This window comes from Magnolia sinica, chromosome 2, assembly GCF_029962835.1.
Source record: "Magnolia sinica isolate HGM2019 chromosome 2, MsV1, whole genome shotgun sequence".
Taxonomy (NCBI): domain Eukaryota; kingdom Viridiplantae; phylum Streptophyta; class Magnoliopsida; order Magnoliales; family Magnoliaceae; genus Magnolia; species Magnolia sinica.
Genome location: NC_080574.1, coordinates 120519997 through 120586379, shown reverse-complemented (window position 1 = coordinate 120586379; position 66383 = coordinate 120519997). Strand labels below are relative to the sequence as shown.

Here is a 66383-nt window from a genome sequence, read left to right as displayed (position 1 = left end):
GACCGTGAATTAACACGGAATTGTTTGGAATGACCGTGAAATGCATGAAAATGACCGTGAATCAACACGGAATTGTTTAGAATGACCGTGAAATGCGTGGAAATGACCGTGAATCAACACGGAATCACCGGGAATGACCGTGCAATGCATGGAAATGATCGTGAAGTGAAGCGAATTGACCGTGAAATGCGTGGAAATGACCGTGAATCAACACAGAATTGTCGGGAATAGCCGTGAAATGCATGGAAATGACCGTGAAGTGAAGGGAATTGACCGTGAAGTGAAGGGAAATGACCGTGAATCAATATGGAATCACCGATAATGACCGTGAAATGCATGGAAATGACCGTGAAGTGAAGCGAATTGATCGTGAAATGCATGGAAATGATCATGAAGTGAAGGGAATTGACCGTGAAATGCGTGGAAATGACCGTGAATCAACACGGAATTGATGGGAATGACCGTGAAATGCATGAAATGACCGTGAAGTGAAGCGAATTGATCGTGAAATGCGTGGAAATGATCATGAAGTGAAGGGAATTGACCATGAAATGCGTGGAAATGATCGTGAATCAACACAGAATTGACGGGAATGAACGTGAAATGCATGAAATGACCGTGAAGTGAAGTGAATTGACCATGAAATGCGTGGAAATGACCATGAAATGCATGGAAATGATCGTGAATCAACACGGAATCGATGGGAATGACCGTGAAATGCATGGAAATGACCGTGAAGTGAAGTGAATTGACTGTGAAGTGAAGGGAATTGACCGTGAAATGCATGAAATTGATCGTAAAATGAAGTGATTGACCATGAAATGAATGGAATTGATTGTGAAGTGAAGCGAATTAACCGTGAAAGTGAAGGGAGTTGACCGTGAAATGCATGGAATTGAATGTGAAATGAAATGAATGAAATTGAACACGAACTGATTGAAATTGGCCACGAAGTGAATGAAATAAATTTTCAACCATTGACCCGATGGAATCTTGGAAAATAAGTAGGTTAGTTAGCTAAAGTAACGTCTCCTACCCCCAAATCCTATATGGTGCGTCAAGTAACTCAATTTGGTTTAAGAGATATGTTTATTAAATGAATAAAGAAGGAAATGAATAGAAAGAGAGAATTTTTTTTCTATATGCTTATATATACATATTTATATAAATATGCATTAGAAAAAAATGTAGGAGAGAAAAAGTTCACCTTTTAAAAAATAAAAAAATAAAAAAATAAAAAAATACAAAGGTGAAACAGTGAGTTGGGGTCGATCGGGTCAGTGGGACAGCGACTCGGGGTAGACCGGGTTGGCTGTTTTTTTTTTTTTTTTTTTCCCTGTTTCAATCCTATCATTGTTTATGGGTCTCATTATGATGTATGTGTTATATCCAAACCGTCCATCTATTTGGCGAACTCGTATTAAGGCTGGAGACAAAAAATAAGTCAGATGTAGCTATCAAGTGGACCACACTGTAAAAGGCAGTGGAGGATTGAACGTCTACCATTGAAAACCTTTCATGGGTCACAGAAGTTTTGGATCATTATAAAATTTGTTTTTCCTCTTCATCCAGGTCTTTGTGACCTTATGAATAGATTGGATGGAGAATATATCTTATGGTGGGCCCGACAAAAGTTTTAACGGTGAAAATCAATTTTTCCGCTGTTCGTTGTGGTGTGGTCCAGTTGATCTTTGCGTATGTTCTTTTTTTTTTTTTTTTTTTTGATAATGCTCCGAAATGATTTTGAAATATGGATGAACGTTGTGGGTATAATAAATACATAACTGTAGGGCCCATGTAACTTTGATATCTTTTGAACCGTTCGTACAACTCGAGTTCGAGGAGCGTAAGTACTCGTCTTCGAGTACCAGGCGATCCGCCACAGGAAGGAAAGGAGGGGCATTTTCGACCTGAGAAATAGGGCCGTACAGCTGGGGATTATTCTTGGAAGGTAAAAAGCAGGTGGGCTTGAAAAGGTTGTGGGCCATATACTGGTAGTACAGTTGTAAATTTCTCCTCCCGCGTCCGGTCAAGTCCTAGTGCCCCGCGAGGCATGGAAGATACCGTGCCTCCACGTTATTTATGTCCATCTGGAAAATTTGGAATAAATCCAAACCGTTCATTCGTTAGATTATATAGTTTTAAGAAATATTCTAAAATATATAAATGTTGGAATGATTATTTTGCTTTTAGTGAGTGGCTATAAATGGACACTAAATTCAACAGTCAGCCGTGGCACACGTACAAACAGTCCAATCAAAGTGAATGTTTAACGTTATCCAATTAATAGTGAATTACGAAGGATGAACGGTTCAGATCATAATAAAATGTGCCACGTGTATGGGACAGGCCTGCAGGCATGAAAATGGCCTTGTGGAAGAAGTACCAAAAGTCAGAAGCTTCCACCTCTTTCCAGCGAGTTTCGATTGAAGAGGCGGTTCGCCGCACTTGGACATACGTGTGAAATCTCCGAGCCGTTCCCATGGGTGCACGTGATGAATGGCTCTAAACTCACGTGATAAATGGGTGCACGTGATGAATGGCTCTAAACTCACACGCTTGATATATTTTCTCCTGTCCGTGGATGAGGACAGGGTATGGAGTGTAGACTGCTGGGAGTTCACGTGACATGCATGGGAGGCAATCAGGACGGTCCGAATCGTGGGCCTCACTGAAGATGGAGCAAATCCTGAAAGTCACACGGGTTGGACGGTCTCACCGATCTTATTCGGCCTTTTCAACCATCCATTTGCAGCTAACAGATGAATGGTCAGGATCTTGTACCGGCTGTTTTTTGATCCATCCACTATGGAAGCAGATTGGGTGCTGTGGCCAACGCTGTGGGCCCATGATGTATGATTTTTTAGAAATTGAAACGCTCTCATCGTACTGAGTAACTCAGTTGGGCCCACTCTGGATTTATGTGGTCTATCCATGCCGTCCAACCACTTTTCCATCTAATTTAATAAGTTGAACCCAAAATTAAAGCACAACCAAAGATTAAGCGGATCATGCTACTGGAAAAAATGGGGATAATGATTTCCACTGTTGAAACCTTTCTAGGCCCCCACATTGATGTTTATTAGTCATCCAACCGGTTCATAAGATCATACAGACGTGGATGAAGGGAAAAGCCAAATATAAGCTTGATCTAAAACTTCCATGGCCTTAAATAATTTTTTAACTATAAATGTAAACTTTTTCTTATAGTGTGGTTCATTTGAACTGTATATATGCCTCGTTTTTTTATTTCAAGCTCTAAAATCATCTGGTAAAATGAATGCATATATTGCATAAATTACATAAATTATATTGTACCTCATGGAGTTTACTTAGTACACTTACTAAATTATTCATCGTGTAGTCCACCTTCAATTTTTTATATCTACACTGTCCATCCCTTTTCCCCCTCATTGTAGGGCATGAGCTTAAAAATAAAGCAAATCCAAAGCTTAAGGAGGCGTTTGGCGCATGATATTAGATGGGATTAGGTGGGATGGAATTGCATTTAGTCTGTACCATTTCCACTCAGTGTCTAGGAAGAATAGAAAAGATTATAATTCCACTCAATGTTTTGGAAGAATAGAAAAACTTTAAGGTCTGTTTGGATTCATGTATTGCATTGTCCCGTACTGTATTCGCGTACTATTAATGTATACAATGAACGGTTTTCAGAATACGTATAAATCATTCAGATAAAAATCAATGTTTGGATTGGAGATATTATAGAGAATAGTATACAATATTTTATACAGATTAACGTTTGGATAGGAGGTGTTATGTCTACGTACTATACAAGCGTACGGATTGGCTACACCCCCTGACACTGGCTAATGGCTGGTGGTCGTTGCTATGTGAGCCCCACCATGATGTATGTATTTCATCCATGCCAGCCATATGTTTTTACACATCATTTTACCGTCTGAATCCAAAAATGAGATATATCCAAATCTCAAGTGGACCGCATTACAGGAAACAGTGTTGAATGAGTGTCGACCATTAAAAACATTTTGGGGGCCATTATGTTTTAGATCAAGCTCATATTTGTTTTTTCTCTTCATCTGGGTTTGTATGACCTAATCAACAGATTGGATGTCAAATAAATAGTATAGTGGGCCATAGGAGGATTTTAATGGTTAATATCCAATCACTGTTATTTTCATGTGGTGTGATCCACCTGATATTTATGTCCCTCTCATTTTTGGGATCAAGCAATAAAATGATATGTAAACATGGATGAATGGAATGGATGAAACACATACGTCATGCTGGGGCCCTAACTCTGACAGTCATCAGTCGCGAATTCTCGAGAATGAGAATACAATGCAGTGTAGTCATTTGGTTGTAACGACGGTATGCCTGAACTCTGACAAAACAATACTGCGTTTTCGAATTTTTAGAAACGGATTGAAATCGTGCGCATGGGATACCGTTTGTTATACACTCCAATCCAAACACTGTTTAATTGGAATATTCGGAAATATTTACTTATAATATGATACACCGCCGTCTTATACACGAATCCAAACAGGCCCTTAGATAAGATGGAATTGCGCTCGGTCTCATGCCAATTTAATTCAATGTTAGCTAGTTGTGTAGGTCCCACCATGATGTGTGTGCTATATCCACAATATCCACTCATTTTTCGAGATCATTTTAGAGCATGAACTAAAAAATCAGGTAGATCTAAAGCTCAAGTGGACCCCACTATAGAAAGTAGTGGAGATTAAATACCTACCATTGAAAACTTCTATAGGGCCACATAAGTTTTGGATTTGCCCTCATGCCATAAAATGAGGTTACAAAACAGATGAATAATTTAAACATGGCACGTGTTATTTTCAATAGTTGCAAATGATGGTGAGTATATCCATTCAATGTACTACAGTGTTATAAACATAACATGGAATTAAGCTAATCCCGTGGTAATAGGAGGCAATTTCTGCCACATGAAATAATTAGGTTTTTTTTTTTTTAATCCCATCCCCCGAGCAAATCACATTGTAAGAAACACCGAGGACAGTGACACCCACAGTTGAAACCTTCCCGTAGCCAATTGTAATATTTATTTGCCATATGTTATATTGATTAGGTCATGTAGGCTTTGATAGTAAGGAGAAGAGAAAATGCAAGTATCAGCTTCATCAAAACTTTTGTGGCACCTGAGAAGTTATTAATTATGAATGTTTAATAATCATTGCCTCCTATATCATTGTCCACGTGAAATTTTGATATTGTTTTCAGTATCATGGCTTAAAATATCTGTTAAAGCAGATGGACGGAGTAGACATAAAATACATGCACCAAGGTAGGCCCTCTTTGCTCAATACCACATACCTGGGTGGTGTTAGCGTCACCACCTAATACGCTTCAATTTTATACGCGGTTGGTCCACCTCAGGCAGGCACCTCTTTTTATTTTTATTTTTAAAATTTTATTTCACTTGTGGTCCACCTAACGATCAACGGCTTGGATCTTTTAAACGTGTGCAAGGTTACTGCGCACGAGGACGAGTGATAAAAAAGGCCCACATAATCGAGTTATAAGGCCCGGATCCGCAACTAAGACATGGTTTCCCAACAAGCAGAGTTCTGTACACGTGAGAACGCATGGATCAATACCAACCACTGATCACGTGGTCCCTTCTCGTGAATGAAATCTTCGACATGCTGACCAGAGATAGGCGGTTAACCTAAAAAATACAACAACCGTACATGCCACAAAACAAATGACCATATTTAACGGTCATGATCTTATAATCTGAAATTTTCATATTATTTTGATGGGTCTATCATCTGGACGGATCGGATCACTGATCGTGGGTCGACACGTGTGGGAATCTTTTGCACGATCAAACCATACACTTTATGGTACGTGCGGGCCGCGGCGCCCGCATTTCCGTCCCTCCCCTCTTATAAGCGGAAAGAGAAAAACTTTGATACTCTGGAGAGTGCTACTGATGATGCGCAGTCCCTTAGAAATTACTTAAAAATTGCATACTTGTCATACAACTAAGTAAAATTAAACCGTTAATATTATGTTTCCCAGTTTGTATGTGTCATGAACAAAAAATATTTGCTTGTTCCGTTGTATGACTGTCAGATTACTGACATTTATTGGACGGTTAAAATGGAAAATATCAACGTACCTATTTCAACGAACAAGTGTCCACCAAAAGTAGTTTACGATAGTTCAAACAATCTGGTTTTGGGAGTGTGTCTTAAATCACACAATTTAGTCAGTTTATTTTGAGTTAATCCACGCCACGTTTACAGTTTCTGAAAGCTTGCGTATCAAGCATCATACGCTGTCGGAGTATCAAATACCTCCTCATTGGGAAACGCTAGTTCAATCGCTCGTATGTACTTTGTAATTAGACACGCATTCTAACTGGAAACGAATAACACATCTGCGATATGTAAACCGTTCATCAGGATAATATCACTATTCACATAGGATACATGAAATTTTCGCGTGATCTGATTATCTAGTGGGACACGCATGTACATATAATCAGAACCGTTAATAAATTGATCTTAATGTTTCATTCAATCTCTACTGGTATCCATCTGATGAACGTATGGCCCAATAATCATCACAACTACACAGTCTTGATTGCCGGATGAGTAGCTCTAGTTTTACACACGTGTGTCCCATAGTCACGTGCGAGGCGAGTGCACTTGAATAATTCTTCCACATCGATATTAGGTATCGAAAAGGGCGAGTCCCAGCGCTCCTTCTCCCACTGTCCTCTCTCTCTCTCTCTCTCTCTGCGAAAACCAGAAAAAAGAGGTAAAAACAAAAGAAAACGCTTTCATTTCTCTGCTTCTAGCGATGGAATCCGCCATGGAATCTCAGGCTGCGCCACCACCTGAATCGGAAGACCCTCAGAACGCTGAGACAGAGGACGATGTCTTGTTGTCCAAGGCCCAAAAGCTGATGGCCAAGATCACCTCTTCTCCCGCAAACCCTAACCCTAACGTCCTACACTCTCTCGCTTCCATGCTTGAGACCCAAGAATCCAGGTCCTTTCCGCCCTCTTCTCTTCTTACTGTTTACATATCTGTTCCTCTCGCCCTTCGATTTCTAGTATCTGTTTTGTGGGATTCGAGTTGGGATTTTAGGGTTTTTTCTCTTCTTCTGTCTGGGAAACGGTTAAGATCGGGGACAGGAGGAATTGTATGTACTCGGGCGGTGCATTTGCACTTTATATACATGGGCTCTGAGACTGTAGATGTGGGGGCCATGGATTGGTAATCTAGACTGTTGATCAGGTGTGACCCAGTGTGGGTAGACCGTGCCCTGTAAACATCGATGATTGGATGGTTCTATCTGGCCAACATCCGGCCTCTTTTTTAAATTTTTTGTGTTGGACGTGGGCAATCGGTTATCGCTGTATTCCGTTTTTTTTTTTTTTTTTTAATTTTCTCCTTAAAAGGCTATTTGCAGGGTATTGATAGAAGGTTAGGCTTGTCTCATGGCAAACTCCAATGTGAATGGGACCTGGCCCAAGTATCAAATCGGTCAGGTGATCCGAACAGTCTGATCAATGGATAGTTGCTTGTTGAATTCGGAGCATTGATGACTGTTCCTTTTAACCGTTGATTTTATGGCCACTAGATGGTTAGGATTGTCTGATCAATGTGATATTTGGGTTTATGCCCCCATCCAGTGGGACCCATAGTTCGGGTTGGGTTATATATATCCAACATACGTATATATTAGGCGGGTTGATGAACATTATCAGCCATACTCTGCAAAATGTCATAAGCTCCATCACCCCACAACACACATACACCCACCCCCCAATAAATGTGGTGCAAATATTGGTCCCAAATAGTGGGTCCCTCCCACCACAAACAACAAAAAAACAGCTGATGTCATGTCTGTGGGACCCACTGCATTGTACTAACCTATGTGTTTTTTTTTTCCGGTGAGACGGGTCTCATGTTTAGTTGTAAAATGATCAAACAGTTTTGGGCGTGGGAGTGCTTGTGCAAGAATAAAACATGCCATTTTTTCTTACCAAAGAAGATAGAAAACTACCCAATCTTAGCTGGTGGGGCTGTGTTAATTATCATTTAATTGTTGTCATACTTTTCTGGTTTTTATCCAAAACTTAATTTTATTAAAAAAGCAAAACATGCATCTTAATTTATAATTGTTTATGATGTATGGAGCAGTGTTCTTGGTTCCCTTAGATAACATGTAATGTAGGGCATTTTCACACTGGGCTTGGGTGGGCTAGCCCGTGGGATGTAGGGGCACACTCAGGGTGGGTAGCCCGTGTGAGGCAGTACTCATGTGATGTGGGGCCCACGAGCGGGGTTCGGCCGAGGTCCTAACTCATGGGATGTGGGGCTTGGACTATGAGATAAATGGATTGATTGGCCATGTTCTACCAGTTTGAGCTTTTAGAGCAAGTGGTTAATTGTCCTGCATCAAAGTGGTATCAGAGAGGGAAGTCTCGTGTTCAACTCCTCACTGGGGGTGATTAATGCATAAGCATTTTCACACCGGGCTCGAGTGGGGTGGCCTATGGGATACAAGGGCATACTCGGTGTAGGCGGCTCGTGTAAGGTGGGGCCCACTCGTGTGAGGTGGTACCCATGTAATGTGGGGTCCACGAGCGGGGTTCGGCTGAGGTCCTAACCCATGAGATGTGAGGCCTGGGCTATGAGATAAAGGGATTGATTCACCATGCTCTATCAATTTGAGCTTTTAGAGCAAGTGGTTGATTGTCCTGCATCAACATGTCTGCTAAGGAGTTCGCTTCCCTCAATAGTTGTCGAAATTTTCACTGGTTTTGCAAGCTCTAAGGGGTCGTTTGGATGCTTGTAAATGGTTTAAGTTGTAAATGATTTCCTGTAAATCATTTAGATTTACAGCTTGTCCTGTTTGGCTTTAAGCCGTAAATTATTTACAGGTAAATGATTGTCTGTGTTTGGATAGGTTGGAAATTGTTTATATCGTGTGATTGGGTATTCATAAGGGGATAGAAGCTGTAAATGAAATCCTAGTTTTTTGCTGAGAAATCAAAAGGGGGTAAAACCTGTAAATCATTTACAACCTGTAAATTACAGGCATAAATCAGCATCCAAACATAGTCTGTAAATGATTTCCCTCTATATCATTTACAACTATCCCCATTTACAGGCATCCAAACGATCCCCAAGGACTTGGTGTTGTTAAGCAAAGAGAGATGTCTCTGTGGAACCACGCCTTTTCTGTTCACCCACATGATACCATTCTTTTAATCCCCTTCCAGTGTTATCTGGTTCTGAGAAGACTAGAACCAAAATAACCCTCATTCACATCCCTGATGGATCTGCATAATTTGTGTGGCTGTACAGATCGTGCCCTTATTGTTCCTCACCACAAAACAATACTGCTGATCCCTGTGTTTCCCATTGCACTTCGGTCAATGTTCAAATCCCATCTCCCAGGAGGCAATTTCTAAGTGTCATTTCTTTTCTTAGGCATGTTCATATGCCAAATGACCAGTTGCCTTTTATCAAACTATGACATTATCACTCTTCAAATGCCTACCCAATGAGCCCCCAGCTCATTGGAAGGAATTTAATCCTCTCTTTCACCCTACGCAAGGGTGATGTGATATTGTCAAACATTATTCTTTTTCCTTTTCTTTTCCGTATGCACCACATAATGGTGTGCGAGAGAATGTTCGACAACATTTTATTTGTCTGCTTAACGGTACTTTCATGCATCCTTTTATGAGATCTATAAACGAGTTAGGATTTTGATGTAGGACTATTAACCACTTGCTCTAAAAGCTCGAACTGATAGAGCATGAAGAATTAAGCCTTTTATCTCATAGCCCAAGCCCCAAATCCATGGGTTAAGTCCTCGGCTGAACCCTCCTTGTGGGCCCCAGATCCATGGGTTCCGCCTTACATGAGCTACCTACCTCATACGGCCCCTAAATTTATGGGTTATGCGGGCCACCCACCTTGAGTGTGCCCCTGCATCCCATGGGCCACCCCACATGAGCCTGGTGTGAAAATGCCGCCGCATTAGATTTCCTAATTGATCTCAAACAACTGGAGGAAGACAAAGCCCATTAATTCAAAATGCCTCACAATGCATGAAAATATGATCCACTGTTTCTGGATATTTCCAAGACGTGTGCATGTTGCGACAAGCGATATTTCTTCTTTGCAAATGGTCCAACCTCAGTATCTTATTTGCTATAGCCTTCCAATAAAAAAGCTTCTATTTGAGATGAGCCAAGGCACTCCAATAATTTTTTGGCTGCCTTTCCAAAAGAAAAAGAGGGTTCTCTAGTCCTGTTGTCAGGAGGGATGACCACATCCCATCCAACACCTTGAGCAGGTTTTCCAATATTTCCACTTCATAATCCTAAAGATTTAATGATAAAAGAAATCCAAAGATATTTATTGATAAAAAAGAAATACTAAAAGATTTTTGTCTAAATTCTAGGCTTCACACCAAAAGAAATCCCAAAAGATTTTGCCTCTGGTTATGTATATGTTTTTCCTCACGTGCCTTTGCTCGTTTTGATCTCCAGTTCATGTATTGAGTTTTGGCTAAGTATTGCCAATGCAAAATGCCAATACAACTCTAATTTAAGTGGCATATATTCTATGATCAACATCAGATCTGTTTAATTGTATGAACTTGCAAACCAATTCCTAGAGTAATGGGTTTCCTTATAAGGCAAATGTTTGCTAAAAAGAGCCCATTTGGTTATTGGAGTAATGTGCATATCATGATATCTTGGAGTTGGCGTTTCATTCACAAGATTTAGCTGACTTACACAGTTGTTTCATCGATGAAACGTAGCATGAAGTTGCAGAATGTTAATGTGTTAATGGTAAAAGAAAAAAGCTGTAGAATGAGCTGGTTGCCTCTTTCAGTTAATGTTATTTTTATATAATGAGGAAATGAGTGGTACATGTGTTTATAGACTTGATATACCTTTGTGAGACCTTGAGGGTACTGGCTGGAAATTAATTCAACTAATATTTCTCAAACTTTTGATACTGTTACTTCACAGGAAGCAATTTACCGGTTAAAAATGGTTACGATACTACCAACACATACAGATGCATCGTAACTTTATCACCCCCCCAATATGTGATACTTCCGACCCTTAAAAACGTGGGATACTCCTCTCCACCCATTTCTCATTTTTCCCACTTGTTTCTTCATTTTAGTCCTTGACGAAGTTAGAAACTCATTTTACATTACATCTAGGCCTGTTTTTGGAGATCATGTGAGATTTGCTGAATCATGGGGGAATGTACCATTTCGGGGAAAGTGGGTAAACCTTCCTCCATCTTTTCTTCTTTTTGTTGCACCTCAGTTCATGGCCCATAATCCACCAAATCATTCTCTTTTCGTGTCCAGCTAGGGCCTATTTGGTTGACTTTCAACAGGTCAGAATGTGAAACAACATTCTTATCTAAGAATAGTATGAAACCGTTGAAAAAATGTTAAAAAACACAAACAAGATGTTTTGGCCTTTTACATATTTTCCTTTTTTTTTTTTTTTTCCCTTTTTTTCTGAGACATACATTTTCTCCCTATTTTCTTGATAAATTTACAAAAGTTTGGGTTAAAGAAAAAAATATCTGCTGATACGGGCCAATGGCATTCGATGACTCCAGCATATGTCTGATACAACCATACGGTATGGTTTTGGGGTCCAGCAGGTACACACCCTTGATTCCAATATTTAAAACCTCGTTATATATAAATACGTCTTTAATCTTTATGGAGCCATCTTCCATTTCTATTGCTAGGGTGGGAAGAATGTCCGGCGTCAAGGTTTTGTTAACTTTCATACTTAGTATTTTTTTCTTTTGGAAAGGTGAAATTATATTAACAAAGAAAAAGAAAGACAACAGAACCAAAAAGCAGAACAAAAGAAAAGACAAAGTAAACAACGAGTTCCCTGAACTCAGAATCCCCACCCAAGGCTCAAGGAGCCCATTCCTTTATACAATTCAAAACTATACATTGAAGCCCACCTATGGAAAAGGACTTGTCCTCAAAGCATCGCCTATTCATCTCGACTCTCGAGCCAGAGGGACCAACGCCCGGCAAGGAAGGCAAGCTTCCATCTCTTCTTACCTAACTTTCCCCCTCCTCCAACTTCCCAAGATCGGAGATGATTGTGAATGCGATATGGAACCACCCAAGCTATGTCTGCCTGTCGGAGAATGCCATTCCAGATAGCCATGGCAAATGGACAGTGAATAAGAATATGATCAACAGACTCAGCATCAGCCATGCACAGCAAGCAGGCATTTGGAAGGCAAAGGCGACATTTTTTTGTCTTGAGTAAGATGAATCATCATTATCACCATAACCTTGTCCTAGCTATTTGGCTTGGGCTTTATGAATCCTGTTTTGCGAATTGAGATATGAAACATGCATTTTCAAATCCGATGGAGCTATAACATGAAGAAATTATTTAATAACCTTAAAGAAATGAAAATTCTAAAATAGGAACTCTAAAATAAACAATCCTTTTTGCATCTGTCTTGGTTTTGTTAGAATTTGGCTGATTGTGTTATCTTATTCTTTCTTAAAATTCTCTCTTCTGCAAAAAACTATCAAGATCACTAATGTGCATATGGAGGCCTCATTATTAGGTGATCTATTGGTCGATGATGATTTATTTATAGCAAAAGTTGCTATTTTTGTCCATTTCCTGTGAATCCTTGTGATGCAGATCCAAGGATGGACTGCAAAACCATATGATTGAGGAACATGTCTCGTCATTTGTCCATTCAATAGATTGAGTCATTCCATAATCTGTCCATATAATGTGGGTACTCATTGATAAGATTGTTTGTGGGCTCACAATCTGACTGATCATTTATTGTTCCATATGGACGAGACTTTTTTGGGATATTCTAATTTTGTAGCAGTTTGTTAGAACCTAGTAGTCTTAATTAGCAAGTTACTGTACTAGTTCTACTGAATTTAGTTATTTGGAACTTAGTTTTTTTTTTTTCTGTAGCTTAATCTATCAGCCACTTTTGGGTACCAAAGGATGTCTGGATGGCATTAAACCAGTCCAGTTATTAGTTGGATACTCATTCTAACTAGGTGCTGCTCCCGCTTTGAATCACATTTCTTACATGCTATACCCGCTCCTACTTCCTAGCTGTTTAAGCTTGCTAACATTTTGAAAGAGGTGCTTCCCTGCTCGCACACTCAAATTCGTTGCCTCGTTGCTTCATGCTACTATAGTTCAGTTTCAATGTTTATTGATTTAGCTTCATGCAATTTTGACATGGATTACAGAATATCTGTATGGTCATGATGGAATTTAAGGGTATTATAGTAAGTTTTTTTTTTTTTAAAAACATTTTATTAAAATAGTTGGGTAGGATTAGAATTAGTGAATGGCCAATGTTATACTAGCAATTCTTTTCCGTTGGAGTACACACACACACACATGCATGCATGTCAAGGACTAATTAAATAGTTGAATGAAAAATTGATTTTTTCATGCATAGCGAGAGATTGGAAGGATAGAATTAGAAATGAATGCATTCAAGAGAGTTTAGGTGTAGTGCCAACAGGTAACAAACAAGATGAGGGAAAGTAGACCTAGATGGTTTGGTCATGTGCAATGGAGACTAAGAACTGTGCCTGTTGGAACTTTGGAGTGAGTTGGTACAAGTTGAGGGCTCTAAAATGGCAAGGGAAGGCCCAAAAGGATGTGGGTGGAGGTAGTAAGAAAAAACTTGATGACCTATGGTGTAATTGAAGTTATGACCTTGATAGAGCGGAATGGTGGAAAAGGATTCTTGTTGGTGATGATGCATAGCGAGAGATTCTCATGCTTCAGGGACTGATTCCTCAAAACCTGTTGGATTTGGTGATCAATACAAGCAGTGTGATGGTTGTGTCTGGTTGTGTTGTGCTTTGTGTCTAGCTGTACGTTTAATTGTATTATTTTTCTTTGTTGCAGTTCATTGTCCTGCATCTCTTCATATGTCTGTAGATTAAACGGTATGAAATACATGGTGCCCAAAACATAACAATTTTTTTTTTAAAGTCTAAAACAAGGCATTTCAACTGCAGCAATTCTTTTGGCCAGTGTTCAGTGATTCATTTTAATGTTGGAATGTATTGCATTGCCTTTCCATCATCCACTAATGCATGTTTGTCTACTCATACAGTAGGCAGCATTCATTTTTTTTGTTTGCTGCCAATTGCTTTATTTACTAATAAATTACCTGACAATGGTTTCTGAGGCACCTGCATATTATTTAACGCATGGCGTTGAATTCCTGCAAATTTAATAAACTTCCTAGGTTTATGGAATGATTTTTTTTTTTTCTCCATCCTAGAAATGAACTTTTGTGCAACGTGCTTCAGTTTTTCCAATTGGCCATTATCAAGCTTGGTGGTGCAAGAATTGAGTTTTTGTTTGATGCATTTCAACTTCTAAGTGTGTGATTAACTTTCTGCTTTTCCTTTGCTCATTCCTCTGTACGATCTGAACTTGTTGACACTTGGCCTGCTCTTGCTTCAGATACGTGCAGGATTTGGGTCAGTCCTCTTTCAATAATGGTCGTGCTTCTCATAATATCGGAAAGCTGGGGAGCGCAGTCAGGGTAACCACTTCTAGCTGTAATTACTGGCATGACTTTTGGGCTTATATTACTGAATTGTAGCATAACTTCTAGGAACTGCTTCTTTGATAATTTGAATTGGAAAATGATATTGAATGGGTTGGGTGCCATTTTAACAACCTCTTCTTCTTATTTTCCCTCTCCTTTGTTTTCCCCCTCAAGAGTTCCTCTTTTTTGCTCTCAGGAAAATGATGAGTTCTTTGAGTTGATATCATCTAAATTTTTATCAGAAAGTAGATACTCTGTTAGTGTCCGTTCAGCTGCTGCGAGGGTGCTTCTCAGCTGTTCTACAACCTGGATGGTATGCTTAGTATTTTTGTTTGATTTGCTCAATCTATTCTACATAATTTTCATCGAAAACATTTTTCTGAGTATTTAAACTTATGATTTTAGTGGATAATTTGCAAATGAAATCCATGCAGTATCCACATGTTTTTGAAGATGCGGTGCTGGAGAATATCAAACAATGGGTGATGGATGATGCGGCAAGAGTTTCTGGTGATGAATGCAATGGAAAGCTCAAGTTGAGGAGAAATAAGTCCTTCGATTCTGACATGTTTAGGACCTATGCTACTGGACTTCTTGCTTTAGCCTTGGATGGGTATGCAGCTTAACTGGGTATTTGTCTTTTCGTAAAGAGGTTGTATACCGTGTTCAGGCGAAAGTTTGTGCAAAACTTTTTCAGTATGCAGCCCATGGCTCGGTGATCCAATCCATTGATCCCACCGTGCGCACGCACACCCACCCACCCACCCCTTCAAATAGCTGGTGAAAAAAAAAGTAGGTTAAGCAAGGAATGCAACAAACTTTCAACCAAAAAAAAAAGCCTAATATTGTACAAGCATGGGCCAACCTCTGCAGGACTTATCATAATCTATCATTCAGCCATTTGGATCACCGAATCATTAGCCCCCACTTGTACAAGCTGAAAACCTGGATGTATCATGCAAACTTGTGGCTTGATACCTCTTTCTTAAATGCTGTTGCTATGGTCAGTACTATGCTTACAATTTTTTATGATGATTTCAGAGGTGGTCAAGTGGTGGAAGATGTGTTGACATCAGGTCTATCAGCCAAGCTTATGCGTTATCTTCGCACGCGGGTCCTTGGGGAGACGAATACGAGTCAAAAAGATATTAGCTATCTATCGGAGTCTAAGCATGCTTCTGGTCCTACGTGTGTAAGGAGTCGAGAAGAAAGTAGAAGCAGGTTCCGGCAGGTTCTGGATGCAACCCACGTGGACGGTCCAAGGACTGGAGATGATGGGGTTTTAGACGATCATAATGCCGAAAGAGATCATGATAGAAGTATTAGTATCAGGCAGGTGCGTGGAGAAGAGTGCTGGGTAGATGGTGAAGAGTCATTAAAATCTCGAGAATTTGCTGATGGTTCAACAGAAGTGGTTGGTATGTATGAGGTTGATGGGGAGGATGTTGACTTGATTGGTGAGGACAGAGGGGTTGGTGATTTGCGTGATGGAAAGGCAAAAGTTGGTGACAGGTTTGGGATGAACAGGCCCATGAGAGATGAAGATGCTGATGAAAATGTAAGAGACGAGTCTACAAGGCGCAGGGCAATCCGAGGATGGGCAAGGATGAGAGGGAAGGGAAGGATTCATGAAGGCGTAGCAGAAAATGAAAGGACTCTTGCCTCTCCGGGAACTGGGCTACGTTCAGGAGGACAGGGACGGAGCATCCGGGACAGAAACCTATCGAAAAATGCAGACATAAAAAGATTACCGGATGCAAAGAAGTACCCAAGTGGGACTGCTGATGATGTTTCTGCCATAGAAAGAGAGGACAACGATGACCGCTTCATAGAATGTAAAGTTGGAACAAAGGACATCTCAGACCTGGTAAAGAAAGCAACAAGAGCTGCTGAAGCCGAAGCTAGAGCAGCCAATGCACCTGCTGAGGCAATCAAAGCAGCTGGCGATGCTGCTGCTGAACTTGTTAAGACTGCTGCTTTAGAGGTAAGTATTGGATTTTCATATATTCCACATTTTACAAGTGTATTTCAATTCTAACTTGGTTTTATGTGAATTTAGGCGTTGAAAAATACAAATGATGAAGAAGCTGCTGTTTTGGCTGCTTCTGAAGCTGCTTCTACTGTTGTCGATGCTGCTATGGCTATTGAGGTCTCAAGGTGTGTGGACACTGTCTTTCACATGTTTTGTGTTTATAGTGTGCATCTCATGATTATTAATTTTTGACAGCAGGAGCTCCAAAGATGTCAATGCGGATTCGTCAAGTTCGAAGGCCTTCGAACCCGAAGTAGATGAGGAGTTGGAAGAATTTTTTGTATTAGATGATGAATCTCTTGCACAGCTGAGAGAGAAATACTGCATCCAGTGCCTTGTAATTCTAGGGGAATATGTTGAAGTTCTAGGTCCTGTTCTGCATGAAAAAGGCGTGGATGTCTGTCTCGCTTTACTGCAGCGAAGTTCTAAGCAGAAAGAGTCATCAGAAACCTTTATACTTCTGCCTGATGTGCTGAAACTAATTTGTGCTTTAGCTGCTCACCGGAAATTTGCTGCGTTATTTGTGGACCGGGGTGGCATGCAAAAATTTCTTGCTGTTCAAAGAGACTCTCAGACCTTCTTTGGTCTTTCTTCATGCTTACTTACCATTGGTTCTCTTCAGGTAAAAATGCATACACCAACAGTTTTTTAAGGTGACTGTGTCCATGTATACCAATAGTTTTTTAAGGTGAGTCTGTCCACAACTTCTCTGTTGGACTTCTTCACCTCCAACAGTAGCTTTTGTTCTACTGTGGTGACTGGGTTGGGCTGGCGTTGCCACACCAGGGCGATGTTTGGGCAGAGATTCAAGGCCCTGTTGGTTGGAGAATGCATCTGCCCAGAGGCCTGACAAGTGGGCCTGGTCCTGTCCAAATTATGTAACATGGATGGGCTGAGTGTTTGGCTACCCTGCCCTGCCCTGGCCCAAGGTCAATTCCCTAGTTGAAAGTTCAGGCTGGACCTGGGTTCAGGTCCTTAGATTGACGCGATAGATGGACAGACCTTGGCCTGGCCAGCCTGGTTGGTCCAGTTGCAAACTTATTTCTTACATTTCCCACTGATTGTGTTACATTTTTCACCAATTTCTCAGTTCTGTTCTTGATTTCCATTAAACATGCACGCAGGGGATCATGGAACGTGTATGTGCTCTTCCTTCAGATGTTGTCCACCAGGTTGTTGAGTTGGCTCTTCAACTCCTGGAGTGCCCCCAAGATCCAGCCAGAAAAAATGCAGCCATATTTTTTGCATCTGCATTTGTCTTCAGAGCAGTCCTGGACTCTTTTGATGCACAGGATGGTTTACAGAAAATGCTGAACCTTTTACATGGTGCAGCTTCTGTCAGATCAGGCAGTAATTCTGGAACATTGGGCCCATCTAACCTGGGATCACTTCGAAATGATCGATCGCCTGCGGAAGTGCTGACAGCATCAGAGAAGCAGATAGCTTACCATACCTGTGTTGCACTACGCCAATATTTCAGAGCCCATCTTCTCTTGCTTGTTGATTCTCTTCGTCCTAACAAAAGCAATCGAAGCGGAGCCCGTAATGTCTCTAGCGCAAGGGCTGCCTATAAGCCACTCGACATCAGCAATGAGGCTATGGAAGCTGTATTTGTTCAGATACAGCGAGACAGAAAGCTTGGACCTTTATTTGTGAGAGCTCGTTGGCCTGCAGTCGACAAGTTCTTAGCCTCCAATGGACATATCATTATGTTGGAGTTGTGTCAAGTAAGATATCCGTAGTGCTTCTTCTCTATTGCTTTAATTTCTGCATGTGCAAGCTTAACCTGTTCTGTTGTGTGTTACATAGGCCCCACCCGATGAGCGTTACTTGCATGACTTGGCCCAATATGCATTGGGTGTCCTGCATATAGTTACATTGTTTCCTTCCAGCCGCAAGCTAATTGTGAATGCCACGTTGAGCAACGAACGTGTGGGGATGGCAGTTATTTTGGATGCAGCCAATGGTGCTGGCTATGTGGATCCTGAGGTAAGAACTTGAGCCATCTTATGTGAAACTTTAATCTTGCTATGTAAAATCCAATCTTATATTTGCAGCATGTGTTCATATTTGGCAGGTGATTCATCCTGCACTGAATGTTTTAGCTAATCTTGTTTGCCCTCCTCCTTCGATCAGTAACAAACCTCCTGTGCTTGCACAAGGTCAGCAATCTGTATCAGTTCAGACCTTAAATGGTCATGCTACAGATAACAGAGAAAGGAATGCTGACAGAAATATTTCAGATCGAAATGCTTCCTTGCCCACTCAGAATGAGTCAAGGGAGCGAAATGGGGAACCTAGTGGAGTGGAACGGGGCAGTTCAGTGGTGCCTGCTGTAGGCAATAGTTCACAGACTGCTGTGCCTACTATTGCTCCTGCAGTAGTTGGAGATCGGAGGATATCTTTAGGTCCTGGAGCAGGTTGTGCCGGCCTTGCTGCACAGCTAGAACAAGGATATCGCCAAGCAAGGGATGCTGTGCGTGCCAACAATGGTATAAAGGTTCTTTTGCATCTTCTCCATCCTAGGATATTTACACCTCCAGCTTCTCTCGACTGCCTACGCGCTCTAGCATGCCGAGTCCTGCTTGGTTTAGCCAGAGACAATACAATTGCACACATATTAACAAAGCTTCAGGTGAGCGAGCATTGCATCTTTTGATGATCTTAGTTAATGCAGCTTACTCAGTCACGAATTAAAGTTCTTGTGTATAGTTTTTCTAACAGTATGTTGTAGGATGATGATCACAACAGTGATGGTCTACAGTTTGCAATAAGAGTTCAAGAACTTTTGTTATAGAAACTGTTATTTATACTGTTGTTGTTATTATTATTATGTATTGATGGGAAATTTTCATTCCTGACAATCTATCTTACATGGCTGGTAGTATGGGTCTTGGGTGCACGTATGTACTGTAGTCCTACTTGTGTGTAAGGTTTTATTTTTATTTTAAATATAAAATATTTGAAACATATTTACTATTTAAAAAAATTATTTGAAACATATTTCTTAGAATGCATTTTTTTTTTTTTTGAAAATTTTAATTAGTTTTCTAAATGTGTCTATATATAAACCATACATACGAACATTGGAGGAAGGAATGAACGGAAAAGTCTTTTATTTGTATGTATCTTAATCTTTTTTCTTTCTTTGATTTCCTACATTTTTACTGGGAAACTTCTGAAGGGGTGTTGATGACAACTAACCACTTGCTCTAAAAGCTTGAATTGATAGAGCGTGGCGAATCAATCCCTTTATCTCATAGCCCATGTCCCACATCCTATGGGTTAGGTCCTCGGCCGAACCCCCCAGACCCCTCATCCCATGGGTAAATGCCCTTGCATTAATCACTTCAGGTGAGGAGTCTTGAACACGAAACCTCCCGCTTTGAGACCACTTTAATGCATGACAACTAACCACTTGCTCTAAAAAGATTGAATTGATAAAGCGTTACGAATCAATCCCTTTATCTCATAGTCCAAGCTCCACATCCCATGGGTTAGGTCCTCGGCTGAACCCCCTCGTGGGCCTCACATCACATGGGTTTCGCCTCACACAAGCCACCCGCCTCACACGAGTTGCCTACCCCAAGTATGTCCCTGCATCCCACAGGCCACCCCACTCGAGCCCGGTGTGAAAATGCCCTGGCATTAGGTTCACTCCACTGCTACTAGTGCTATCGGGCATATGTAGGGCTGTGTGAACGCAATCCAACCCGTCCATTAGATGCATGACATGCGTCACTTAAAAAAACCCTTAGGGCCTAAAGGTTTGCTTGATCCAAAACTTAGGTGGGCCACAAAATAGGGAACAAGTTGAGATGGGATGCCCACTGTTGATTTTTGTGGCGTCCCACCATTTTGTTCATATGGAATCTAGGTGTTCAGACCTGTCATTGTGTCGGGATGACAAAAATCAGGAGTTTCACATCTGAGTTGAACCACTGTTAGAATCAAGGGTGGGCATATTGTCTCAATGTGTTCCTTATGTTATGGCCCACCTGAGTTTTTGATCCAGCTGCTTTCTGGGTCCTTGGGGTTTTCTGAGGTGGTGTGTTTGATGGACTGGGTGGACGTTACATGCATATTATGTGGGACCCACTTTTGCTTGGTACCACCATAAGCTTATAGCGGTACTGGTACCACTGGAGTCCACCTCGTTACTTAATCATAGGGGTAAGGGTCATCTAGGTTCTTCTTTTCTGTGGTGACACTATCCTTTTTGTTTCTATTCCTTTTCTTCTTGTCTCTTTTCTATTCCATGCTTTTCTATACTCTATGTTTAAATACTGAAGGCTAAATTGAACTTTTGGGTATCTTAAAGTGTTGACATTGAAAGTATGCAGCATGTGTCAAGAGCTTCAACATGTTGATATAGGTAGATGTCTCCTAAGGCCGAGACAAATCTAGACTGCAATTTCTGATTTTTTATTTTTTTCCCGGTCAATTTTGGTGTCAGAGTAAGTTCTTGGAAACATACTTTTTTTTCTTTCTCCAAATTTGCCTAGCCTTGTGTTATTGTTGTGCCCTGAAAAATCAATGGTTTGTATGGGTTAAAGAGAGATTCCTCTAGTTATCCTTGGGAACTTGAGACTGAACATATTGGCTATGTGACGAGGAAGAGTTGTGAGCCATAGATCTCAGTACCCTGTTTGACCATGACCACCTAGCAGGTTGTTGGACGAACCAGTGGTTATTTATTCTTGATGCTGTCATCTGTGTGAGGGGCCCAATAACAAATAAGGATAGAAGGTCTCCAACATTGGTGGCCAATATGTGGGTGGTACATGCATCAGGGTTTAGTTGAGGCTCACATAATTCAACATGGGATCCACTTGTTTGCTCGGTACATTTTTATGGACTGATCTTGCAGTTTGGACCGTCCATCAAATGTTTTCTCAGCTGGCCAGCGCATCTGATGTTTTTGAATGATTAACTGAGGTTTTTCAATCGTTAAAATTCAGTTTTAACCATTGATTTGTTTTAAATCAATCTTGATGGACATTCAATGGTTAAGATATGTTGATCCATCCCTTAGACTTGCATGGTATATTGGATTAGGGATTGTGGTCATGAGAGTGGGGGGATTAGGTGAAAATATGGCTGTACACGGATAGGCAGGATCACAGCTTTAGATGAGTCATAATTTTTGTCAATAAAGTTATCCTGATCTTTCAGAAAAACTGCTGTCCATTGACTTCATTAACTGTAAATTGAGATCTTTAAAATCAATAATCATAAGTTGAATGGACTTTGATCTGGATTATCTCTCTGTGTGGTCCGGTACTTAGGTGGGAAAGAAGCTATCGGAACTTATTCGAGATTCAGGCTCCCAGGTGTCAGGAACTGAGCAGGGAAGATGGCAAGCTGAGCTGGCCCAAGTGGCTATCGAGCTAATTGCGGTAAGCATTGCGAGGTGTCATGACATGCCTGCACACAAAATGCACACATGAAATGCATTTACTGAGAAACAATTGAAGCGGACACAAATCCTCGCAATCACATGCATTGAAACATGCATACACCCCAAGTGTGCATCCATTCACATGTTTGTTCATGTAAATTCCTGTCTTTGACGGGGTTAGAATTTCCAAATGTAGAAGAGCGATGTTAATGTTCTTTTTATTATTTGTAGATCGTAACCAATTCAGGGCGTGCAAGTACATTAGCAGCCACTGATGCTGCTGCTCCTACATTAAGGCGCATAGAAAGAGCTGCAATAGCTGCAGCCACTCCTATATCTTATCACTCCAGGTATTTGCCACTTGCCTTTTCCTCCACAGTTTCCTTTCAATACTATTCCCCCTCCCCTTTATTGATTTTTACACTGTTCTATATATTTTAGGGAGCTGTTACTCCTTATACATGAACATCTCCAGGCTTCCGGCTTGACCACCACTGCTACTTCACTACTAAAGGAGGCTCAGCTGACACCTTTGCCATCCTTAGCTTCACCGCACCCTCTCCCCTACCAAGCTTCTGTCCAAGAAACATCGTCACTACAAATCCAGTGGCCATCAGGCCGTGCTCCCTGTGAGTTTCTTTCTGATGCATCAAAGATAACACCACGGGATGAGAACACCAATGTGAGGAATGATTTAACTGTTTCTTGTTCAAAGAAGAAGCCATTGGTGTTCTCGTCTAGTGTCAGCTCTCAGGGAAAAAGCCAGCTATCATCTCAGCCATCATCAGTTGTCAAGCTCTCCAGTGCTTCAAAAAATCCATCTGCAGCTGTGGGGACATCAGAAAATCCAGCATCGTCTGTTTTCAGACCTAATTCAGATACCGATCTCCCATTTAAGACTCCCATAGTGTTGCCCCTGAAAAGGAAGCTAATGGATAGGGACAATGGGTGTGCATCACCAGTTTCCATGAAGCGACTAGCCACAGCTGATGTTGGATTTCAGTCACCTGTCTGCCAGACACCCAATACTGCCCGTAAAAGCAGTCAACCAATGGATGGTGTTGGAATTTCTGTGACTCCAAGTTCAAATTTACGGGATCCATTTGGGAGGTCAACTCCGTGTTGCATTCTTGTAGATAACTTGGATGATGTGCAATACAATAGCACTCCTGGGGGTCAAATGACTCCCTCTGCCTTCCAACTTGGTCTTGTAGCTGATCCACAAGCTGGAAACATAGAGCGAGTAACACTTGATTCATTAGTGGTGCAGTATTTGAAGCACCAGCATCGCCAGTGCCCAGCTCCTATAACCACTCTGCCGCCGCTCTCCCTTTTGCATCCACATGTCTGCCCAGAACCAAGCCGGAACTTCGATGCACCTACAAATGTAACTTCTCGGCTGAGCATGCGGGAGTTCAGGAACCTGTATGGTGGGATCCGTGGCCACCGCAAGGATCGTCAGTTTGTCTACAGCAGATTCAGGCCATGGCGTACTTGCCGTGATGATGTTGCGCCCTTGTCGTGCATTACTTTTCTTGGAGACTTCACCCGGATTGCGACGGGGAGCCATTCTGGAGAACTTAAGATATTCGATTCAAACAGCGGGAATGTGCTGGAGAACCATTCATGCTGCCAGTCGCCGATTACACTTCTTCAGTCAGCCCTGTCTGGTGACACACAGCTGTTGCTCTCTTCAGGTGCCCATGATGTGCGGCTGTGGGATGCATATTCTGTCTCAGGTGGGCCCATGCATTCATTCGAACGGTGCAAGTCTGCACGATTCAGCCACTCAGGGGCCATGTTTGCAGCCCTGTCAGCGGAGGCTGAACCATCTCGCCGTGAAGTCCTACTGTATGATATCCAGACCTGCAATCTGGAACTGAAACTCTCGGATACCTCCACTACACCAGCAGGGACGGTTCGTGGGCATGCACAATCACTTATACATTTTAGTCCTTCAGACACAATGCTTCTCTGGAATGGTGTCTTATGGGATCGAAGGGTTTCTCGTTCTGTCCACCGTTTTGACCAGTTCACAGACTATGGGGGTGGTGGCTTTCATCCTGCTGGGAATGAGGTATGTGTAACTTCAATCACTCATGATAGCATTTCTTTGTTCTATGCACTGCCTGGGTATTGCTCATGCATCATCTCTGTCTTAGCCCTCCCTGCTGCAGTTTGGGGGTTGCTTTGAAATTGTAGAATGGCTGAGCTTTAGAATTGGATGCTGACTGGACGTTGGCCCTCTTTTAACCAGGCTCTGGAACCAGCCATTGCAGAGGTTCACATCAGTGTTGCATAATGTATGTCTGCGAAAGTAGGACATACTATATTTAGCTTACTGGAGCAGCATATTATCTTAGTGAAAGGAATTACAAGGCCCTCTGACACATCACTCACACGCATGCACACACACACACACACAAAACCTGAAAGGTCCTGCTTCATCAGAATGTAATAGTGTCCTGATGTGCTATTTTGTACATTTAGGGCCAATGGTTCGGGCATCCTGACTGTTGACCCGAAGGAAACTTCAGTTGATGGGTGATGCCCAAATATTACCTGATTAGATGATCTTCCCTGGTGGACCAGTGGCCTAAAAATAAAGGTTTAGGGAGAAAACATAGCAATGGTCTAAACTAACTGTCATTGGTACTGGATAGATAGAATCATCCAAGCTGGAGCATTTTTGAGACGTCCTCATCAACGGTTGGGCGATTCATATAAACAGTCTGAATCACCAAAATATGGACCCTGCTTATGCAAAATGGAAGCATGAGGAGATTCAAGACCCTATCCATGCTCACATGCATGGGGTCCTTGAGGGAATGTGTGGATACACGGAATCCAAGGCAAAAAAAGAGAGGAAAAAATAATTAATGCAGTGATTTCTTTGAGAACGATTGAAAAATGGATTCCCAATTTGAGTTCTTGCTCGGATGGCAAGTGGAAATCTAATATTCCTCTCACAAAACTCACCCAGTTCCTTGTGCCAAGAATCCAAATTATGGAAAAGTGTAATAATTGCTTGGTAGAATCCTTTTTCTTTGTTATCCAAACAACACAAATTGCCACATCAAAGGAAAAACTCTTTTCCTTTTCCATAGTTTGGCATGGAATCCATAATTTCCAAACACGGCCTAAAATTCCTCTTCTATTGAGAGTCAACAGCTTCAAAGAAATTTATTTTAGTATTTTCTAAAGGGGCTAAACTGGTATTTTTCACTCTCACTTAACAGCGACTTGCACATGAAAATTTGTGATCTGAAGTGATCAGTTTGGCTGATCCTTATATGGACCTTACCAAAAATTTCACACTCATTTGACCATACTAATTCTTTTGGAGGACTTCTACGGAAGGAAAGTAGATGGTCATAAAAAGTCAACCAAGGACCTTGATATTCCACTTCTTTCCTAATGACCCCTCCTACCCTAGGGATAGGATTTTCCAACTGGGACATTCCCATCCAAGGTAGGTGCCTTCATGACGATCCATTTGTTCGATCTGGTACACTTTCTCCACGCGTTCAAAAAACTGAATCCCTCATTAGCTGATCACCAAGAAAGTCTCCAACATTCTAGGGTTTTCCCCCAAAGGTGAGTACTGAATCTGCAAGTGAATATTCCTTCTACTATGAAATCTGGATTGTGGAGTATTTTTTTTTAATTATTGGTAGATTGCAGGATCTTCTTTATGGAAATCTAATGAAATAGGTGATAATTTTTAGTAAGTGATCTCGACTGTATTGGCTGACCCCAATTAGTTGGATAAGACTTAGATGATGATGATGATTATGATCATGAATGCATTGCACCATTTTTCTTCCAAGTTCTGATGAACAAAAGAAAGGACTAAAGCTACTGAAGTGGACATGATGGTAGACACACACATGATTTGTGCTTGAGGTGTCATGTGTGTATGACATCTAGCCAGCAGAAATCCGGGCCCAACCTAGGTGACTTCCATATTAAGTGGGCTTCTACCATGATTCAGTGTCCCAATTTTCTCTTGTTGTTTGACGGCATGGCTCTGAGTCCTTGGAAATTAAAATTTCACATTCCAGGAATTGGAGATCTGTCTTCCAAGAGGAGAGTTGTATTTTCTAATTTTTTGAGGGATGTGAAGCGTCAACAAAGCCGATTTTCTTACAAACGAGGGAGGGGTGCAATTCTGGATTTGGTTCCTTGGTTCTTTTCCCTTTGTTGTGGCTTTGTTTTCCTTCTATTGATAAAATTTCGGTTATCGTTAGCCAAAAAAAAAAAAGAGTGCTGGTCCACACCAGAAGATCACCTGGCACAAAATAAGCTCATCCATTCATCATGTGGGCTGCCCCACAAGAAAACAATACGGCTCTGCCTGGAAGTACACGTGTGGCTGCCTGATGAATGGATCAACCTGATTTATGCATGGGGATCCTCTTGGACATGTTGGATGTTGTTGATGCGACGTTTTGACATTAACACACACATCTCACACTGTTTAGTTTGTAAATGCATATAGAAAAATGTATTACATCTGAACTATATAAATAGCATATAAATGCCTATTAAAAGCAGTAGAAATACGAAATGTAGCTATATAACATTCAATTGTTAAACACAAGTTATAGTTTATTTGACATTTGGGGTTTTATTAATCACTATTTCAAACAAGTGAAAATATCTTATTAGAGGGAAGATGAGCGTTGTTCCTCATTTGGTATGTCCACTAGATTTTGAAATGATAATCATGTTTCTGTAACTGACCTTTGTTGGTTCTTGGTCTGGTCTAAGGGCCTGTTTGGATGTAACCCAAAAAAGGGACGGCAACACTTACTACATCCTTCCATGTTAACAACTGGTGGTGGTTATCATCATATTTCTCATTTGGGGAAAAGGACTGTCACACCCACATTTTTGGGACGTTCCACACAGGTCCTAAATATCAACGAATACAAGTATTTCATTCATGCAATTTTCTGCCTGGAAGTGAGATGCCAGCAGGACCCAAGCCCCAAAAAGTAAGGTTGATATCAGGTGGCCTGTTGGTCCAACACTTTGCCCCAGCAATATGAGAAATCCTGTTCCTCTCTTCTTCCAAGATAGGACATCCCTGGAAGCAGGCCTGGACCTCGGATGGGAAGGAGTGATTGGTAGAGTTTGATTGTCAAGCCATTCCCCAATAGCTGGGACAGATGAGGATGATGTAGAAGAGGCTGTTCAAAATGTGCACCGAGAGTTGTTGTCCACAGTATCGACTGGCATTGTGGGTGACAATGTTAACCAAACTGTGCGAAAATTCACATAATGAATTGCTTGCAGAACTGAATAATGCTGGGCGGGAATCTTAAAACATTTTGAAATTGCCATTTGAAAATTTGCATTTTGAAATGCTGCATAGTGTGCACCGAGAGTTGCTGCACACATATCTCTAGGCATAGAATAATCAATAGTGGTGGGCAGGAACCCAACGGTTTCCACTTTTGAGAACTGCTTGGGAAATGCCTCTTAACTGTGTTTTAAGTACGAGAGATCATACACACTGACGTCATACTCTTGATAATATTATCACATTTTCTGGAGAACAGTCATGTGTTGCTTAAGTGGAGCATATACCCTGAACATTCTTTGCAACCTATGTGCTCTTTTAATATGGGCCCAACTAATATTAACATTTGACTCTTGCATCCCCCACAACATTGAAAAAAAAGAAACACAGACAGACAGACAGACACCATGTTCATACAATTGAGTTTGTATTCCCAACAGTAATGGGACAAATGCAGGATATTTTCACAATGGTTAGAAAATAGGTCATGCAAGGAAAAAAAGGGTCATGTTAGAAAGAATGTATACATATCTGTCAGATTGCAGGAACTGGTTTGTATCATGCTTCTGGGTTTATAGCAGTATCATCTTTTCAGCTTTATTTGATTAATCTTGATTTTCCAACAGGTGATCATAAACTCTGAAGTATGGGATCTGCGGAAGTTCAAGCTCCTCCGCAGTGTGCCTTCCTTGGACCAGACGGTGATAACATTTAATGGGGCTGGAGATGTAATTTATGCGATCCTCAGAAGGAACCTTGAGGACATAGCCTCTGCAGTCCATACCCGCCGTGTCAGGCACCCTCTCTTTGCTGCATTCCGCACTGTGGATGCTGTCACCTACACTGACATTGCAACAATCCCTGTTGACCGCTGCGTCCTTGACTTCGCAGTGGAGCCCACTGACTCCTTTGTCGGGCTGGTTTCCATGGACGATCATGACGATTTGTTCTCCTCTGCCAGACTGTATGAGATAGGTCGGAGGCGCCCCACCAATGACGACTCCGACCCCGATGACGGGGTTGATACGGACGATGAGGACGACGAGGACGACGACTCGGAGGCAGATGAGGACCCCACGTTGGGGCTTGACCTGGACAGCAACATTGACAGTGATGCCGAGGATCTGAGCAATGATGACGATGACGATAGCGCAGATGAGCTTGACGATGATGATGGGGACTTCAACATTGATGATGTGGGGTTCGAGGGCGGGCCAGGGATATTGGAGATCATGACAGAGGGGGACGATGACGATGATAGTCAGGTGGTTGACTCTTTCAGCAGTGAGGATGAGGGAGATTATTCAGGCCATGGTTTTGGCTTTTAATGTTATGCTATTTTTTTTTTTTTTCCTTTCTTTCTTGGAAATGACAATGGCAAGTTCTTGTTTCAACTGTAATTATTTCTTCTGGGCTCTTCTTCATGAAGCATTATGGGCCTTTCCCCCCATGAGAGAATTATAAAAAAAGGATGACATGAGAGAGGTGGTTAGAAATATGGCAGCCATGGGATGTAAGTAAAGAGGGGGTTCTCTTTGTAGAGATAGAGAGGAGGGAGCCTTTCTGCCTGTGGTAGAAAATAATAAGTCCACTTATGCAATTTTGTGTACTTATTTTTTGGAATGTATCTTCATCTTTTTTTTTTTTTTGTTTTTTTTTTTTTTTCAGTATTTTTCTCCCATTTGCGTGAAAGTTGAGAATTCGAACTATTTAGTTGGGGGAGAAGCTTGTAATCCTTCTCTCATAGTGCTTGAACGATTAGTTGAGATGGGATAGTTATACACTGAAAGATGGTGTATAGTCGAGTCCATTTCATATCTTTGTTATTTTGATTACTGTTAAACAAAAGGGGGGCTTATGTTAATTACTATGCTTCATCTGGCGGGCCTCATCATGGATGTGACGTCGTCCAGAAGTTGGGTCAATTGGACAATCCTAATCACTGAGTTTTATAATACTATGCTTCATGTGGTGGGGCCCACCCCATCATGGATGTTACGTGGTCTAGAAGTTGGGTCAGTTGGACAATCTTAATCACCTAGGTCGAAGAATTGATCTCTCTCTCTCTCACTCTCTCTCTTCTCGACTATCATTTTCATCAAATTGAATTTTGGGATTGATCCGTCCGCCTGTTTTATGTACCAGGTCAGATTGATTGTAGGGCCTGTCCGATGGGATAATGGGATCTTGCACACCTGCATCCTCATCACATTTGCACCTTGTATTTCAAAGGGTGACAGTTTTGGTATCAAAAGCACATATTCCAGGGCCTAATACGTTTCTTTCATTTTTTGAAATTTGGCCTTTTTAGATCTGAACCAACAATTTTATTTATAACTGTCGATTTGATCTGTTAAGTACGTCTTCTTTTACTAATTTCAGCTCCATGGCTAATGTTGCACGAACCATTCACTGCATTTTAGTGTATAAAACCAACTCATTCCAATCAGTTGTCCTTGACCGTTCATATTGATGGGTCGTATGTACTGCGATAGGGGCCCAATAACTCCATCCTAACTTCTGAGTTGATGGCTCCTTTGTGGGTTGTGTACGACTAGTGCAACTTTCGGCTTACTCAAACAAGAGGTAGCCCACCAAATTGCTGGTGCCACGCTTTTTATGTTGTTTGTTGAGCCCGTGGTAGTGGTGGTTTACATTCTCGACTCTCTCGATCACTCGTATGGGTGAGATACACATCATGGGACCGACAATGGAGTGGAACTATCCTGACCTGCAAATGCAGCAATGCTCTGTATTAAAAATGAAACAAGACCCAAGGTTGCTGGCTAGTATCTTCCATACTTAAAAATCCTAGTGGAAAAATCATTTGGATGCTTGTGATTCCTAAATGAGGGGACATTCCAAAAGCAAAGAAACATTATAAAAACTTACATCAATGGCTTAGAATGTGCCATGGTACACTTGACCAAAGGCAAAAATAACATTATAAAAACTTACCATACAACTAACTCGACAACTTTTTCCAAATATCTCTACAATTCTCTACTCTTCTTTCTCGCCTGTACTCTATAGCCTATTCTAGAAATTTATAAGAGCCACATAAGGTAAGCGGATGGAACTTTCATTACATCCATGTCATTTATCAGCTACGCTACCTCCTTTTAATCATTGAATCTAAAAATCATAAAGGTCAAGCCACATTAAACACTTTGGATAGAATACCCACCCATTAGTTTTGGCTGTTTTAGTACACCTTGGTGTTTTATATGCCATCTAATCCATTCATCTTACATGCCTCATCATGATCAAAACATTATCTAGAATTTACAGTATTCTAAAACTCAGGTATTTATAGGTTTTAGGTATAAATCGCGGTGGCCAACCTGAGTGTTGAATCATCCAGATTTTTGGAATCAGGGCCTGAAACAGGGTGGAGTACATTATGGACGGCTTGCTTTCATACAAGTTACTTTGGAGAATCAAATATCGTTGGCTGTTGAGATAATCATAATCTTTCGAAACCAAATTATATTGAGATTTGGCAATTGGACTGTTTGGTCCCCCAGAACAAAATTGAATTTTTTTTTTCTATCATGATTCCTTTAGATTAAGGTCCGACTAGGATTGGAAACATTTTGCAATTTGAGAATCTGAACGCGCCTCTCATACTTCCATGGGGCCCATTAAATGAGCCAAGAGAGCCACTTTATTTTACCATTTTAACATTTTCAATCCGATCCAAGAAATTTCAAATAGTGAAAACAGCCTCACAACTACAAAACAACTAAGAAAAACAGCTATCGTGGGTGTAAATATCAGTTCCCAATTTACAGATATCAACAACTACCTTTATCAAAACACATCAATTAAAAAAAAAACGCACCATAATTGCATGAATTCACCACTACAAATACCATACATAGCACCAAATGCATCACCTGTATCATACATGTTTTATGAGGTTGGCTGTTTTTTAAACAAGTTCATAGGGCCACATGATGGGTGTCCCAGGCTGATTTTTAGGAATAGTCATCTTCACAACGGGGAACACCTCATTCGGACCTCAGATGTCCCACAAACTGGCCATATTGGCAAACCTCAAAAATATATATATTTTTTCCTTCCAACCCTTTAAAATCACATGACATACCATTGACGAAAATGAGCTTGGTATGCATTAAAGAAAAATTTCAATCCCGGAAGTCCTGACGATCTCTTTGATTTTAAATCGAAAATGAAAATAGGAAACAAGAAATTTCATGCAAAGAAGAAAAATGTAATCATCTATTGAGGATGTGGTCTAGTGTGGGATGGGTGTTATGAGAATTTTGACAGAACTGCCAAACATCTGAAATCAAGCTGCGTATTCGAGATCTAACCCAACTGCCTTGAATCACTAATAAAATCAAATTAAGACATACAAACTCCAAAAGATAAACTCGGTATCAGTTGAATTCTAGAAAGAGCAACTACTAGAGCATTCTCAAACGCGAATGTATTATCATTCATTTCATACAAGAGAAAAGGGTACGTTGGTTAAATTTCAATGAAATAATAGGGGATGCCACACCGAGTCGCATTACTTGGAAAACCAAACAGTCAGATGGTGTAATTGTAGCCCATTCCCGACATTCCTAATATCCCCAAAGTGCCCCTGCATATGGGCACTCAATCAATTGTAACAACAACATATGCAGTTTTCCTAATCATGCGACTCGGATTGCCTGATCATATTCCTGTAAAAGAAAAATACACCACCACCTCCTTGATTCTCCCAAGTGTCTAAAATATCAAATTGGAAGAAAGAGATGATTATAAGGAGAAAACTGATGAACCAATCCTTCTGTCACAAGTAAGACAACAAACAACCTGCGTACCATAACCAGAGATGGATGTCCACTAGGAACTTGCATTTCTAGACCTTCTCGGGCCGTACACGGGTGGGGAAATGGCAGTGAATACAGACTTCCTTTGTCCACCTTGCCTGCAGCACGGTAAAAGGGGACCAACTTTTGCAACCTTCATTCATATGTCCTCTTCCGCTTGAGGATGGTCGGGAGTATGGAGACGAAGCCGATAAGGAACAGAACTGAGAGGGTCTTAAAATCATAGAGATCCTTAACCGACCTCAGATCGCCAAGAGCAAGGCCTGCCTGAAGAAGCAATAAGACAACATAGCAATCTGGAGCTTAATGCACGAGAAAAATACATAACAAAGGAAAAATCACATAGAGGTACTTTCTTGTATTTAACGAAAGCAAATAATCTGCAGTGAAATTTTCAACATGGGTGAACTGATCGCTTCTGTCCCATCAAGATGGGGAGTGGGCACCACTTGATACCACTACCATGTAAATGGGGCTAGACAGTGGTAAACACTTGCCAGTATTTCATAATTCGTGGCAACTGGTAGACCTCATGCATAGTGTGCCTATGTCAATCTAGCCTTACTGCGGATGGAGCATCAACCAAGATCAAGTCCCAACTAGATTATCCTAACCATCCAGTTGGTTTCCATCTAATGGACAGTTAAAGAAGGCCACCGGTCCAAGTTCAATGGGGGATGTACGATAGTTATGATCTGATCAATGTGATTTTCCAGCAATACTAATCCAAAATGGGCCCTACATTTTTGATGGCCTATGTTGAATTACATGCATGCCATGTGTACAATGGATGAGTTGCCATACATCATTCAATTGTGGCAAGTGCACACTATAGCCATATAAAATGCCAAAGAGAAGCAGCTTGCCTTCCACAGTGAGATCTCACAATGAATGTTTTACACACGGGATCATTTCCTGAGCCAAGCTTTTAATTATTTTTTTTAGGGCAATGTGCCAATAGCTTTCTCAATAAAATTTGATATTCAACTGTTTTTTCAAACACAAAAGTATTCAATCTATCATCGAGGAAATCTTTTGGATAAGGCTGCATACTAATTACATTAATAACATTAATGGCGCACAAAAACTTCCCAAACGAAAATTAGTCGTACTTCGACGTTTGAAATGAGGAGTTTGCAGAAAGGAATGCCATATCTTTTCATATGCAAGAAATGTTTTTGGTAGCCTTCGAACCTCAAAGTTAAGAATAAGAGGGATCCAAGCCCGGGCTTCATCCCTCATAGGAGGTGTCTCTACCAACTCAGCTAAGGAGCCACAAATGTAGGCAACGTTTACAATCATTGATTTTGCTAGAATGTCCAAACCACTATGAAATGAGATAACAATAACAACACCCAAGTCAACAAAAATCATCTTGCTACTTGCATTTGTTGGAAACTGAGTTTTCAATGGCTATCCACACGCATCAGTAGCTGACAAAATCAGTACAACCAGCCTAAACCTTTGCATAAAGCTGGTGGTGCTTGTTTCGTTGGAAATGAGAGAATGAAACACTTCTGGTGTACCCTTTCCCTATCACTACAACCCATTGCACAGTAACTTGTGATATATATCAGCCATGAATATTTAGAGAGATTTTGGCAGTAAACGCATTTTGAAATCCCTCAAGATTTGATATTTGACAGAGGTTGGCAAGCATTGCAAGTTACCATGCAATGGGTTGCAAGCGACAGTTCAACCCTTTCAATTAGCATTTAGCAACATTAAGAAAGGAACCGTTTGAGGCACATGGCAGGAGAGGAATAAAATAGTGCTCACCAGTGTCTTTGTCAAGTGTAAGCGGGTTGTTAGAGGCTTTTTTGTTTGTTTGTTTCTTTTTTTAAAAACTTGCATAATCAGGCCTGGAGCTTCCTGAGGGTAATTAGATCATGATTGGATCAATTTGTGCAGGAACTTCATTCTCATAAAACCCCAAGATACAGGCCAATTCCTAGAGTTGTACTTGGATTCAACACTGATGGAGCTGGTCAAGAATTCCTACATGGGTCCTGGTTAAGTATCACGTGTGGCAGCATCCAGCACTGAAATGCAAATGTGCTAAGTGGGGCTTCTTCTCGCCAACTGAATCCGGTCATTTAGACACTCAAAAATAAAGAATCCTCTTACCATACACTCTCAATGGGAATCTTTTATATTGAGAAAAAGATAAATTTACCTTTTACCTAAGACTTTAAAACATAAAACGACTTTTCTTCAGAGTTACTGTTAAAAGGTAAAACTGCTTATGGAACAGAAATTATTAGGTAGCCTTCTCTCTCTCTCTCTCTACTAAATTTCTAAATGGTTAAGACTTTTAATGTTTTTATGGACAAAACTTCAAAAGTTTGCAAGATGTTTGTTGCTGTTTATTCTATTTCATCATCATTATCAGCATCACCACATCATAGCCTCATCCCACCATTGAGGTCGGCTACTGTTTCTCTCATTCTTATTTTTCTTTTAAAATATTTGTGTTTTAAATTAATAAATAGGAAGTACGTGATACTCCTGCAGAATATAAGTATCCTATTCACACACCCTGCCACAACATACATGGCACATATACCTGAATCATAATGGAAAGCTGTAGATGGGAGATAACGAAGTATCACATAATGTTTGTGCAGAAGCAGGAACCGGTTGTGCAACTATGGGATGACATTCTAGTAGAATGGAGCAAAGTTTGGTTATGCCTGCTTGCATCAACCTTTAACAATGTGTGCACTATGTTTGTAGACCTTTTTGAAGTCTATTTGGTTTAATTTTTCCAGTCAAAGTTCCTAGAGAAATCATGATATACTGATATAGATTACAATATGATTTCCATAAGATTTTGTGCCATGAAACAACATAAGAGCTTCATGGATTAAGTAGAAATTCACTGCAAAAAAGATGCAATCTCAAGCAAACAAAACGTTAAACGCAGTCCGGATTCTGATTGCAAGCTATAGTATCAGCTCCAGTGGCATAGTGGCTGGAATAGGGACAAAAACAATATGACTTTTGTACCTGCATTTCAACCAAAAAAAAAGAAGAAGAGACTTTTGCACCTGATCGTACTTAAGGCCCTCAACATGCCTTTGGTTTGTGTCCACAACCAGACAAATCGTAGAAACAACCAAGGTTACCTGGACGGGTGGCACGTGTCATCTCGAAGTGTTCTAAGGTGTCCCAAAAGCTAGGCATGAGAAAATTTTCCTACGCCAAGGCTAATTATATATATAAAAAAAGAGGACTGATGACCAACAACTGGGTGTAGGTTAACTTCCCATGAAATCAATTCTCATAAGCATTTTCCCTTGAAAATGATATTTCAAGGGTGAAAGTCAAGACGAAAGTTCCACATAAAAAAAGGGTCATGCAGCAGTTCAAGTTGTAGGTGATCAATTCTCTAAAACAAAATATAAGAAAACAATTTTAGAATAAAAGAAATATCAATATAGGTTTGACAAACATCAGCTTGTAAAAATCTAATCCAACAAATGATCAATTAAGAAAGCTACAAATACCACGCCATACTAGAAAACCGTAGCCTATATGGATATAATAAAATGAACATTGTTTTGAAAGGCGAATTTCAATATCATACAATAAACATAATTTGCAATAAGAAACGAGAAAAATCACCAAATAAAAAAGCTAAACAATCAATTCGAACTGACTTTGACATAGGACATACTTCACCCAAAAGAGAAAAAATAAAAAAAATGAAGGAAGAAGAAGAAGTGAAAGTGATCCTTTTCCTGAGTGCCTATGAATGGTTTACTTACACCAAGAGTTCGGGAAGCAGCCTTGAGTTCAAAGAAGAAATAGGGAATTTCTTACTTCAACATAAAAAACCCGGAATAAAAAGGAAACTGAAAGGGACAAGGAAAGATGATCTAAAAAGGACACCTATTTGAAGCGTTAAACACATGACCCTTTGATGACATCAACAGAATAGTTCGGCCACACAATGTCTTGTAGTGTCGTTGTGTCAATGCTTCCTCAAATGTCAGCATGACAAAATCATAAAGTAGAAGTAATACCAGTAACAGTGGCTGTCATGCTCATGTGTCAATGGATTTTCATAAGCTTTTGACTATGCTAGCCTGAGAGCAACATACTTTTGAGTGATACAATTTAGACGTTAAGAAAACTTATAAGATGGGCTTTCCATTACTGGCATACAAATAAACTCATGTGATTGGGATTGGGTTCTTGAAACCATAGTTTAAAAACCCAAAAACTTGACCTGACTTGATGTACATACAGGTTGGGTCAACTCGAGACTTGACCCGACTCAATTCTTTTATTAATTATAAATTATTAGATATGAAATTATAGAGAATATTTAAAATAGTTAATTTCAATATAAGTATTACAAAATGAGAGATCTCATCAAAGTAAGGCATACTTCAGTTGTGAAGAGTGTCACTGTTTCCACCAGAGGTCTCAAGTTTGATCCGTCTTCCTTCCGCATTTTAATTTTTTAATAATACAAATTTCATGAGCAGAGTGACTTGGCCTGAATCACCACGAGCCGCGTCAAGTTGACCGAGTTTGCAAGTCGACTTGACGAGTCTTCCCGAGTCCGGGTGAAGTCAATCTGCAGGCCAAGTTTCATAAGGACTTGGCTCGAAATCTTGCTGAGGTGAGTTGACTCAGCTGATTTTCGAGTTGAGTCAGCAAGCTAGATGGTTGAAACTTCAGGGTTGGGTGTCCAGATTTCACTAGGAGTCTTTGTTTATCTACTCAAGCAGATCTACATTTTGGAAAAGTTTCTTTCACTAACTTTAGCCATTTCATCATTATTTTCAGCATTTTAGTTAGGTGATGAATTGGGCCTAGATGAGGCGCTTCTTTTTATGGGTAGTCAGGATAAATTAAATGTATAAAGATTTTATGGGTATTTAGGTTAAATTAAATGGGTGGAGACGTTATAAAATACTTCACGGTTTACCATTCAAGATTAGGAAGTTGCTTAGGAACGGATGAACGGTTGAGGTTAGAAGTTACAATCAAGGTATACAAAAACGTAACGGTAATGGCCATTACGTAACGGTAATGGCCATAACCGTTATGCGTTATGGGGTCGTGACAGCCGTTACAGGAAAAACTGCTTGTAATGGCCCTGTAACGGCCCGTATCGTAATGGTAACGGCAATGGCTGTTATGGGCACCATTACTGTTATTGAACACCATAATTAGAATACGGTTTATTTTTATTATGCTGAACAGATGTAAGGGGAAGATTTGTATGCCAATACATCTTTTTTGATCAATATGCCCCCTTCAAATGAGTTTATTCTCACTTCTTGCAGGACACCATTACAGGGTTTCTTTTACTTGTAAAGTTCACTTGGGCTCCAACCCCTATTTTGATCTCCTTCACTATGTAGGCAAATTTAGTTTGCATTGATAACCCTTGCTATAGCATTAGATAAAAGGAGCTGAGGACAAGCCGGATGAATGCTTCAGTACTCTAGACTGTTGGCCTAATGCGACCTGCTTTGGACAGACCATGCCATTGAGAAACTCCCAGAATAAAAGGTCCTAATTGCCAATCTCGGATCTTTTTTGTGTTGATTGTGTATAGTTCTGTAATTTTCCTTTTAACCATCTATTTGCCGGCCATAAACTAGATTGCCTCTTTTAAAGAGAGTTCTGTAGGATGGTCAATCCAAGGAGGATGCAACAAACAAATAGTTCGGGATACTAAATGGGCCTCACTTGTACCCAGTATTCCAAGTATTTGTGATACTATCGATATCGCCAGTTCAGTGATACTGATAACACTAATAGTATCAGAAATTCCAGGTATTGGCAATGTATCACTGATATATCGCTAAGCAACACCAATGTATCAATATTGGCCAATATTTTTTATTGTATAAATTCCAGGTGTTGCTTGTATCACTAATTATCGGCGATGTTATGATAATATCGCCAATGTATTGATATCGACAAAAATCTGTTTATGAAAAAAATTTTCCATTCCAATAAATTTTTTTTATTGTGGATGGTTGTATGGTGAAATGCATGTTTGTATGTGTATATGTATGCATGCATGGATGGATGGATCATGCATGTGTGATATATATGTATCATTGTACATATGCATGCATGGATGGTTGGATAGACAGATGGATGGATGGATCATGCATGTGTGTATGTATGTACGTGCATGGATGGATGGATCATGCATGTGTGTATGTATGTATGTGCATAGATGGATGGATGGATCCACCATTTTCTCTATGTTTCCCCAATGTTTCCCCGAGTCAACGATACATGCTTTTAGGCCCCCATTAAAGGGAGACTAATTATTTGATTCCTAAATATAGAAATGTGAGTTTTTTTTGCAAGTATTTGATTCTTAAAAATACAAATATGCTTATTTTAGCATCTCTTTAAGTATCATTGAAAAATTCCACAATTTCCCCATGTTTCCCAATGTTTCCCTAAGTCACCGTACATGCTTTCAGGCTCCCATTAAAGAGAAACTTCTTATAAAAGCGTCTTTTTTTTTTTCTTTTTTTTTTTTTTTGCAATTATTTAATTCTTAAATATGCAAATTTGTGTACTTTAGCATCCCCTGAAGTTTCACTGAGAAATTCCACCATTTTCCCCATGTTTCCCTAACGTTTCCCTTAGGCAGCGATACATTTCCACGTATCAGCGATATCGATACATGTTTCCGTATCCCTAGCCAGTGATAAATGTGACGATACTGATGAAAATTGCTTGTACCAACATACCTGAGTATAATGCAGACATCTTTAGTCAATGATCGTATTAATTCCTGACTAGTGGATGTGGAATCGGCAATGCACATGGAGAGAGAGCAAGCAGTTTGCAAGTTGTGGGATAGGGGAGGATAATTAAATGATATTTGATACACTGGCAGAGTATGATGCTTGGTACACATGCACTCATGAATCGTACATGTGGCATATACATATTTTCTTTTTGAATGGCATACTCCTTTATTTTGATAATCCAAAATGGGGAACACCTTGTGAATGAGTCATTAAAAAAAATTATATTTTCTGACATATCCTAAAAACACGTTTGCTGAATCCAAACTATTGGATATTTTTTATTTGAACATCCTTTCAATGTCCACCAAATGCCTATTTAGATCATGAAATCCACATATTTTTGGACCATGGCCCACCTAGTTTATGAATAACAATTTGAATGGTTTCATTTGAGTTACTTGAATGCCATGTGCACAATATCATAGTGCCTGCGAATTAACCATCACACTATGTTAGGGTATGAGAGTTTTCCTCTTACTAAAAATAGGTGTGTTTGGTGGAAAGCACATGGATTCATCTTTTAATTACCTAAATGCTCTTACTTTTAGTTTTAAACCCTTCTCCATGTCCTCAAATAGTGCATAGTTTCAGCATTTGGAGAAACATTGCGTGAAGATTTTTGCCTCTAGCTTCCCTCATTGCATATAGGTAGAGAAGTTAAATACACAACAATAACAACAATGACAACAACAAAAGCAACTATAACATAATGGATTGACATTCTCTCTGGGGAGAAAGGTCTGAGATGTCATGCATGCTTCAAAGTATGGAAGTAGTACGAGCCCAATCACATTGGGATGTCCGCTGAACCTGACAATCATTACAGGGAGAAAAGTGTGTTATTATACAGCTCATAGTATACAAGTTGAGCTTCACATGGATGGGCTATCCCAAAGTCAAGGGAGGCGATCTGATCAGTGGCTTGAAAAAGGAATGGTAAGTTCAAAACAGAGCACCAGTCCAGACCCAATCAACAAAACGCACAACCAGATTATCTGATATGTCCAATCCCTCGTTTTCCAGATTTAGCCCACCAGATCAACAGTTGCATTTGCAACACAAGTTTGCTATGTGTGCTGTGAGGGAGATCAAAAGGACTTGTATCGTGTGAGTTGCATAATAGCATTTCTCTTACAAGAATGAAATGCGAGGAGTTTCCTGTGAAGAACAACAAGAGAGAGAGCCCATATGGATGAAAAATGTGTAAGGAGAGAGACTTACTCTAACAGTGATATAGGTGGAGGGCATAAGACCAACCAACGTTGCAAGGAAGAAAACATGAAATGGTATATCAACTATTGGAGATGCCAAGTTAATAAATGTGTTTGGCAAAGTCGGAGTTATCCTCAGAAAAAGCATATAATTCAGCAGCTTTTCCCTGCGCTTCGCAATCTGTCCAATGAATTTTAAGTGAGCAGTACCCAAAAACAAAATAAATAAATAAATAAAAAGAAAAAAAGAAAAGAAAATAAGGAAATTGAAGACGTGATGAATCACACTGGGAAAACATCTAGTGTAAAGAATTGCAAGATCAGGCAGCAGAAAGATAGTTATAGAGGAATCATCTGATCCTTGAGTAAGGATATGGACAGTTCCCTTTCTATAAGTATCTCACATGATTCAGCGATCTAGACTGTTGATCTAATGAGCTCCATCTTGGATGAACCATTCTCCAAAACTGTCCAGATGGAAGATCCAAACCATCCAATCTTTGGCACGTTTTCAGCTGAATAAGATTGTTGCTCTATTTATGTTCACCAATGGAAGGGTTAGGATGATCCTACAGAGGATATTTGTGAGCCATGATCCATCCCCTGTGATGTCCATCAGATCAACAGTTTGGATCAACTAACCATGTCCCCAGTTGTAGGACAATCATATAATTCCTCTATCTATTTATTTAATGACAAATCCTCAAAGTACCTCTGACTGGAAAAATCTCAGCTTTTCAGGCCACAACCAGCAAGCTAAGGGCCTGCCGAATAGCTTTGATAGGAAATAGCAGGATGAGGCACCAGCAGTGGCAGTGAAAATAACCAAGAGAAAGCCTTTGATGACACCAAAAAGAGCTCCAGCTAGCAATGACATGAATATGGTACCGGGAATCATAAAAGTTTGCATGAAGATGTAAGTTGAGCAGTAACCTAGCATAAACTGAGCTTGGTAATCATTTGCATATGTTGCAAGATGATCTCTGCAAAGGAAAGATGTCAGTATCGACAGTTAGTAAAAAAAAAGAAGAAAGTTTAAGCTTTAGTAGCAGAGGAAGTGGCACAGACAGGAATAGAAGATCGACAGTAACACGGGTTCTGATTCATCAGGATGTGTACAGTGCCCTGGTCATGGTTTGAATTGAAATAATGTCCAATGCATATTTCTTTTGAAGGTACTAATGACGAATGCACATTGTATTGACTGGTACACAAAGTTTCGTTTACGAACAATATGATACACAATTTTGTTTGTATTATAGACACGGTGCTGAATTGGGTCAAAATTAGCACCATACAACTTTGTATCTGTTTGCGAAATGGGAAAAACTTGGTTGGCAATGGGTCGGGTTTGGTTCGGGTCAGTTTGGAGTCAGCCTGAGCCCGAACCATTTATTGAATGGGCCAAGAATTTCAGCCTGAACCCAACCTGCGACCCATTACCCTGTGGCCCAACTCAACCCACTTAAAATTAATCAAGCCTAAGCCCGACTCCACCTGACCCATTTAATTGTCATCTGGTTAGGCTCGACCAACCCAAACCAAGCATTCAAGACCACACTTGGGTTTATGAATGGAATATTGGGGGGGGGGGGGGGGGGGGGACGTAATTTGTTTTGGGTTTTGCGGTGGATCATGTTGGGTCATCTGCTCTAGCTAGAGGTGGCGATGGGCTGGGTTGCTCGGCCCAGCTCAGGTAACCCGGCCGTAAAGGGCTAAGGCTTGGGCCACTAAACTTGGCCTGAGGACTGGGCTTGGGCTTGGGCTTGAAATCTGGGTTACATGCTCGGGCTGGGCTGGGCTAGGGACATTGATGAATAGCCTGACCTGCCTTGCCCAGCCCGTTGCTCTAATGTATACTATATAGTACATAGGTATTAGTAATTGAGACCATAGTGTTGGTATATTAGTGTAGATATAAATAGTAATATGAGAAGAACTTTGATATCATGGTAGAGTATGGTGGATGATATGTGTGCACATATAAATTGTCCAAATTGCGGGTCCCAATTTAGATGGTGAATTGTACATTGATGCACTCATTTACGTCCATGCATATGGTAGATAATTGGGTGGGGCGCATGCTTGCCAGATGAATCATCCAATTTGACACAAGTGTGCCACAAAAAAGCCTAGATAGTTTTGAATAAGATGATAATGATAAACACACACTTAACAATTGTACACGTGGCAAATAAGTAACTTGTCTCTAACTTATAGGGCTGGCCGTAGCCTGACCCTGATCCAGCCTAGCCTAGCCTGGCTCTCTAGGGTGAGGGCAAGGGCTGGGACATCTTCAGCCTATTAGGACTTGGGCTGGGCCAAGGCTTAGGGGCTCTAGGGCTAGGCCCGTCCAATCTCGGCCTGCCCATAGTCTGGCCCATTGCCACCCCCAACTCCAGACCATTGATAAGCTATATGGGTGGGCTGGGTTGGGTAGGGTTCAACCTGAGCATGATCCCAATTATTTAACGGGCCACATTTCTATACCAAGCCTGACCACCACTCATTTAGCCGGGCCTAAACTTACCTTAGAAGCTGGTTGGGCCAATTGACCTGTGGGCTGATCCGACCCATTGTCACTCCCAAGGAAAAACATGCTTTGATCCCTACATTTTAAACCATGGTCTTGATGTCCCCAATTTCATGAGTGGGACCCATGGTTTTATGAACTAGACCATACTGATGCCTCACTGTGGATAGGGTTCAGGGGATGCCCCAAAAGGTTGCCTACAAATATATGTTTAATAAAACGATGCAACAATGGTTTGGGAAAAAGGCCAAAAGATTTGATGACTGGAATCTTCTATTCTTGAAGATTTCTGGAGCACCCAACATTGATGTTGTGGCCATCGGATCAATGCCCTAAATCAACGAATAGACTAGGCACGATAGGACCTATACACATCTTATGAATCGGGGCCCTACAATTCCTTCTTCATAAGATACAAGTATAACTGGAAGTATGTTTGGCATTGTCATCAAATGTGATCGCATATGCGTATACTGTGGATTAGATTGCATATGCCATAATGGCATATGCAATCTAGCAAGTATGCCATGGCATACTTTAATATGCTATTGCATATTTCCCAACAGTCGATTTATGTTTTATTTTTATTTTTTCAGTTTGGTGCTCTTTTGTCTATAAATAGGCACTCACATCCCCTCAATTTTCATTATTCTTCACTCCAAAGCTCTAAATCTCTCACTCGTTCTCTCTTACACCTCTTTCTCTCTTTCTCTAATCTCTCTACAGCTATTTCAATTATGTTTAGTTTTTATATTTTGTGAGTTGTGCTTTTTTTTTTTTTTTGTAAATTAAGTTGTAAGTTGTAACTTATGAGTAGTTTCAAGTTATCCATTTATCAATAAAATTTCTATGTTCGAAGTTTTTAATAATTAATTATCTCTTAATGTAGCTTGTTAATTGTTTTGTTAAAATTTATGTAAATATAATATAAGTAATTAAATATATAACTAATTGAAATGTTCAAACTACAATGAAATAAGTAAAATAACCCAATCCAATCATATGTACTAATTAGGCTATGAGATCGCATATGCGAATATCATATGTTGTTCGCATGTGATTGCATATGTGATTTGACAACATTGATGTTTAGAACTACTGAGTTGAATGTCATATAAATCTGGCATGATTTTAATCATAAACAAACAAAAAACGAATGTTGAAACATCCCAAACTAAACACAGGGGAGGATGACATACACACAACTAGGACTGTAAATTCAGGAAGAACAAGATGCCCCTGACTAGATTAAAAAGTTAATGGTAAATGTTGCATGTGGAGGGAAGAGAAGATTGCATGATAATTGGTATGATGTTAGCAAATGAAAGTCCTGGCCAAGTAAGCTACTTTTGCCCTTGAGGCAGATATAGGTGTGCAACTTGAGTGGGTCGGGTCGGGTTGACGGTCAACCCCAAGCCCAACCCAAACCTAAAGAGGACCCAACACCCAGCCTGACCCAACATGCATTCCAACCCAATATGCACAACCTAAACCCAACCTGAATTCCTCAATAATTGACCCGGCCCAACCCAAATACATGTGATTATCCCAACCTGAATTTGCTCAACCTGAACCAACAAGATTACAAATTGGATTGGCATTTTCCTATCCGAACCCGACATGAGGACCTACAAAACCTAACCCAACCAACATGAACTCAGGTTTGGTCAATTGGGTTCGGGTTGACCCTAACGCAAGTTGTTATTGCAGCCCTAGGTGGATAACTTTTTTGTTTTTTGAAGAGTCATAAAGATTATATTAAAAAAGTAAAAGATACAAAAGGGGAGAGCGGGGCCGCAGAGGGGGCAGACCACCTAAGCTCCCAAGAAAAGAAAATTACATCCCTTTAGGGAATCTACATTAGCAGCTCATTCAGAAATAAGCTGTTTTGCTCTACTCACTACGGACTCGACTGGTTTAGACTCATTTCTAAAACATCTACCATTCATTTCTTCCCAAATAGCCCACCAAACAGCAAGGAGGGCTATTCTCCAGATTGGGGTTCGTTATTTGCCAAGTCCGACACCATGCCACACCTTCAATAGTCAACCTGATTTGTCTGGAGAGCACCAAGAAATTTCGAAGGGACTTAAGAAATGAGGCCATATCTGATTGATATACGGGCAATGCAGAAACAAGTGGTCAACCGTTTCTTCGTCAGCCATGCAACAAAGACACATTAGGAAGGATCATCCCCCTTCTTCTCGGATTGTCGACTGTAAGCACCTTTTTCTTCCCAACCAGCCACTCGAAGAAAGCTATCTTAGGAGGAACCACATACTGCCAAATGTGATTTGTCGTTGTTTGATTTTCGTGAAGGGGGTTACTATCCAGAGATCTGTACAAAGACCTAATAGAAAATAGACCCGATTTGTCAACCCTCCATATTATCTTGTCTTCAGACGACAGATCTGGCTTAATTCTTGAAATTCTATCGAGGGCCGCGCACTCTACAATCTCCCAATCACGAAGGTTTCTTCTGCATTCCAGATTCCAATCCATATTCCCGCCAGATAAAAAGAGACACTTAGCTACTGTTATGGATTGGTTTGGAGCGATGCGGAAAATATTTGGAAAGTCCACTTTTAGGGCTACCTCGCCCACCCACCTATCTTCCCAGAACCGGACATTATCTCCCTTACCAATGTCAAAGTTGATGTTTTTGAGGACTTCTTTTTTCATGGCTAGGATACCCATCCAAAGGGCCGAGGCCCTATATGAAGACGAGTCTTTGGTCCACCAACCACCCGATGAACAGCCATACTTACATTCGATGAGCTTGTTCCAAAGACTCTACTTATCTGATCCAAGCCTCCACATCCACTTGCTTAGAAGAGCCCTGTTCATTGTCTTGAGATCTTTTATCCCAACTCGTCCTTCTGAATGTGCTTGCACACCTCCTTCCACTCTACGAGATGAAATTTCTTTTTCTCCTTTCTCCCATGCTAGAGAAAATCGCATCTAGATTTTTCCAGAATAGCCAAAACCGTGGCAGGACATCTAAACAAGGACATAAAGTATAGCGGGAGATTCGATAAAGCCTATTTGATTAGGGTGACCCGACCCCCAAGGGATAGATATCTGCATTTCCATGTGGCGAGATATTTGTTGAATCTAGCTATGACCTTGTCCCACAGAGATTTTGGGGGCTTACCAATGCACAATGGGAGGCCCACAAAGGAGGTTGGGAGACTGCCAGTGGAACAGTTGAAGAAATCTGCGAAAGAACTAGTCTCTTCATGTTCCATTTTCACCCCAAAGATCTTGGTTTGCCATGTTCACTTTCAACCCGGAAACCGCCTCAAAACATTTGATTGTTGTGCGCAAGTTACCCACCCTCTCCCGATTTGCTTCACTGAAAAGAAGCGTATTGTCCGCGAATTGAATATGAGATATCGGGGTGTCCATACCTTTTACTCTGATGCCACTAAGAATACCTTCTTCCTGACCTTTGGTTAACATTCTGGATAAAGCCTCCCCTATTATAAGGAAAATGAAAGGCGATAACGGGTCCCCTTGAGGCAATCCCCTGGAGCTTTTAAAGAAACCTTTTGGGGAGCCGTTCAGAAGAACAGAGAAGTGTGTTGACCCCAAGCACTCCCCTATCCACTCTCTCCACTTCACCTCGAAACCCATACGAGATAACATATACTGAAGAAATCCCCAATCGACGTGGTTGTATGCCATCTCAAGGTCGAACTTGCATAGGATACCCTTCGCTCTGGATCTATGGCTGGAATCCAAACATTCATATGCTATTAAGGCACTGTCAATGATTTGTCTGCCCGGAATGAAGGCACTTTGATTTCCAGATATCACGTTCCCTACCACCTTCTTTAAGCGAGTTACCAAAACTTTAGCGATGATCTTGTATGGGCCACCTATCAGGCTAATTGGTCTGAAGTCTTTGAAGGATGCCGCTCCCAGGAATTTGGGGATTAAAGCGATGAAAGAGGCTCCAAGACCTTTAGAAAGATGCCCCCTTCCGTAAAATTCACTGAAAAAGTCCATAACATCCCTCTGAAGTTCCTCCTAGAAAATCTGAAAGAAGAGGATTGGGAAACCGTAAGGCCCAGGGGCCTTGTCGCCACCCAGTTCGTCCATTGCTGCCTTCACTTCTTCCGTCGAGAAGGGGACCTCGAGGTTCTTGGCTTCAATTCCCGATAAGCTGTCTAGCTGCAGAAAATCTAGACCAGGCCTTTTCCGTTCATCTCCCTCGAGAAGGTTGCTGAAATATTTAACTACTTCTACTGCATTTTGATCTTTATCGTCGATGCGGATGTCGTTCACCTCTATGTTATTAATCCTATTGTATCTAAAATGGGCACTGGCTACGCTGTGAAAAAACTTAGTGTTTTTGTCCCCCTCTCTGATCCACTTTGAGCGTGATCGTTGCTTCCAAGAGATTTCGTCCTGTAACACTTTGGTTGAGATATTTTGAATGATCTGGATTCTTTTAGACAGCTGATCGATTGACATGGAGCTTCCTCCCGCGCTGACATCAATATTCTGCAGATCTGATAACAACGAGTCCATTTCCCTCTCCCTAATACATAGCTCCTTCGCTTCCACTGTTTAATCTTCTCCTTTAGAAGTTTCAGTTTGCTGCTTAGCCTGTACCCTGCATATCCTTCAATTACAAAACTAGACCACCATTCCTTAACCATTTGAGGGAAACTTGCAATCTTTAGCCATGATAATTCAAACCTGAAGGGTCTGGGACCCTAACTCTGATCTTCGGCTGTGAGAATCACCGAACAGTGATCATATGTGGTTCTCGGTAGGGTCGACTAAGACACGAAAGGGAAGGAATCGATCCAATTGGAGGAGACCAAAAATTTGTCTAGTTTGGCGAGAGTCGGATTCAGTCTGCTGTTGGTTCAGGTAAACCTTGACCCAAGGAGGGGGAGGTCTAGAAGCTCCTGGTCGTTGATCCAAGAAGAGAAGTTACGCATTGCTGGGGAAACCTTGGTACGATGCGATTTTTCTTCAACAAATCTTGTAATGTTGAAATCCTCACATAAACACCAAGGGCCGTCGAATCTGCCCTTGATCGCACTGAGTTCCACCCAAAAATCGTGTCTCCTGGCTTCAGAAGTAGGACCATATATTGAAGTAATCAGACAACAGAAGTTAGACGAGAAAATTTTCAGCATAACCGATAAGGAAAATTCTCCTTCCCAGCTATTCTCCCGGGACCAGGCAGCTGATTTCCACGCCACTAAGATACCTCCCGCATTCCCAGATGCGTTCAACATTGCCCATTTAACATCTTGAGCCTTTCAGAGGGACCCCATCAGTTGATCAGAGAATTTTCGGACTTTCGTTTCCTGAAAACAAATCACGTCAGGATTGTTTCGACCACAAGTTTCTTTGAGAAGTCTTCTTTTTTGCTTCGACCTGACTCTAACATTCCACGAGAGGATCTTCATAGGGAAACCGAACTGCCCCTTTTAGCTCCCACCCCTATTCTCGATTTGATTTCATTTGATGTACTGAGGGTAGATGTGAGACTATGGAGTTCCCTATTGTTGCTTGATCTTGAGGGACGCTGTCTAGGAGATCTTGCACTAGGTAACGGTCGACCTCGGGATTCAACACAATGGAATAGGGCAATGTAGTCTTCTGGATAGTCACCGAACGATAACCCAAGGGATCCTCCCACATGACCGATGACGTCTCTGATCCATTTTTTCCCCTGAATAATGTCAACAGGTCAGCTCTTTGAGAAGCAGCGTTTGCCTTCGTTTGTAGAAAGTAGTCCATAACTTGTGGTATTTGTCCCACCCGAGTCTGCAAGGGCTCTGCTTCAATGAAGTCTTCTACTCTTCCCTCTTGGAAGAGAGTGGTTAGAGCTAGCTCTGAGGAGGCGCTTCTGGGTGAGATGGGAGAGGACAATGGGCTGGGATCCTGATTCTCCGAGTGCCACGAATGACAATCGAGCTCGGGAGGATCTTCAGTCTCCCATGTCAGAGGCTTTGAGCCAGGGATAGGGGGATCATCGGATGCCCACCAGAGAAGCTCAAGGGTTTGGTGAGGACCCAGATCCAATTGACGCGGAGGTGGGGAGATTTTCCAACTCACTCCGGAAAGAGTTGGGGGAGGAGAGTCTCAAGAACGGGATACTACTCCCACTGATAGCGTAGAGGATTCTCGAGCCTTCCGTTGAGGGGATGGCTCAGATGGAGGGTCCGAGCGAAAGGAATGGCTGAGATATAACGGTTGAAGGATCGAAATGATTGAGTCAGACTTATCTGACGAGATATCGACCCCCGAACCTCCTGACGCTCCCCAGCCTACTTCCGAACCTTCGACACAACTATCCAAGCCTTTGACACATACACCGAGCATGCCATGTGTCCCGTGCATAGGAATACGTGAACGATGTATAGGGACTCGCGGGGAGTTGGTAGCATTCGGGCAACGTGGACGATTCTCCTCCAGACACGAGGCAAAGAGGGCGATGCTCGATGGTTGACACATGTCAGGGGTGGGAATCCCGGGGCCACGCGTTCTGCGGCCTGATGTTGCAGAGCTTCCATAGCAGCTGAAGACGGTTGTGGCTGCGTGGTAATCGAGAGATGGATTCGATACTCCAGCGCTGCACGAAAATCGTGCACCTTCATCAGCTTCCATGGCTGCCGGAGTGGCGTGCAGAGGAGGATCGGACCCCCTGGTCCTCCAGAGATCATGGTGTGCTGTAAAGACCGTTACGGGGTCGTAAAGGCCATTAAGTAAAGGTAACGATGGCAACCGTTGCACATTACGAGGCCGTGACAGCCGTAACAACCATTATGGCAAAAATTGACCTGTAACTGCCGTTAATAATGCGTTACATCCCCTATAAAAGCCATAATAGTCCCGTAATGGTCTATTACAAGACATACATGTTTTTCATACTTTTTAATCAACATTATAAGGCAGATATAGGTTTTTCAAGAGTTTGTTCAATAAATAAAAAAATAAAAAAGAGAGACTGTAACGGCCGTTACGGGGCCGTGACAGCCGTGATGGCCCGTATCGTAAAGGTAACGATGGTGGCCGTTACGGCCACCGTTACGGAACACCTTGCCAGCGACCTCCCCACCGAGTAATGGGATCGTCTTTTTTCTTCATCTGCATCGACAAATGGCTGCGATATGATACTGTCCTCTACTTCCACCATTATATGTGGGGGTAGCATCTCTCCCTTCTTTCGTCTCACCTTGGCTCTGATCCCACCCATCTCCTCTCCTAGGAGTGTCTTAGGATCGAGTTCGATGAATTTTCCTATCATCCCTACAGCTTTGAGGAAAAATTCTTCACACCATAGCTCCAACGGAACCGACTAGATAAGAATTCAAATGTCTTCCATGCCGAAGAGGGAAAACTCTTCCTAGGTCTGAATCTTTAGGATTTGCCCCTCTTTGTGAAGCGTTCCTGCCTAGATGAGGATATCCGAGTTAACTCCTGGACTCAACTTTCGCCAGAGCTCTTTGTAGCCTATCGGATAGATGGTATAACGATCCGGCTAGATCTTGCAACTATCTTCGATCCATCTTCTGACCTGGGGAATGGAGGCATCTTCTCTCGTGGTCACAACCATTGAGTTCCGTAGATTTATTTTTGAACGTTCCAGACAGGGTTGCGAGATGCGGACGACTTGTTCAACACTTATAGGATCCTTCTCCGCCTTTTTGTGCATCTTCTCATGTGGATTGCCATCAATATCGGATAGGGTTGGGTTATCCGCTGCCATCTCCTTGGATTTTAGAAGCACGTCTTTGAACGATGTAGCTTTCTTTTGAACTTCATAGGTTTTTGAGATTCAATACCCATTATCGCTTTGTGATTCGGACCAAACCTTGCTCTCTGGACCAGGGGTTTAACCAAAAAAAAAAAAAAAACTCTCCCCGTGAAGCATCCAAACTGCCCTAGTCAGTTCCTCTTCAGAGCTCATCCTAACTAGAGTGAAGTCCCTGTATGTACCATCCCTTTTGTCCCTTGGCCTAACTACATCCATCACACCACCATCTCTGCCAAATACTGGCGAAATTTATAGGTGCCCATCCTTTTGGAAGCCCCTTCACCAATACGGTTGGGAAACTTGCAGTACCTCTCTGACCTCTGAGCTCTTGTTGCGATTTCCCTTTCCTCTTTCTATTCTGGGTTGTTTGCCATATCCCAAAGTTCTGTTGATCATATGTACCTCTCCGACCTCCGCTCGCAATCACCATGCTCCAATCGCTCGTAGTCATGATGCTTCGCTTGCAGTCATGCCGAACAATAAGATCTTTTGGAGAGAGGGGAATCTTCGGATCGGGCCCTAGATTAACATCCATTCCAGTTACCACGAACCGCAGCCAACCCGCAAAACTCCAATAGACTGATCTTAGCTGTTCTCGCCCCAGTGTTGCTAGGAGAAACGGATGGAGAGAGAAGAAATCAGAGCCTTTCAAAGAAGCTCTGAGAGATTTATAACGTTTCAATGCTCAGAAGTCGGCGCCCTCTCTCGATGAGGCTTTTTAGGCATTTTTCGGCTGCTTCTGTGCACAACTTGGATTACAACTTGGTAGATAACAACTTGGATATATGACCAATAGCTAATGTTAGAAGCTAGATCAAGGATGGACACAGTAGCCAAATTTCAATGGTATGTCTCACAATTAATGTGGTCTTTACTATGATAATCTCCTTGTGGTCAAGGGACTCGAACAAGCCATTAAGGTTAATAGAATGCAAATATACATATTTTTATGTACGCAACTCCATTATCTTTCTTTACCAATTAAAACAAACAAAATTCAATTATTAAATGACTTAACGGGAAAAAAGGTGTTGGATGCTAAATCAACCCCGACCTAGAAAGTAGGGCTATCTTACGAATTCTTTAACCTGATCAAGGGAAATGACATGGTGGGGGTGCAGTGGTTTAGGATCCGGGAATTCTTGAAATCTAACCGACAAAGAGACGGAAGAATACATAGACTTCAAGAGTGGCCCACCATATTGGTACTTCGATTGACCAGCATGGGAAGATGGCGGTAGAAACTTGATGGTTTAGAGGTTTTCACAATGAAATATTTCTATAACTTAAAGATGGCGAAGGGCATAAAAGGAAGGTTCCCAAGGCTAAGATTGGTCCTACAAGGGCCTGTTAAAAGTTGTAGTATTTGTTTGGCTGCTTGGATTGGACAAGTTTCTTACTGTGGGCCATCTACAAAATAGCGGATGACTATTAGAAATGGCTATCTCATATGTATGAGAAGTGGGGAATTTGTGGATTATCTGCCCACCGTTGCTTCTTCTTCTTCTTCTTCTTCTGAATGTATGTATCTTATGTCCTTGGGGCGAGGAATCGGGGGATAATCTATTTATCCAATGCTTGTTTGCAAGAGAAATGTGGCATAATTTCTTCAATTTATTCGGAGTTGCATGGGTGATGCTGGGCTTTACTGATGATTTCTTCTTGATGTAGCTAGCATGGAAGGGGTATAGGGAAGATCGGAAGGAAAATTTAACATTTAAGTTTGCAAGCATGTATTTCGGCCTATGGTTTGAGAGGAATGATCGATGTTTTAGGAATCATAAGGGACAGGTTTTGGAGGTTTTTTGAAGAGCTGAATCTCATGTCTTGGAATGGGCGCAAGCATTGAAGATCATCTTTCATTTCCTGGAATGCTGGCAGGATTTGTAAATCTTTCATCTGGGCTGGGAACCGACAATGAAAGCACAAAACTCCGATTTGTGCAATGTAATAGACTATTATATAGGTTGATTGCAATCAACAAGTTATGGAACCTGCAAGTACCGGATTGCATATCACCACTAAAATCATAAACTCCATGTAAACCCACAAGTACTGGATTGCTCGTTAAGGCCAAGGCACATATACCCAGTGCAAACACTTCCATCCAGAAACCCATTAAGAAGATTAAATGGGCTGGTGTTGCTTATGTAAACCAGCAAGAGCCATCAATCAATCTTCAAATAACTACAAATGCAATAGAAGAAGCCCAATGATCATGCATCCCTCTACTGAGATCTGGGAAGATTGCTCCCCTGGTCAAATATTTGTGCCATGCGTACTTCTTTCTCGCATCAATTTCGTAAGGATTTCATCCATATGTTTGACATTGGCGGGTGGCTGGGGTCGTAGCCAGTCCGTTTCTTTTGGCTATGGCTCTTGTCAGTAGCCAATCCACCCCAAATCGACTTGCGTACTACGTACGCTCTTATTGTACTGAGTAAACTCAGTTGGGCCCACTGTGAATTTATGTGGTTTATCCACACCTTCCATGGGTTTTTCCATCTCATTTTAGGGGTTGAGCCCAAAATTGAAGCTTATACACATCTCAAGTGGACCAAACCACAGGAAACATTGGAAATAATGATTTCCACCGTTGAAACCTTTCTATGCCCAAAAGTGATGTTTATTTTTCATCCAAACTATTCATAAGATCCAAAAAACATGGATGGACGGAAAAAAACAAATATAATCTTGATCCAAAACTTCCGTGGCCCCCAAGAATTTTTCAATGGTATAACTTCAATTCACACTGTTTCCTGTGGTGTGGTCCATTTTAGCCTTGTATATCCTTCGGTTTTGATATAAGGCCCTAAAATTATCTTATAAAATGGATGGACAGACTGGATAAGATACATAAATCACGGTGGACCCCATAGAGTTTACTTAGTGCCGTAAACGCAAACCGCTTCCATCCACGCCCCTTTCAACAGTAGCGCAGGACTCGGATTTCTTTCCTGCGCTGCAAGCTCAGGTGGGGCCCACTGTGATGTTTGTGAAAAATCCTCCCCATCCATCCGTTTCGTGAGTTCATTTTAGGACATGATGCAAAAAACGAACTGTATCTAAAGCTCAAGTGAGCCTAAAACGTGATAATTAAACGTCCACAATTGAAATATTCGCGGGGCCACAGAAGTTTTGATTCAGCTAATATTTTTGTTTTGAGTTCATCCCAATAGTAATGACGTTATTAATGGTACGGATGGCATCTAAACATCACTGTTGAACCCTAGGTAGGTTTCAACGGTACGAATTTCCCTAACCACATTTTCCTATAGTACGGCTCACTTAAGCTTTGGAAACAGATGGGCTACTCCCCTGCAGTGCTCTGTGGGCCCCACCAAGAGGTATGTGTTTCATCCATGCCATCCATGTATTTTTATAGATAATTTTATGGTATGAAAAAAAAAAACAGGGATATCCCAATCTCAATTGGACCACATTAGAAGAAACAGTGTTAAATGAACTTTGACCATTCAAAAATTTTTGAGGGCCATAAAGGTTTTGGAACAACCTGATCTTTGTTTTTTCCCTTAATCTGGGTCTGTATGACCTAATTAACAGATTGGATGTCAAATAAACAGTACAGTGGGCCTTAGGAGGATTTAAATGATGGATATCCAATTACTATTATTTTCCTGTGGTGTGGTCCACCTGATATTTTTATCCATCTCGTTTTTGGGATAAAGCCCTAAAATGATCTTTAAAAATGGATGAATGGAGTGGATAATACACATACATCATGGTGGAGCCCACATACATCATGGCTGGACCACACCGCAGGAAATAGTTGAATTGCACGTCTACCGTTGAAAAATTCTTGGGAGCCACAAAAGTTTGGATATGCTTAAATTTTGGGCTCATCCCCTTGAATTAGATGGAAAAACGGATGGACGGCTTAGATAAACCACACATACATTCAAAGTGGGCCCAACTGAGTTTAGTCAGTACGATAGGAGCATACTCCTTAGTCCACACTCCGTCGGATTTACCTCCGTGAGAGGTTTTACGCATTTGCAGGGCGCGAACTCCTCACCGCGAGAGGGATTTTCGCGCGAGAGGGATTTTCGCTCGGCGAAATCTGATTTCCTGGTGCGAGAGCGATTTTCGCTCAGTGTGAAATCCGATTTCCCAGTGCGAGAGGCATTTTTGCTCGAAGGAAGAAATTAAAAAAACCCTAAAGAGGGGAGATGGCAAGAAAAGAGGGGTTTTGCGTACCTCTATCGATTGAGAAGCTCCTCTTCCAGCTCCGGTTCCAACTTCCGATTAACCAAGTACGAAGTTGTTTTCCTGATATTCCCGATATTTATCAGAGAAAAGAGGGGTAGGCTACAGTTTTCTCGTGGGGTAGGTGGCTACAGTCGATATTTTGAAAATATTGGATGGACGCCGATAATATCTCTCGATATTTCGTCGATAATGGAGTACGAAATGGCATATTCCGATAATATCACCCATCTCAAAAAAATCGCCGATATTTCGCCGACAACTGGAAGAGAAACAAATTTAGGGGTTTTTGGTGTCGCAGGGTTAGCGGCACCGATATTATTGTCGATTTTATTGACAATTCGCCGATAACTCGAACACTGGCTAGGAAGGACATTTGGTGGCCTTTTTCAGTGAGAAACTCAATAAGGCATGAAAGAAATATTTTACATACGATGTGGAGTTTTATATTATTGTACAAGCTCTGAAGCATTGGCATCATTATCTCATTCATCAAGAATTTCTACTCTATTATGATTATGAGGCATTACGTTACTTGAACTCTTAGAAGAAGTTGAGCGCTAGGCATGCTAAATGGAGTACTTATCTTCAAGAGTTCACGTTCAACCTAAAATATCGTGTGGTATTGAAAATAAGGTAGCGGACGCCCTCAGCCAAAAATCACACATATTGTCTATCTTATCAGTTTTCATTGTTGGGTTTGAAGAACTTAAACGGGACTATGCCACAAATGATGATTTGGGGAAGGTATTTTCAGCACTTATTTCCAGTGCAGGCATCGAGTACCCAAGGTATAGCTTGCATGATGGGTACTTATTCTTCGATATGAGGTTGTGTCTTCCTAAGAGTTCCTTGTAAGAGCTTCATTCAGGTGGCCTGGGTGTCACTTTGGTATCGATAAAACGACAGCCCTGGTTGAGGACCGTTTCTAATGGCCATGTCTAAAGAAAGACGTCGGGATTGTTGTTCGTCAATTTCGAGCGTGTTAGCAAGGTAAACGTAGCAAGCGGAATATTGGTCTTTATATGCTATTACCTGTGCCAGATGTTCCATGAGAAGACATTGGTATAAATTTCATCTTGGGATTACCTAAGACTTAACGTGGCTATGACTCTATTTATGTTGTGGTTGGCAGGTTTACGAAGATAGCTCATTTTGTCCCTTATAATAAGAAGACATCAGATGCCATGGACATTGCCAATGTTTTCTTTAAAGAGGTGGTTCGTCTACATGGTGTTCCCAAAACTATTGTATCTGACCATGACGCCAAGTTTATGAGCTACTTCTGGTGCACATTGTGGTCTAAGATGGGAACTAAGTTAAAATTCTTAAGTGCTTATCATCAGCAAACAGATGGGCAAACTGAAGTCGTAAACTGTAGCCTTGGGAATTTACTTCGATGTCTGGTTGGTAAACATATCAGCTCATGAGACATCGTGTTACCACAAGCTAAGTTTGCATATAACAGTTCTTGGAACTGCACTACGGGACTCTCTCCTTCCGAAATTGTAATCGGAATGCGATTGCAATAACCTATCGATTTAGTCCCACTTCCTAGTGTGACTCGATTGAGCTAGGATGCTGAAGCTTTTGCACATCATGTTAACGAGATAAATAAAGAAGTTAGGCAAAAGATCACCTTAGTAATGAGAATTACAAGGGATATGACGACGTTCTGCACAATTCCAAGAAGGAGATAGAGTCATGGTGCGACTTAAGCCTAAGCGGTTTCCAGTAGGCTCTTATACAAAGCGACACTCCAAAAAGGCAGGTCCTTACTACATTTTGAAGAAGCTAAGTGATAATGCATACCTAATCGAGCTGCCACCTGAAATGAAGATCAACCACATTTTTAATGAAGAAGACTTTACAGTTTATCTTGGACATCACGCAAATGAGAGCACGGAAGAGCATGTTATCTAGATACCTTAGGTACTATGCTAGCTCAAAGAAACCATTGAGGATGTGTTGGATGATTAGATAGTTTCCACACGCCAAGGGGGTTACTAGAAGTTTCTTGTCAAATGGAAGGGTCAACCAAGGTTCGATTGCACATGGATTTCAACAGAGGATTTCAGGCGCATCAACCCAGAACTCTATGAGTACATTGCCATTAACTCGATGGAGCCAAGTTTTTTAAAGCTGGGGGGAATTGATGCAATCATCCCACATCTCACACGTGCACGCTCTGCACGTGTGCACAAGAAAAGGACCACCTTTCTTTTTTAGCCCATCACCACTTTCCATTTCTTTCAAATATCTAGATTAGGAAATTTGCTCTTTCTTTCATATCTTTATTTTAGGCAGGGAATAATTTTAAATATTTTCTTATCTAAGTATCTTCTTATTTTAGACATTTTCTTAATTATAATGCCTTGTTATTTAGGTGCTTTCCTATTTTCGTAGGTTTTAGATTCTATAGCCTTTATTACAGATTGTAAGGTTTGATTATAAATACGGCCTATGGCCTATGGAATAAGACAAGCTAATTAATATTCTCTTTATGAAATTCACTTATTTTCTCAACGGAGGGGGAGTGGTCTCTAGTTCAAGACTAGAGGACTGTTGAGGTTGCTCACAGTCTTGCATTTGTGATCTCTAGCATTTGGCTAGAGAATTATTCGGTCTTTTCCCGCAATGTCTTTCTTTTCTTGTTGATTTATTTGCTTTTCCCTTTCGAGCATCAGTTCATCTTGCTGTCTCCACCTTGTATCTGCCTGCCCTCCCAAAATCAGGTCAATTGGCTCATAGCTTGCACTGCACTTGTACATTGAATGTGGATGGTTCTCTTAACCGTCCATCGTCTATGTACACGTGTCCCACCAGAGCAGGCAAGCCCAATTTTTGGCCAAGGAACACACGAGGTGGGGCCTGCCAAACGAACTGCCTGGATTTTGCACAAGCACCACAATGCCGCTTGTGTCCTTGGCCCGATCAAAATTCCACAATCTGGCATCACATATTCAAACGCCCAAATACCAAGAACCAGAAAATTCAAGAAATTGGGGGGTCGGAGAACTCACTTGAGGATGCGAAGATCCGCCACCGTCCGCGGTAATCTGATGATCTTGATGTACTCGGCTGATGGCATCGTTATATATATGCAGAAGAGCCCGATCAAGAACAAGAAGAAGATGCTCAGCACGCCGGTCAATTCCCATCTCGTGAGTGGGAATCTCCCTTGGAATTTGCTGCTGGACGGCTTCTTTGACGTGGGGGAATCTTCCGTGGGATTCTCGACGTCTCTCAGCCGTCCGATCTCGATGGCCAGATTCCTGGGGGCGGCCATCATGAGCAGGATTCAGCAACCTTCATGTTCTTTTTGATCTTTTGGTGGGGGATTCACGACAACATGTGATCTTGATCTGGAGACATGATTGATGGTGAAATGGGGGTATGTGAATTTTGTCCGCGTTTGGATGTCGTGAGTTAGACAGAAATGGAATCTAAAAGGAATGCGATTTGGAGTGGGAAAGAAGAACGAGAGAGCGGGGGCGCAGAGATTGTGCGGTCACGGCAGGAGAGAGAGATAGAGAGCTAGCCCACAAAATCACTGGGACGCTGTCCTTGCGTTGACGGGGGCGCGTGCTGCGAGTGAATGGAGATGCTGACACATGGGAAGTACACGTGGCATAAGTCTATGTCAATCCGGACCGTTAAAATCATGAGTGACGCTGTGGATGAGGCTTATACAGGATCTCAGACTGATCTGATGATTATCTAAGTCTCTGTTGTGGTCATTTGAACAGATGGACGGGATGAAACGGTGGATGTATGATTTTCGGGTTGTAGTTGGATCCATGTTGGGCCCACTATAAGGATGGTCTGGATTGACACGCGGTGTCTAAGCATAGTTAGATATGGGTTCATTTTGTTTACGGTGGAGATGGCATGAGATACTTTTACACGTGTTTGGCCACGACAGCAGTTCTGTCCCCAGCAAGCTTTACACGTTGGAAACGGATTGGCTACTCCCCTGCCACCAGCCAATGGCTGATGGCCGGTGCTCTGTGGGCCCCACCATGATGTATGTGTTTCATCCATGCCGTCCATCTATTTTCACATATCATTTTAGCACTTGATCCAAAAAATGAGAGGGGTATAAATCTCAGGTGGACCGCACCACAGGAAAACAATAGTGATTGGATATCCACCATTAAAATCCTCTTAAGGTGCAATGTACTGTTTATTTGACATCCAATCTGTTGATTAGGTCATATGGGCCTAAATGAATGGAAAAAACAAATATCAAAAACTTTTATGGCCCCAAAAAGCTTTTAATGGCCGATACTCATTCAACATTGTTTCCTTTATTGTGGTTCACTTGAGGTTGGGATATACCTCGTTTATTTTTTCATATCCTAAAATGATCTAGAAAAATAGATAGACAACATGGATGAAACACATACATCATGGTAGGGCCCACATAGCACCGACCACCAGCTATTGGCTGGTCGTAAGGGGAGTAGCCAATCCGTTTCCATCCACGTACACTTGGGTCAGGTGGCATTAGTTTCCTACTTGTTTGCAAGCATAAGCAAGATAAATAGAGAGCACATGCGTATCAAGAAAATATACTCTCTCTCTCTCTCTCTATATATATAGAGAGAGAGAGAGAGGCGTTGTAAAGTATTGATTTTTAAAAATATATTTTAATAAAATAAAAAATAATATATAAAATATAAAAAGTGTTTGAAAAAACACCTTTTTGTGGGTTTTGGGAATAGTCCCACATTGGAAAAAAAGAAGAACTTTTTGTGGTTTAAATGAAAACAGTGGAGTATTATAATATTTGCTTGCCTAGTCCAAGGACTATGGACCTTGGATATTCCAGTGTACACTGAAACACCCGCGCACGCGCGCTCGGGCTTTGTCTCGGTCTCGGTGTGAGGGCGTGAGTATGGGCATGTGAGGCAGTGTGGTTATAGAGGCGCTAATGGCGCACTTTACACGTCCGCATCGTGTCGCAGAGGGTCGCTCCTTCGCGACCTTGAGCAAACCGAAGCGAGACGTGTGTGACTAAGTGGCTAAGGCGGATGGCTAGATGAAGGAGAGACTAGAGGGCTGAATAAGAGTCCTCCGGTATATATAGAGAGCTAGAAAAAGAGTTGTTGCAGCAGATCTGAAACAGCTGTGCCATTAGTATAGGGTCCAGCTATAACTGCTGCATGGCTAGCCCAACAGCTAGAAAACGACTGGCTGCTGTCTCACAACAGTCAGCATGCAGCAGGTTAATGGCCCATGCACAACAGTTAGAAAACGGCCATAAAACGGCTAGTTTTCTCCAACAGCTAGAAAACGGTCATAGGATTTATTTCCCTGGACCATAACTCCCAGCCACTATAGCCTATAAAATGAGGGCCTGGATGGGTTTCCAAACCATCTCTCAACCCACTCCAGCAGACCCATATGAACTGAGACAGCCCAGTACTCCTCTCCTATACTCCAATTATTCCAGCAAGACAGCAAGAATTGAACCTTTGCTTGAAGAACAGACCAACGGTGTGGTCTAGACCGGTTCAATTGAACCAGTGGCTGAAGAACTGACCAATGCAGTGGTCTAATTTAAGTATTCTTCTTTTCTCTTTTCTTCTGGGATTTTTCTTTTGTATTTCTGCCAGATTGTGTAACAGAGTTCCATTTGGTGGGCCTTCGTGTTTGCTGAACGCAGACTCACACCAGGCTCATCGTATCCTAGAAGCGGTTTGCCTGTAACCCATCAGCATACTTAATTTACTTAAGTAGGGGCAAATAACGCTTTAATGACAACATTTCAGACGTGCTTCAGTGTCCATATTTCAAGCTAATTTTTTATTTTTTGGTTTCCACATTATACATAAATTATATTAATCTGTATAATTTCCAACAATCTTAAAGCGTTATTTGATGGAAGCCGACAGTGTTTCATCCATCAAGTCGATGAATCAGGACTTGATACGTCTTGATCGGTTCGATGGAACCAATTTTACAAGGTGGCAAGACAAGTTGAAATTTCTCCCAACAGCGTTAAAGATCTACTACATATTAGATCTACATCTGCAAGCACTACTTGAAGCATTCGACACAGATACACCTGAACAGGTGGCTACCCGCACCAAACGAGCTGAAGACAAACTCTTGTGTCGAGGACACATTCTGAATGCGCTCTCCGGCCGCCTGTACGATCTGTATCAACAGACGTCATCAGTAAAGGAGATCTGGATCGCTCTGGAGTTCAAATACAAGGCTGAAGAAGAATGTACTAACAAGTTTCTCATCGGTAAGTATTTTGACTTCAACATGGTAGATAATAAACCGCTGCTGCCCCAAATCCAAGAACTGCAGATAATAGTAAGCAAAATCAAAGCTATCAAAATTGATTTTCCTGAATCATTCCAAGTTGGGGTTATAATCGCCAAATTGCTACTGATGTAAAAAGACTATAGAAGGAAGTTGCTGCATAAAATTGAAGAGTGCACACTGGAACAAATCCAGAAATACCTTAGAATTGAGGAAGAATCCCGTAACCGCGACAGAAAGAATGATAATAGGAATGCCTCGTCCAATGTACATGCAGTAGAGAACACTAATAACAAGAATCCCAAAAAGAACGATTCTCCGAAACCTAATAAAGGAAAATTCAAGAAAAACGCCTAAAAGAAGAACAAAAAGTTCAAAGGCCCATGCATGTTTGTGAAAAAACTGGGCACTATGCTCGAATATGCCGATATCGCAAATCTAAAAAAGAAGCAAGTATAGTAGAAGAAGGTGATATTGTAGCTATGATCACTGAGGTGAATACCATCCAAGGCAAAGTTCCAGGTTGGTGATATGATACTGCTGCTAAAGTACATATGTGCTATGACAAATCAGCCTTCAAAACTTATGAGGAATTGACCGATGGTTAAGAAGTCCAAATGGGTAATGAAGTCCGATCGAAGGTCGTCGGCAAAGGAACTGTCGAACTGATATTCACTTCTGGGAAGAAAGTGATTCTAACTAATGTACCGCACGTTCCAGACATGAGGCGAAACTTGGTTTCTGGGGATCTTTTGGGAAAACCAAGTATAAGGGTGGTGTATGAGTCAGGTAAACTGATTCTGTCCAAGAATGAGAATTTTATCGGAAAGGGATATGCTTGTAACGGGATGGTTAAGTTTTCTCTAAATGAAAGTAGCACTTTTACATATATGGTTATATCCGTTGGACTGTGGCATGATAGACTAGCTCATATAAGGTATAATACCTTAAAGTTCATTTCTAAGAATGGTTTAATCTCATACATAAATAATGAAACCGATAAATGCGAAGTGTGTATACGATCCAAAATGACGAAGAAACCTTTTCCAAGTGTTAAAAGATCGTCTCAAATATTGGATCTTGTGTACAGTGACATCTATAAGTTAAACGATATTCTTACTCGTGGAGGTAAACTGTACTTCATAACCTTTATAAATGATTGCTCTAGATATGTGTATGTTTATCTGTTATATGTGTATGTTTATCTGTTAAATAGCAAAGATGAAGCATTGAACATGTTTAAAATATATAAAACAAAAGTAGAGAATCAACTAAATAAGAAGATAAAAATTCTTCGTAGCGATAGAGGAGGAGAATACTTCTCTAATGAATTCGATAACTTCTGTAAAGAACATGGACTGATACATCAATATACAGCGCCATACACACCTCAACAAAACAGAATAGCTGAAAGGAAAAATAGAACATTAGTAGAGATGGTCAACTCAATGCTGATAAGAGCAAAGTTGCTACTAAGTCTATGGGGTGAGGCACTGTTTGCAGCGTACCATATACTAAACAGAATTCCGTCTAAAAAATATAAAATATCTCCATATGAAACATGGAAAGGTAGAAAACCTAACCTAGGACATCTAAAAGTGTGGGGGTGTCTTGCATACTGCAGAATTCCTGATCCAAAAAGAACTAAGTTAGGACAAAGAGTTATTAAGTGCGCTTTTATAAGGTATGCACAAAATAGTAAAGCTTATAGACTTCTAGATATAGAGTCTAATACAATAATAGAATCAAGAGACGTTGAGTTCTTTGAGAACTCACTATCTTTGGAGTCAAAGGATAATGAAATTCAAATTCCTAATAGAAAACCAGATAGCATAGCTCCATAGATAGTGGAAGCTCCTATTGAACCTCGTAGGAGTCAAAGGACAAGAATAGAGAAGAGTCTAGGAGATGACTATATAGACTCACAACGTGTCATTTTCTATCTGGTAAAAAGAGATAGAGAAAATGTTATAAGAAAAATACCTACAGTGATGACTATAGAAGATGATCCTAAAACATATAAAGAGACTGTATCCTTTAAAGACTCAGCTTTCTGGAAAGAAGCAATAAATGATGAAATGGAATCCATACTTTCAAATCAAACATGGGAACTAGTAAACTAACCTCCAGGTTCTAGACCCATAGGTTGTAAGTGGGTATTTAGGAAGAAATATCACACTGATGGGATATCCAAACCTTTAAAGCTCGACTAGTAGCTAAGGGTTTTAGACAAAAAGAATGGATAGATTACTTTGACACATACTCTCCTGTAGCTAGGATAGCATCCATTAGGATATTATTTGCGCTAGCTTCTATACATCATCTTCACATCTACCAAATGGATATAAAGACTGCATTCCTGAATGGTGACCTCAATGAGGAGGTATACATGGAACAACCTGAAGATTTCGTTCTACCAGAAACTGAAAACAAAGTATGTAGATTAGTCAAATCTTTGTATGGATTAAAACAAGCACCAAAACAATGGCATGAGAAGTTTGATTCGAAAATACTATCTCATGGTTTCATGCATAATGTAGTTGACAAATGCATATATTCTGAAGTAGATGGTAGTTATATCATTATTATTTGTCTGTATATTGATGACATGTTAATAATAAGTAATAAAATGGAAGGTGTAACTGAAACAAAGAGGTTTTTATCTTCCATATTCAAAATGAAGAATCTTGGACAAGTTGATACCATTCCATGTCAATCTCACTATATTGAGAAGATACTACACAAGTTTAACCATCTAAATATAAAAGAAACAAAGACCCCATTTGATCCAAGTATCAAGCTAAAAGAGAATAACGGAAGAACAGTTGTACAATTAGAATATGTGAGTGTTATAGGGAGTCTTATGTATACTATGCAATGCACTAGACCTCATATCGCATTGCTGTGAGTAAACTTAGTAGGTTTACTAGTAACCCTAGTACTGAACACTGAAATGCAATCAGTAGAGTCTTTGGTTACTTAAAAGCAACTAAAGGCTTAAGACTATTTTATTCAGAGTTTCTTACCGTATTGAAAGGATATACCGATGTGGGCTGGATATCGAGTGCAGGGGACAACAAGTCTACTACAGGATGGGTATTCACCCTATGAGGTGCAGCTGTATCTTGGGGATTCAAAAAACAGACTTGCATAATGCACTCGACTATGGAGTCTGAATTCATAGCCTTGACTGCAATAGGCAAAGAGGCTGAGTGGCTAAGGGATCTTCTATTAGAAATTCCTTTATATGTAAAGCCTATATCGGCTGTGTCATTATATTATGATAGTGAAACTACATTAGGTAGAGCCTATAGCGACACATATAATGGTAAGTCTAGACATATCAGTCTTCGACATGATTATGTTAGACAATTGATTCAAGATGGAATCATTGTTATTTCCTATATGAAATCAAGCAATAACCTAACAGATTCTTTCACTAAACCTCTTCCGAGAGAGGTAGTAAAGGCTACATCTAGAGGGATGAGATTGAAACTCTTCAACCAAAGTTCCACCAGTGATGGTAACCCAACCTAAAGTCAGAAAATCTCTAATTTTGGGTTCAATGGGTAAGAACAAGTCACTGATATATGGAAAGTTTTCAGTACTAAATTATAAAACCTCATCCATAATAGATAAGTGCTGAGCATTACGAAAGAGGGTTGAGCCTTAGAACTCTTAATGAAATGCAGTCTATAGGACAAGTGTCTTATAGTAACGGAGACACTGGAAGGATTTCACCTATATGAACATAGAGATGGTGTTGTCTCTCATGAGAGTTAGGAGTTTTCTTTCGGGATCGTTCACGAATTAGGATAAGCATATGACCATTAATTGTATTGAGTAAGATTGTGGGAACTCTAACAAACACATAGCGAATATGTGTATGGTTTCTCTGACTCTTTTATTTAGGAATAACTGGTTCAACGCTATGGCTACCAGTCATTTCGACAGAGTTTTGAGATACTTACACTAAGGGAAGATTAAAATCGAAAGATATCTTTCTTTATGCATATAAGCTGATTATTCTGGCAGAAATGTTTAATCGAGAAAAAATATTTTTTAAAATCAAGTGGGGGATTGTTACAAAATATTGATTTTAAAAAAATATATTTTAATAAAATTAAAAATAATATATAATATATAAAAAGTGTTTAAAAAAATACCTTTTTGTGGGTTTTGGGAATAGTCCCACATTGGAAAAAGAGAAGAACTTTTTGTGGTTTAAATAAAAATAGTGGAGTATTATAGTATTTACTTACCTAGTCCAAGGACTATGGACCTTGTGGTTTAAATGAACACCCGCGCAGGTGCGCTCGCGCTCTGGCTCGAGCATGGGCACGGGCTCGATCTCGGGCACGGGCTTGGTGCGAGGGCGTAGGCATGTGAGGTAGTATGACTGTAGAGGCGCTAGTGGCGCACTTTACACTTCGCACGTCCGCATCGTGTCACAGAGGGTCGCTCCTTCGCGATCTTGAGCGAACCGGAGTGAGACGTGTGCGATTAAGTGGCTAACGCGGATGGCTGGATGAAGGGGAGACTAGAGGACTGAAGGAGAGTCCTCCAGTATATACAGAGAGCTGGAAAAAGGCTGTTGCAGTAGATCTGTAATAGCTGTGCCATTAGTGCAGGGTCCAGCTGTAACTGCTGCATAGCTAACCCAACAACTAGAAAATGGCTAGCTGCTGTCTCACAACAGTCAGCATGCAGCAAGTTAATGGCCCATGCACAATAGTTAGAAAACGGCCATAAAATGGCTAGTTTTCTCCAACAGTTAGAAAATGGTCATGGGATTTATTTCCCTGGACCATAACTCCCAGCCACCATAGCCTATAAAAGGAGGGTCTGGATGGATTTCCAAACCATCTCTCAACCCACTCCAGCAGACCCATACGAACGGAGACAGCCCACTACTCCTCTCCTATATTCCAGTTATTTCAACAAGACAACAATGATTGAACCTTTGCTTGAAGAACAGACCAACGGTGTGGTCTAAAACGGTTCAACTGAACCAGTGGCTGAAGAACTGACCAGTGCAGTGGTCTAATTTAAATATTCTTCTTCTCTCTTTTCTTTTGAGATTTTTCTTTTGTATTTCTGCTAGATTGTGTAACAGAGTTCCATTTGGTGGGCCTTCGTGTTTGCTGAACGCAGACCCACACCAGACTCGTCATATCCTGGAAGCGATTTTCCTGTAACCTATTAGCATACTCAATTCACTTGAGTAGGGACAAATAACGCTTTAGGGACAGCGTTTCAGCCGTGCTTCAGCCTGTCCATATTTCAAGCTAATTTTTTATTTTTCGGTTTCCACATTATACAGAAATTA

General features: G+C 41.0%; 2 protein-coding genes across 8 annotated transcripts; one reads left to right on the top strand and one right to left on the bottom strand.

Annotated features, from left to right (window-relative positions):
* The first annotated feature begins 6730 nt into the window (after positions 1–6730).
* On the top strand, positions 6731–29230 carry LOC131237491 (DDB1- and CUL4-associated factor homolog 1). Of its 7 annotated transcripts, none has more exons than XM_058235290.1 (14): positions 6731–7025; positions 14540–14621; positions 14824–14940; positions 15062–15240; positions 15669–16611; positions 16687–16784; positions 16858–17281; positions 17784–18386; positions 18469–18648; positions 18737–19294; positions 21948–22058; positions 22292–22410; positions 22502–24137; positions 24318–27430. In XM_058235290.1, exons 1-14 carry the CDS (start codon positions 6835–6837, stop codon positions 24360–24362), a joined length of 5286 nt encoding a protein of 1761 aa, XP_058091273.1. In that variant the 5' UTR covers positions 6731–6834; the 3' UTR covers positions 24363–27430. The 7 variants fall into 7 exon arrangements, with proteins under 7 accessions (XP_058091273.1, XP_058091268.1, XP_058091267.1 ...); XM_058235285.1 differs by lacking the exon at positions 24318–27430 and adding an exon at positions 27995–29230 and having other exon boundaries at positions 6732–7025; positions 16861–17281; XM_058235284.1 differs by lacking the exon at positions 24318–27430 and adding an exon at positions 27995–29230 and having other exon boundaries at positions 6732–7025.
* A 2544-nt stretch (positions 29231–31774) lies between these two features.
* LOC131237490 (uncharacterized membrane protein At4g09580-like) lies at positions 31775–58297 on the bottom strand. Its single transcript, XM_058235283.1, has 4 exons — positions 57799–58297; positions 40942–41212; positions 40240–40410; positions 31775–32482 (listed from the first exon to the last, which is right to left on the bottom strand). The coding sequence occupies exons 1-4, from the start codon at positions 58065–58067 to the stop codon at positions 32351–32353; spliced, it is 843 nt and encodes a 280-aa protein (XP_058091266.1). The 5' UTR covers positions 58068–58297; the 3' UTR covers positions 31775–32350.
* Between the last annotated feature and the right edge of the window lie 8086 nt (positions 58298–66383).

Bases quoted from the DNA above. Each gene is read 5' to 3' on its own strand.
- LOC131237490 (XM_058235283.1), bottom strand. From the start codon at position 58,067: ATGATGGCCGCCCCCAGGAATCTGGCCATCGAGATCGGACGGCTGAGA. The intron at 41,213-57,798 runs GTGAGTTCTCCG...TTTCCTTTGCAG, and splicing joins GCGGATCTTCGCATCCTCAA to AGATCATCTTGCAACATATG. The intron at 40,411-40,941 runs GTACTTTGAGGA...TTCATTGGACAG, and splicing joins TGAGATTTTTCCAGTCAGAG to ATTGCGAAGCGCAGGGAAAA.
- LOC131237491 (XM_058235284.1), top strand. From the start codon at position 6,835: ATGGAATCCGCCATGGAATCTCAGGCTGCGCCACCACCTGAATCGGAA. The intron at 7,026-14,539 runs GTCCTTTCCGCC...CTCTTGCTTCAG, and splicing joins CTTGAGACCCAAGAATCCAG to ATACGTGCAGGATTTGGGTC. The intron at 24,138-27,994 runs GTATGTGTAACT...ATTTTCCAACAG, and splicing joins TTCATCCTGCTGGGAATGAG to GTGATCATAAACTCTGAAGT.